This window comes from Budorcas taxicolor, chromosome 23, assembly GCF_023091745.1.
Source record: "Budorcas taxicolor isolate Tak-1 chromosome 23, Takin1.1, whole genome shotgun sequence".
NCBI classification, from domain to species: Eukaryota; Metazoa; Chordata; class Mammalia; order Artiodactyla; family Bovidae; genus Budorcas; species Budorcas taxicolor.
In genome coordinates, this window is record NC_068932.1 from 20,801,936 (window position 1) to 20,874,024 (window position 72,089).

Here is a 72,089-nt window from a genome sequence, read left to right on the forward strand (position 1 = left end):
TCAATAGCACATTAAGACTCATACACATGATCAAGTGGGATTTATCCCTGGGATACAAAGATGGTTGTTGTGTTGTTGTGAAAGTCGCTCAGTTGTCTGACTCTTTGCAACCCAGTCCATGGAATTCTCCAGGCCAGAATACTGGAGTGGGTAGCCTTTCCCTTCTCCAGGGGATCTTCCCAACCTAGGGATCAAACCCAGGTCTCCTGCATTGCACACAGATTCTTTACCAGCTGAGCCACAAGGGAAGCCCACAAAGATGGTTCAACACACACAAATCAATAAATGTAATACATTAATAGAATGAAAGATTAAAATTATGGTATTTTCAACATTACCTTAGAACCCTGAATAGAATTGGGGATATTGTTGCCTCTATATATTGTTATCAATTTCAAAATGCTAGTTTGTGTCAGGGTGTGTATCTGGCCAAATGCTTCAAATCTTATATGAAAAACAGTTACAGAAAGTTTAATTAAGAACCAAAGGGAATTACATTTGACTACTTCCTCAGAAACACAAAAGTAATATGAAATACTTATTAAGATGTTGGTTTCTAAGTTAAAAAAAAAAAAAATCTGGCTTTTTCAAAGACAGCATGAGAAGCCATGAAACAATTCCAAGCAGGAGTAATGTGGCCAATTTACATTTTAGAAAGACTGATCTGCCAGCAGCATAGACTACAGGTTAGGGGCAGAGTTAAGATGAGAAGAGACCACAACAATAGTTCAGAGAAGCAGAGGATCATGGTGGACTTCTAGAACTTATATGGTGGGAAATTACAGAGTTAAGAACTCTTTTGGAAATGGAATTGGGGACCTCAGACACCTTCATAACAGCTGATACCCAACTCTGGATATAACTGACTATCTTCCAAACTAGACTGGTTAGTTAGTATCCTCTGATGTCTTTAGTCTGAAAGGAATACAGTCAGGTTCCTGGAAGCTCCCCTGACACTGCAGACACAAGTAGGAAGATATTTTATAAAATGCTTTACTTATTGAGTAGTGACCTGGGTGGCAGCCCCACCTGCCCACCTAACATACACACACATACACATCCTGTTATATTTCCAAAAGAGAGCACACATGCCAAGATGTCATCCATCTCTAGCCATCTGACTCATAAAGAGGAGACAGAGGGGCCCATCACATACACCAAGCTATCGCAACGACACTCCTTTCACTGTTTCTGTTCAGTCTAGAAGACCTGGCCTGAGATGGTTTTAAGATTTTCTGTTATTTGCAATGTATGGAAAAGTAAATTAGTGACATTCACAAGGCAATAAACTGACAAGAACAAGACCGTTTTGTTTTCCTTTTTTAATTTAGAATCTTGTTAGCAATACATTACATCCTTGATAGAAAAAAACCACCTTTTACACAGTGACTCAAAAACCAACCATTTAAGAAAATAATATAGTAATCAACTGCTACCAGGGAAAAGAGGTCCTCTCATTTGATTCTACTGGCAGGCCCAGGTTTATCTGAACTTTGAGAAACTCTTTGTCCTGAATGGATGATGAAGCATTCAAGTAAAAGGTAAGGAGTTATAAGTGTTGAGTTTCTGAGGATTCTGCCTCAAAAGAAGTTCCTCCAGGGATAGCCACAGTTCTCCAGTTTACTCCAATGTTGCGATGTTTCTGGGACGACCAGCATAGGTGCCTTTTGAGGAGTTTTGACAATTCATCAACCTCAAGATTCAGGTCTTATAAAACATTCTTCCCACATTAAAAAAGACTTTGTCCCCACAGTAGTTTTTCATCGCTTCTCCAGCTTCTTGTACTTGGCTTCTGCAGTGGGGAGAGGGAGAGGAAGAGTTATATCCTTTAAAATTGGCTCTTATAAAAAAAAGAGAGAGAGGGAGAAAGAAAGAAAAAAATAAAAAAGACTCCCCGCTGGGTCCAGTGATTAAGATTTCACTTCCCAATGCAGAGGGTGCAGGTTTGATCCCTGGTCGGGGAACTAAGATCCCACATGCCCGTGCAATGTGGCCAAAAATTAAAACATAAAATAACAAAATCAGCTCTTACAAAGATTCTCTTTAGTTAGCATTTCCAGGCAAATTAAAAACTGTCTATTACATTAAAAAAATATCTATTAACTTCAGTCCTTGTAGCTGTCCAAACTGTATCCAAATTACGGGTACACCATAAATGCTAACTATCATATTAGCTACGGGCAGATATTTGGATACCTGTCCAAATATAACCAGTGTGCACAACTTAAGGAGTCAAATATCCACAGAATGTCCACACACATAACCAAGAATCTAACATGAGTTCCCTACATTCTAGCCCTGTCAACAGCACCTGCTCAGACACTCTACCAGGGTTAAGCAAACCTATTAGCACTTGAGCCACCAGGAGCCTTAGAAAAGCATAGGAAGCACTTGCCCCTCCAGGCTCTGTCCCAGGCACCCTCTGAGAGCCAGACTAAAATCTCAAGTATGTTTCTCCTTTTATTTTCTTATTCCTATCCCTCATACACACTAGGAAAACAATTTTGAAAGATACTGGAATTTAAAAGACCATCAAGTAAACCCCTTAATGTTACAGATTCCCTCTTTCTTTAAAACCCTGAAAGCATCTGGCACAATGCTTTCTAAAGTTCACAGTCACCATTTAGTAAATTTAATTGTGGACGTTAACTACTACCCATGTCAAATCTCAGTCTGCTACAAACCAATCGCTTGAAGTAGTCAACAATTGTCAATGATTAAAAATAACATGTAAATTATATCTAGGGTAAAAACAACTGTTTTTTGTTTTTTTTTTTAAACAACTGTGTTATTTTTACTCATGGCTATAAGAGCCAGTCAGGTAGCAAGGCATCAACACTAGTACCAGTTTCTTCATTAAAGGAAAAGTAACCCCTTAAGAAAGCCTTGATTGGACTGTCTACTCTGTTTTTGAGATGTGTATCTACATTATTAAAGATGCTTCAGCCTGCTGAACCACAATTAAAAGCTTGAGCTTTGAAATCAATCATACTTTGGAATGCAGCTCTTCTATTTACTAACTTTGTGTCCTTAAGCACTTTCACTGTGCAACTCTGCTGTCCTTAAGCCAGTTATAACTCCTTCAACCACAGCTTCCTCTTCAATAGAATGGGGCTAAAAATCATGTACTTACCTCAGAGATTAAAGGATAAAAAAAATAATAGGCACAAAATATTAAGAACAGTGCCTGATATATTATTAAGCACTCAGGAAATGTTATTTTATTACTACTAGTCATAAAAAGTTACTCTCCAGACGTATTGTGAGATTAAAATAGATCACTGTAGGCATACCGTAAATGTTAACTATCATATAAGGTCATACTGGCAGGAGGGTGCTCTTATCAAATCAAAACAAAAAAAAATGGTTACCCAGTTTTTTTGAATATGCATCCAACTTGTAGGCTGCCTGCTCAAGAGCTGCTACTTGCTCCTCAATTACGTTGATCTGATCCAGATAAGGCTGCAGTCCAGCATCTTTAAAAACAAAGACAGACCAGGGTTTATACAGCATCAGCAAGGAATGCAGAAAAAGGTGGAAAGTAACCATGCTAGTGTCTCTTCAGCTTTGCCTAAGACAGAGTAGGTGGAGTGACATGATTCTGATCACTGGCAGGTCACATGCCTTAGAAGACAGTAGCTAGCTAATCAGGTATGACTGGTGACCTAAACAAAGTTAAGCCCCTCTCATCTACTAGTTTTCCTCTCTTAAATTCCTTGCTCCTCAAGCAATCTTTCTGTTACTGACTCAGTTTCTTAGGTACTCCCAGACCAAGAAGGAGGGCCCTATAGACAGGGAACACAAATATAAGTCAACAGGAAAATATATTCTGCCAACTAAAGCAGCATTTTATGATTATATATGTTATGGTTTTCTGTTTATAAAGTAGTCCTTTACGGATTTCATTGTTAATTCACTAGAATCTGGCCACTTTTCCTCTGCCCCATTTTTCCGGAAATAAATGGATCAAATCAAGATTCAGAAGCAGAAATAACCATACCACCAAAGCACACTAATCCTCAGAGTGGAAAAAATTCACTTTAACTTTGTAATTCACTTTTAGAAAATGAGCTACCTGAGGACAGAGACCATGCTCCCTTCCCTTCTCCACTGCCCCAAGCACAAAAGAACATTAAGTACAAACAAACACGTTTAATTGTAAAATTATTACTTACACTTCTGGTTTAAATCCTTTAAGTTTCTACTAATGTTTATAGCAATATCTTTCATTTCAAGATACTTCAGGCTGGTTAGTTTATTCATATTTTCCAGGAGCTTATAGTCTTCACTGGTGGCTTTAAAACAAACACAGAAGATGTGATACCTTTACGATTTGTGTAGATGACTAGAATGTGGAATTGACGACCAAATGGCAGTTCAAGGCAGGATCTAGGGAATGTGAAAGAAGCAGGCCACTTCTGATCTATGACATTTATACTCTGCTTATGTACTCCAGGGCTTCCCTGGTGGCTCAGCAGTAAAGAATCTGCCTGCAGTGCAGGAGCTGCAGGAGCCGTGGGTTTGATCCCTGGGTTGGGAAGATCACCAACTCCAGTATTCTTGCCTGGAGAATCTCATGGACAGAGAAGCCTGGAGGGCTACAGTCCATAGCGTCGCAAAGAGTAGGATATGAGTAAAGCAACTTAGGCACACACATATGTATTCTAAATGTCTAAGTAGGAATTCAGGCAACAACTGGCAAACTATTTAAACCAAATAAAATCCAGAAGCTTTAGGATTGTAGTTAGAAAGAGTAAAGATAAACTCATGTACCAGAAAAAGGGAGGTGAAGCAGTCTTGGTCTCCCTAATATGACATCATATAACTGGGCAGATTGCACCATAAATACAGATACATATAGATGGCTAATAAACATGTGAAAAAAAGCTCAACATCGCTCATTACTAGAGAATTGCAAATCAAAACTACAGTGAGGTTATCACCTCAACACTGGTCAAAATGGCCATCATCAAAAAAAAAAAAAATCTACAAATGGGGCTCCCTTGGTGGTTCAGTGGTAAAGAGTCCACCTGTCAATACAAGAGAAAGGGGTTCAACGCCTGAACCAGGAAGATCCTACATGCTGCAGAGCAACTAAGCCCGTGAGCCCCAACTCTGAGCCTGTACGCTGCAACTACTGAAGCCCGACTGCCCTAGAGCCCATGCTCCACAACAAAGAGAAGCCACTACAATGAGAAGCCCGTGCCCCGCAACAAGAGAGCAGCGCCACTCGCCACAGCTAGAGAAAAGCCCATGCAGCAGGGAAGACAGCACGGCCAAAGCTAAATAAGACAATAATTTCTAAAAGCTCTACAAACAATAAATGCTGCAGAGGATGTGGAGAAAAGGGAACCCCCTTGCACTGTTGGTGCGAATGTAACTTGATACTGCCACTACGGAGATTCCTTAAAAAACAAAGAATAAAACTACCATATGACCCAGCAATCCCACTACTGGGGATATACCCTGAGAAAAGCATAATTCAAAAAAGACACTTTGGCCACCTGATGCGAAGAGCTGACTTGTTTGAAAAGACCCTGATGCTGGGAGGGATTGGGGGCAGGAGAAGGGGATGACAGAGGATGAGATGGCTGGATGGCATCACCGACTCGATGCACATGAGTTTGGGTGAACTCCGGGAGTTGGTGATGGACAGGGAGGCCTGGCGTGCTGCAATTCATGGGGTTGCAAAGAGTCAGACACGACTGAGCGACTGAACTGAACTAAACTGACCCTAATGTACATTACAACACTATTTGCAATAGCCAAGAAATGGAAGCAACTTAGATGTCCACCGACAGATGAAGGGATAAAGAAGTTGTGGTACATATATATATAATGGAATATTACTCAGCCATAAAAAGGAATGAGCTTGAGTCAGTCCTATTGAGACAGATGAACCTAGAGCCTGTTATACAGAGTGAAGTTAAGTCAGAAAGAGAAGAACAAATAGTGTTTATTGACACATACATACGGAATCTAGAAAAATCGTACTGATGAACCTATTTGTAGGCCAGGAATAGAGACAGAGAAAACAGACTTGTGGACACATGGGGGAAGGAGAGGTGGGACAAATTGAGAGAGCAGCACTGAGATATAAACATTACCATACGTAAAACAGATAGCTAGTAGGACGTTGCTGTAACACAGGGAACTTCAACCCAGTGCTCTATGACAACCTGGGGGTGAGGGGAGAGGGGAAGGTTCAAGAGAGATGGAACATATGAATACTTAGAGCTGATTCACACTGTTGTATGGCAGAAGCTAACACAACATAGTAAAGCAATTACCATCAACTGAAAATAAAATAAGGAAAAAAAACAGCTTTGCAAATAAATGTAGAAGAGATGGGGAAAAGATACATATATATATCAAAATATATATAAAGTCAACTAGGACCTCAATGCTTCTTAGTAACTCATTTACTACTTGTGATTCTGTATTCCATTTTAGGCACCGACTTTTCCAAACTATTTGCCTGCTTCTCACATTGTTGGTTCCCTTCCCCATCCCTACTCAAAGCAAATGGCCTTTACTCCAACTTTCCCAAAAGTCAAGCCCACTTACATAAACTGCCTCAATCTTTCTGCCTCACTTCTACACTTCTCTGTACCTTAATATATTCTCAAGAGGCAGAAGTGTTCCTATTCTTGCCAAGACAGCTCCTTCTCCTCCTGTGTGCCTGATCCCAATCCTTCTACCTCTTCAGAGCTTCTCTTCAACCATCTCCTTTCCCTTGCCTTTCCAAACTCTCTCTCCATCCTGGCATCTTCCTCTCTATCTATATTCCAGTTTCCTCCAGCCCCAAAGCACTCCCTCTATTCTACACCTACATCGTTTGCTCAGTAAAGCAAAGGAGCTTCACTGTTAACCCTTTTGAAGGAGTAACTTACACTCACTGCTTCCTCCTCACCACCACTCTCTGGTATAAACCGTTCCTGTCTGGTCTCTGTCCCCAGAGACAGAGAAATCATACCCAGAGAAATCACATGCTCCAAGGTTGTCAGTGCTCTCCTAATTAGCAAATCCCTGGTCTTTTCTAAGTTATTATCCTCCTGGGCCTCTCCATAGTATCTGGCATTACTGCTCTCCCTCTCTCCATGAACTGCTCCTTTCCTTGGCTGCTATAGCATTTTCTAATGTAACTGCTCTTTTTGAGTGTCTATGCCAGATCTCTTCTCATCCAACCCCCTTAACTGTCAGGTCTCAGCTCCTCCTCAGCTGTGACTCATGGCTGATGTTTACATAGGTGGCACATTCCTATGGCACTCCCAGAGTTTTTGAGTTTCAAACTCAAAACAGTATCTTGTATAGATAAGAATGACAATCATAGGGAAATTATAATCTACTTTAAATTAATTTTATAATAATCATTTGTAAATCTAGGTACTTTAAGTCCTGTTAATAAAAACTAATTGCCCAATACAGGCATTCCCTGAGATTTCAGTCCAGGTCTTCTTATCTGCCTCTAAGGTCTTCCTTGGCAACCTCTTCCTACACGTCCTAAACTCACACTACTAGGCAGGTGACTCCCAAATCTGTTTCTCCTGCTCTGATCACTCTAAGCTCTGGACTCACATATTCAGGTCACCTGAATGTCTTGGTAACAGTCACCTGAGTATCCCAGTAATACCTAAAATCAGCAAAGCCCAAGCTGAAAATGTTATTTTCACACTAAACATGGTTCCTCTTTCCAACTTGCCTATTTTGGCTGATGGCCCACTGGCTTAAAACCTCAGACATGTCTTTAGCTGCTCCCATCCCTTGATATCCACTTCAACAAGTCTTATAAATTCCACTTCCGTAATGATCTTGGGTCCAAGCTCCTCTCTCCACTCCTTTTACCATCATTCTGTCACAGACCATATCTTTTCATCTGAAATGTTGTTATTCCCTCTCTCCTCCATATCCACACTCTCACTGCTATCAGACTTGTCTCTTTCAAATAACGGTGACACACTCAAACACCCAGGAGCCAGCAATATTATGTAAATGAGTGAAGCAAGCCAGGTGTTTGCATATTAAACACAAGATTATTCACTTCTACAAAGAAATACACTCTCATTTCTTGGAACAGTATGATCTTCTTAGTCGTAGTCTATCATTTATCAATTTTGATAGACATTGGTACAGAAAACCATTTCTGTACCACTACTAAAAAACAATATAAGAAGAGTAATAAATGGCAACTGACATCGGGTCTCAGTAAAAGGGAGAAAACAGGGAATAGTGGGGACAAACTGCACCATGCTGGTCCATTTAAAGGAGACAATGCCCAACTCTAGTCAATTAGAGCCTTGCAAGAATGGGAGCACTGCCAAGTCTTTGGAATTTTTAAAGAAAAGCCAAAAATAAAATAAAATAAAATCTAGATTTTGTTGCTTGGTTTCTCTTGCTCAAAAATAAACAAACAAATAAATAGGCTGTTGGAGACTCACAATCCCTCCTATTCTACATCAAGCATTTTCTCATACATTCTGGTTCACAAATTTAGCTCACAGCAACTTCCTGGGGAAGTGAAACAATATAACAGACCCTTATGAAAAACTACACTTGACCTGGACTTCATTTTTTGGATCTTCCTCCACACATGGGTCATGCTTCACTGGGAAATACACACTGGACCAAAAAATTAATCATGTCTCAAAGAGTGGGTCATCAAATCCTCAGACCAACCTAATAGACCCCAAATTTTGCTGATCACTCCCCATTTCCCTTTAACCTAATAAGTGCATCTCTTTGGCCAAACAAACAGCTTGCTTATACCATCTCACTCACTAGTCACTTCCCACTTATCCGCCGATGAATTCTTATATTCTTTACAACCCCTTTCAAACTACACTTCCCCCAAGGAAGCACTTCGTGATGAATTCTTTTTCGTTTTCTCAGGCTCAGTCTACCCTATGGAGACCTGCAGGGTTGTATTAAGTATTCTTACGTGTTTCTGCACCAAACTTTTTTTTTTTTTTGAAGTACAGTTGATTTACAATGCTGTAATTACTGCTGTACAGCAAAGTGACTCAGCCATATATATATATATATATATATATATATATATATATATATATATATATACACACACACACACACATTCTTTTTTCCTTACATTCTTTTCCATTATGGTTTATCATAGGACATTAAATATAGTTCTCCGTGCTACATAGTAGGACCTTGCTGTTTATCCTGTGTTTCTGAAAGTAGTTCCTGAATTTCTCCAGGGAAGGGAGGGACTTCTTTCCTACACTTTCTTAACCTCCCCAAACTTTCAACAGGCATGTTTTTAGGTTTATGGGGTTAGGGAGGGAGCCGCACGCTGACGCTGCTAAAGCACCTCACGGGTTTGCGGGTGCCAAACGCCAAACCACTCCAGCGGGTGGTGCCCGGCACTACCCGCATCCATCCGGACCGCGCCTCACCCGTCAGCTCCCCAGTCAGGTAAGTTGCCATTTTGGAGAACATGTCCCGGCAGAGCTCATTTATGTCAGCCTCAGCAGGCTCCTTTGCTTCCTCAGCAGTCTCCACAGCGACATCATCTGAATTAAAGGAGAATGAGTAAGTGCCCCGCCCTGCCCCGGTCCTAATCCGGACGCAGCAGCTTCTCCGCACACCCCTCCACCTGACCTCATTCCATCAAATCCGCTGCGTTCTCATACCCGTAATTCCCAGTCCCTCGCTTCGTTCCTGCCTTACCCGCCTCTGCCTCATGCCTCTGCTCCCTCGCACCGGCCTCAGCCCACACTTGACCTCGGGGCCACTCTTTCTCAGTTGCTCTGACAGGACAAACACGCGCACACACAGGCGCGCCCCTCCGATCTGCCCGCTCCCGCCAGGTGAGCCCCGGCATCTCGGGCCCGTACCCGGAGACTCAGGCCTCCCCACCGGACACTTCATCCCCGTCCACTCCGCATACCTCGAACTGGCTCCTCGCGGTGGATCGCGGGGACACCCTCGGCCGCCGCCGCCATGCCCTGCCCCCGCACTGCTTCCGGTTGTGAGGTGCTGCGCATGCGTGCTGGGCGTGCCCCGCCCTCCCCGCCCTGGGTTCAATGCCCTGTGGTTCTGCGCTTGTGGGCTAAGTTATGTCTCAAGTAATGAATAATAACCAAGCGTAAGCACTAAGCCAAATTTAAAGCTAAAATAGTCTTCGTGAGTCAATGCGCTACAAAGGGTCCTACATCTGGAACGAGGGATGCACTCAATCCCGCGGCCACTCCCTGGAAGTATCGCTAGCCTAGTAAGACCCACGACCTCTGGGATGGCCCAGTGTAGCCTGCTGACTATAAGTGGTAAAGAGACAAGTTAGCCCCTCCCCAGAGAATCCTCACTCTGGCCGGTATTAGTCGCTGAAAGACTGTTCAGGAAATCCATGCTTTTGAAGATAGTCTCATCCAGGCTCTGGGAAGCCTTCAGGCCGTTATACCTGAGCCAAAATACTCTCTCTTCTGCTTCCCTGATAGCTCAGTTGGTAAAGAATCCGCCTGCAATGCAGGAGACCCTGGTTCCTGGATCGGGAAGTTCCCCTGGAGAAGGGATAGGCTACCCACTCCAGTATTCTTGGGCTTCCCTTGTGGCTCAGCTGGTTAAGAATCCACCCTCAATGCGGGAGACCTGATTTTGATCCCTGGGTTGGGAAGATCCCCTGGAGAAGGGAAAGGCTACCCACTCCAGTGTTCAGGCCTGGAGAATTCCATGGACTGTATAGTCCATGGGGTCGCAGAGAGTCGGACAGGACTGAGCGACTTTCACTTCCCTTCACTTCTGATGTCCTAGATTAAGGTCAACTCACTGGGCCTTTTTTTTTCAGACTGCAGACTGGCACCTGTTTCTCTTCCGTTGCTATAACCTTTCTTGAAGAAAGCTTAGATCATAATATTTTTTTTCTGGTCACACCACCTGGCATGTGGGATCTTAGTTCCCCCAACCCTGTAGAGGATGGAAGACGTGTGTCCACATTGGGAGTACAGAGTCTTAACCACCAGGGAAGTCCAGTTATAATTTTTCAGAACTGAGGATACAGTCTGGTGTTCTTAATTGCATTCAGCTGTTTCAAATACAAATAGAATGTATTTGATGGGATGGAAGAACAGGGATGGGTGAAGGGAATGGATGAAAAAAGAAAGTGGGGAGCAGGGGAATGTGCAAAATGAGGGAGGAATAAAGATCACAAGGGAAGAGAGAGGGGATATATAGCAGGTGTCAAGATGCAGGCCTATACACCCGAAATCTTGGTGTAGGAGCTTTTTTGTCTTATCTCTGGTTATTCTCCATCTGCACTCTCACTGCCCACACAGAAACACACACAAACAGACACAAACCCCTTACTCTCTTCACTCTAAGGACCAGAACACCCTAGATTACCACCTCCACTTCCTCCAATAGGACAATCATAGTGTCCACCATTTCAAACCATTCCTATGAGTCAGAAGTTTTTCCTTCAGGACTCCTGGGGAAGCCCAGCTTCTTCACATTGTCACTGCCCCAGCTCTACACTTCGCAGGAGGGTGAGTTTTCTCCAGCCCTAGTATTAATACGAGGATGGGTCACAGTTCCAGCCCCTCTTCTTTCTCCTGCCATCCCCAAAGCAAGTGCAAAGTCCTGGTTTTCCTAAGGATTTTTTTTTATTGATAGTCACCAGGCAAACCCACAGTGTCCTGTGGAAGGAGAGAGTCAGAGTCCCCCACATTTTATCCAAAGATCCTAGAATCCTGAGGTCGTTTCTTGGCCAGCTTCTCCTCAGGCTTCAGCTCTGTTCTGGTTTACACCCCCATCCCTGTATAGTGGCATGTCTGGAGGCAGGCTTGCCACTGAGCCTTCCTGGACTTTGCTGGGGAAGGTTGAGGGAGGTCACCAATCCAGCTCCTCTACAACAGTGTACTCTCCCCACGCAAGAAAGTGTCCCCTCCTCTCTGGCTTCCCCTTCTCTTTTACAGGGAATCCCAATGGGGAAGAAGTGAACCCCATGGTTGCCAGCAGTTGTCCTCAAGACACACAGAGGAAAAGGTTCACTGGCAAGTACGAAGACATCTAAATATTGCTCTTCTCTCAGCTTCTACTTTTTTCACAAATCACGGCTATCCAGATGCTCAGGAAAGTTATTACCCTTCTTTCCTTTATTGTTTTTGACTTAAAAAAAAATTATCACAGCAGAATTCAGAGCACACGGGGGTGAGAGGCCCGGCAGGAAATATTTCATAGACCTACACAGCTACACACAGAAACCTTGGCTCCAAAGGCCAGGCACAGGGTGGGGCTTGGCAGCAGCAGTGGTAACACCCAATGCCCTAGAGGTGGAGGGCGTGTGCTGGGGGAGCTTCCGGGGAGGCGGTGCCAGAAGAACCTGCCGTCTGAAGCTTTAGGACCCCTCCCCACTACTCTCCTGCCTGCCCTAGAGTCCCCAGGGGGCTGGAGTCACAGCTGGGGCTGCCTGCAGGTGCTCCCAAATGTCTTGTTCCCCCTGTTGGAAGAAAAGAAGGACAGGTCACTTGGAGGAGGAGTGTGTCCCACTTTCCTTTTACCTGGATCTGTTTCTCCAACCCCAGACCCTCTCCTGGAGGCTAAGGCCACCCTCAGGCCAGAGAAACCAACTTCAGTTCTTCTTTCCACCCTCTGACCTCCACTGACAGACTGACTGCTGGCAACATGTTGCCCCAGGAGAATGAAATGCTGGTCTTTCAAAAATGTTTTGCCTCCATCCACTGAGTGGAATAGATGGTAGAGATCAGCTGTGGGGAGCCAAGAAGAGCCAGGTGAAGGACCACTCACTGTGCCCGGAAGAGGAGCCAGCCACCCCTTTCTCTCCACCATTGTCAGCTTTGAGCCCATGGCATCAACCTGGGTCATGACTCCTTCCAGGACAGTCTCCAGCTGCAAAACTCTCCTTGTGAGCCTGTGCAGGATTTGAGAGAGACCAAAGGAGCAGAAATGTGTGTCTGGAGAGCTGGGTGATTCCAGGGGAAGGGGGTACAGAACAGGGGGTGCCTGGATGGGAAGAACATAAGGCCCAGTGGTGCTGGGAGAATTAAAGGGGGACAGGGGTTTTCCCTGGAGTAGGATAGGGAGTTGGAAGGTTGTGAAAAGAAGCTCAAGGTAGAACGACATAAACAGAGTCGGCTCTGGGCCCCCTGGCTGCACGTACGTGTAGAATTCTTCTCCCGAAACCCAGCCACCTGCTTTGGCAGCCTGCTTTGGACTCGACTCGCCTGGTGGGCTCCTCACAATGGACCAGCCCAAGTTCTCAATCTCAGCATGGATGGCCACCTGATCAGGAAGTCAGAGGTCAGGGAGAAGTTGACTCTGGGAAGTCATCAGCTCCTGCTCCATCACTTGCTCTAATGGGCTCTCAGGACCAGGCCTTTGGCTATAGTTATTGCTATAAACTCTAGAGACAACAGAATCAGAGTGGTGGTGCTGGACACAAAGCTGGCCTAACCTCTGGGAGAGAATCACCTCCCCAGGAAACAAAACACAAGCTCCTTGAAGCACTGATGAATGAGGCACTCACTAGAAGCCAGCTCTGTTGAGGGAGAGGAGGGACAGTGTCCTGGCACTGCTCCTTTAGCCCTTGGCTTTTTTGTCTATGCAGGCTAGGGATGAAAAGGCATAGGAGGGGCAGCTAAGGGTCAGAGTTTGAGAACTCCAAGGAGAAGACAAGTGCTCTGAAGGAATTGTCAGAGATTCCTCGGCAATTGGTCCTTTTCTCCCTGAGGCTGTGTTTTAGAGCAATGATGACCAACCTTGGCTATGCACCGGAGTCACCTGGGGAGCTTTAAAAATGACTGATGAGGCTTCCCTGGTGGTTCAGTGGTAAAGAATCCACCTGGCAATGCAGGAGACGTGGATCCAGTCCCTGATAGGGGAAGATCCCGCTATGCCAGGGACCAGCTAAGCCCACGCACCACAACCGCTGAGCCTGTGCTCTAGAGCCCGGGAGCTGCAACTACTGAGCCCACGTATGACAGCTACTTAAGCTCACGTGTCCTAGAGCCCATGCTCTACAAGAAGAGAAGCCACCACAGTGAGACGCCTGCACACCACAACTAGAGAAAGCCTGCAACAGAGATCCAGTACAGCCATGAATAAATACATTAATTTTAAAAAATCAGCCAGTGTCCAATTCTGGCAGAACCACATTGAAACAAATGATGGCTGACCCCCACTGACTCCCCCAGAGATTCTGGTCTGGAGTGTGTGGCCTGAGCATGGAACCAGGGGGTTCTACCGCACAGCAGTTTGAGAACCACTATTCTAGAGAGCTCTTTCCCGCCCATCCATTGGAGGATTTCCAAGTTGGTTTGTGTTCTGGGTGTACTGCAGGAAGAGGAGAATGAGCAGTTTCCTTGTAGCCTCTCCACCAGCCGTCTGGGCTCACCCTCTCCCCCTCCAGCTTCTGCCGCTTCTCATTCTGCTCCTTCTCATCTAGGACGCCATTCCCATCTTGGTCAAACCTGGTGAAGGCAGCCGTGAGCTTGGTCATCTCATGCTCTGTGTGCTCCAGCCTGAAGAGAACAGGGGGATGAAATGACCTCTGACCTGCCATGGCTGTGAGCTCTCCATTATGGACTCCTCACTTTTTTTTGCTAGACTCTGGCAAGAGTCTTGCTCTCTAGGGACAAAGGGGGCCACATGAGAAAGCCAGGATGTCAAGGTCTAGTGCTTTGAAACCCTTCACCGCATCCCTTGAATCTATTTCTTCCTTCCCTGACTCCTGCTGACTAAGTTCAGGTCCTCAGGATCTCCTAAAAGAATTATTGCAAAATCTCTTTGTCTCCAAATAACCCACCCTCTACCTGCTCCCTACCCACTGCCCTGTGGCCTTGCCTTCATCCCCTACCCCTGAAATCTATCCTTCATAATGCAACTATGTAATTAAAGCTTTCTAAAGTACAAGCCTATGGAATTCCCTGGCGGTCCAGTGGTTAGGACCCTGAACTTTCACTGCCAAGGGCCCAGTTTTGATCCCTGGTCAGGGAGCTAAAATCCCAAAAGCTGCATTGCATGTGTCTCCCCTACCCCCACCCCCCCAAAAAAAAGAGTACAAGACTAACTATACTCCTTCCCTGCTTAAAACCTCTCCTGGGCACCCTATTCTTTGGATAGAGAAGTGGTATTCAGGGCTTTTCCCAATGTGGCCTTAGCCCATTTCTCCGCCTCACCTTTGCCCAACCTTTCATTTAATGCCTTACAATGCTCAGTTACTTATTACTCCTGTGTATGTGGCTCAGTTTCAGACCTCTTTGCCTTTGTATGTGCTTTTATACCTCCATGTTCCCTCGCTTTTAGTTATTTCTGTTGTGGAACAGAATCACTGTTCTGTGATTTCTGTTTATTTGCTTACATGTCTGTGAATTCCTGAAAGACAAAGATTATCTCATTTAATTATATGCCTGGCCCACAGCTGGTACTCACAATATATCTGATCAATGTTTGTTAATATGTTTAACTGACAGGCAGGGAGAGGATGGCTAAGGAAATAATCCTGTGTTTGTGAGGGAGCATAGAATTAAGCTCAGAGTTTTGTGGGAGTGAGGGATGTATACAATGATTAGGGAATCATGGTATTACACTAGGGCTAAGAGTTGTTCAACAAGGTCCAGAATAGAACATGATCAGAGTCCTTTAAACCAGGGGCACAGTTCTGAAGGTCAGGATAAGAGACCTATAAGCCAAGGTTAAAGGCCTATAAAACAAGGTCAGAGGCCCATGGGCCAAGATTGGAGGGTTATAGGCAAAGGGCATATGCTTGAGGGTCAAGGACTTATAGATCAATGTCAGAGAAGGTTGGATCTCTGCTTGCTCACTCCCTCAAGGTGCTGGTGAAGTCCTTGAACTGGATCTCCTGCTCCCCAGCCTGCAGGACCTTCTGCACATCTGAAACCTGCTCCTTCCTCAGACGCAGCCTCCGTAGAGTCTTCTTGTAGCCCTGGACAGGGAAAAGAAACAGGCCTGGTTCCCGCCTGCAACCTCCTCCTCATCTCTTGTCCCCACCTGCACTCACAGGGTGACAGGATCCCAGGGATAAGCTGAAGGCACAGGCCCCTAACCCGCGAGGCGCAGACCAGGACACAGAGCCTTGACCTGGGCCCTGATGCACATGTGCGGCTCAAAGAGACTGAGTAGTCACCTGTCTCAGGAGGTCTGAAAGCTGTAGCTCATCCTTTTGTCCAGCCAGCTCCTCCTTGACCTCTGAGTATGTGTCATTGATGATGGCCAGGAACATGTTCTGAAGGAGAAAGCAGGGACCAGAGTCCGCACTTCCAGATCCACTGACAGCGTCAAGCCCATGGACCCTATGAAGGTCCCAACATACGTTCCAAAAAGGCCGATACCTCCAGCCCCATCTCTGCAGCCCACTAATCCCCACATCTCAGGGTCCCCAGAGCCCAGCCTTTCAGCACAATTCTGTTATGGGGGTGGGGGTGGGAGTCATGCCCCCTCATCAACCTGATGTCCTCCCTTACTGCTGTAATCTGGCCACGAAGATGCCCCAACATATGCCACAGGCTCCCTTCATGGAAGGGTCTGCTTGTCACTGAAGCCAGAAACTTTCCAAGGTGAGAGTAAAATTGTGCTCTCTTCACCATCTATCCCCAAATCCATATCTGTATCCCTGTCCACCAATCAAATAAAGAAACCTGCTGGCTTTTCTAACAAAAATCAAACACAGATCTTTCATGGTTGGCAGGGAGAGAGAGCAAATACAAAACAATGGTAGTGGAAAGAGCCAGAGAGCCCCAGGGGAAACGGGGTCTTAGAAAATAGGCAGAAAAGCTTCCAAGGGCAGGCCCTTCTCCCCATGAGGTAGTCTTTCTTCTCTTTCCATCCTTGGAGGACAGAGGTTTGATTTTAGGGAGGGAGCCTGCAGCTTCCTTTATACTCTGCAAACTGCCTAACCGTGCTGACCACACACTGGCCAACCTTCAGAAAATGCAGAGGTTCTCCTTGCCCCCCATCTCTCCATCCTTGGTTTGAGAAATCCACCCTAATTATTAGTGTAGAACCTGGGGGGGGGGGGGGGTTGCAAAACCCTACTGTGCAGGACATTCACATCTCCATTCCTCATGTTCCCAAATCCCCATCCCTCAGTGGGACCCTCACCAGGAGCACAAAGAAGACGAAGAAGACGTAGGTGACAAAGTAAACAGGTCCCAGGATGCGGTTGGCGTTGTCAATAGCATTGTAGTCAAAGTCCCCAAGGATGATCCGGAACTGAGTGAAGCTGAGACATCATGATGGGGGCTTCACCCTGAGCTCCACCATAACCTTGACGCCATCCCACTTCCCTCCCTACTGCTCTTCAGTGAACTCAGACCCCTGACCCAATCTGATGCAGACAGAACAGGGTCAGAGATGCTGAGTACACACACTAGGGCTTCTGGGGACTCATCTAGATGCTTTACGCTCAGAGACACCCAGATCCACATCCACCCAAATTCCCCAAGGATACACACACCCCTAGAGCCAGAGGGTGAGGGGCCAGGGAGTGGAGGAGGAAGGACACACACATGCACTTGACGAAAGTGCTAAAGTTTTCCACTTGGGTCCCGAAAAGCAGGTAGCCCAGCTGGGCATAGGCGAAAAACACGATGAAGAACATGATGGCAAAGCCCAGGATGTCCTTGGCACAGCGGGCCAGCGTGGAGGAGAGCTGGGTCATGGTCTTGTTGAAGCTGATGTACTTGAATATCTGAAAGGGCCATGTTGAACCAAGTAATTAGGGAAGAAAGAGAAAAGCCTGAAACAATCCACTCCGGGGGCCTCGGGAGGCCACAGGAGTTGCCAAAACCAGACAAGGAAAATGAGACTAGTCCTAGGGAAGGGAGAACGCATGCCCTGAGGTGCTGCTGAGGGTGCGGAGCCCCAGGGTACCTTGATCCAGGCAAAGAAGAGGTTGACGGCATTCATGTTGTTGTACTGTGTCTGCCAGAAGGCGAGGAACTCAAAGTCAGCATACATGTTTGGCTGCTGTAGAAGCTTCCCCATCAGCCGATTCACCTCGAGGGTTCGGAATATGTGGAAGCCCACAGCCATAATGGAGAGCTGTCACAACGGGGGTTGGGGAGTGTCAGAGAGTCAAGAGAATCTCAAGGGAAGTTCAACCATGAAGTCCCACGGGAGACTTGGGCTGGGTAAGACAGGTAGGGGGGGGAAAAACACCTCTTTCCCTGCTGAGTGGTTGACTATCTTAGGTTCAAATGGAACTGGATAGGATGATTGGGGGAACAGCTTAAAGTCCAAGAGAAGGCTGTGAGGCCAGTGGTAAATATGTAGATTGTAAAGGACCATGGAGAGATGGAGCCAAGCAATTTTATTTCCCCCACCTCTTTCCAGCCTTGGTCAGAAATGCATGTGTCCTGTTAACAGGAAGGAGACGAAGATGAAGAGGCAGAAAATTTTAATAGAAGAGAAAAGTCAGGAGTTTCAAGGGGACATGTCATGAGGGGGAGAAAGAGAAGAGGAACATAATGTCAGGTACAAAAAAGAAGCAGGGCCTGGATCACAGGCCAGAGGGAGAGGAAACATGGAGATAGGATTCTTCCAGGGCTGAGCCTGGGGCACATCAGCCTCTGGCTTAGGGAGCTGTTACACAGTGATTTGACCAGAAGTCCCAAGGACTTGGGATGCCAGAAGGAAGAACTGGGAGCCCCTCTCAGGGTAGACCTCCCTGCATCATCCAAGGTGTCCCAAGTCTAAGACGTCTGTCCCTCACCAAGATGACCACCAGGTCCAGAATGTTCCAGATGCTGCTGAGGTAACGAAGCCCGTGGATGCGGAGCTCCAGGATCTCCTCTACTACGTAGTAGAAGATGAAGATGCAGAAGGCAATCTCACAGCCAAAGATAAAGAAGTCCCAGTTGCTGACATAGCGGATCAGCTTAACTGTGCGGATTTGCCAGGATGGGATGGCACCTCCTGTAGCTGGAAACTCCACCACCAGTCTGTGGGAGGAGGGGGGTGTCTGGTGGGGCCTGTGCTGGGACAGTTCCTCCCATCCTCTCCCCTCCCCCAGCATAGGGAACACATTTAAGGAAGGGTCTCCGGCAGTGGAGAAGTGAATCGGGAACCATGGATGACAGAGGGAAGGCAGGGAAAGGGGACCCACCTCAGAACACAGAAAAGATTGATGTTGGCATTGTAGACTGAGAAGTCGATGAAGACCACCCGAGTGCCCCTGTCCAGCCACAGGCCCTCCTGAAGGCCCCTGAGTGCCTCTGCACAGGCCCGTCGAGATCCTGGAAGGTCCAGGTAGTAGCCACCTCCACTGTAGCTTGTAAGCTGGCCCCAGTGAGAGGAGCCCCCCAGCTCATCCTGCGAGTGGTAGGTCCATCTGTCACAGAAGAAGCCATCTGAGTGCAGAAGTCTGAGCCAGGCCCAGAAGCTGGTCTCCCAAGGCAATGAATGGCAGCATTTTATAACTGTCTGGGCTTTACAGTTTCATATATATTGCCTATACATATCACATCTACATTTTACATATATTATCATGTTTAACGTAACTATTTGAGAAGGAAGGAAAAATATTATTCACATTTTACAGAGGATGAAACTAATACTCAGATGTCTGAGATAATCCAGCTAGTTAGTGGCTGAAGTGAAGTTCAAATGTAAATCTCCTGATATTTTACAATGTCACCCAAGTCTACAGATAATAAACCCAAGTCCACTTTTGACTGCAGCCCGAGTAGTCCCCATGAGGAAAGCATGTAGCCCAGAAAAGACCCTTTCTTCTCTTGTGGTTGTGCACCTGGCTACTTAGCCCCATGATTCTCTGTTCGGTCCACAAACTTTCCTCCCTGAACCCTTATTTCTTTCCCCTTCTTTCCTGTCCTATTCACCCTTTCCCCTTTCTTCCCTAATTCTTCATCCATCCTTGGCCCCTTGCTGCCTTCCCCTATTAGCTCCAAGGGTCAGATTCTTGCAGCCATGACTTATGTGGATCCCTTCTCCATACCCAGCAGGGACTTCTGGGCAAGAAAGGATGCTTCCTCTGGCAAGACTGCCTCCAGAATAGGGCAGCTGTGACAGGGACCTGTGTGTGAAGACAACTGTGAAGGCTGTGGCTCTGTCTGCTAACATGCCTTTTCTGTTCCTCAGTGACCCAGACCAGGGTCTCCAAACAGTCACAGATGAGTCTCAGAGAGATGCCTCTCACCTCCCCACCAAGTACCCCCAAGGCTCTTTAAGTCTGAATGGGAATGGTTCCCAAACCTGCGATGGCATCAGGCTCAGAGGGGCAAGCCCTGCGACACTGGTTGGGGGACTCACTCACGCTGTGCCATTGAGGCGCCCAAAGGGGAGTTGCTCTTCCTTGTCTGGGGAGTAGACATCGTAGCAGCTCAGAATGTCCTCGCGGAAGTCCTCATGCACCACGCAGGAGTCATTGCGGACCCGCAGCTGCCGCAGCCTCGGAACCCCCAGCAGCAGGTTCTCATAGTAGATGAAGGAGTGGGAGCCGTGGCCCAGGCTCTGGTTGTTGTACCATTTGGTCCAATACAAGCTGTCCAGTAACGGGCCCTGGGCAAACTAGATCACGAACTGGGTTGAACCTGACCCAGACTCTGCTGACTTTTACCCTTAGAATTCCTTTTTCCCATACTCACTGACCCCCTCCAGCTTGTCTCCAGTCTGCTTCTGTTGGGCTCTTCAGCCTACCCATGAACTCTGGCCAAATCTCAGCCTGATGTGGCCTTACTCTTTACTTAAAACACATTTTGAAGTCCTGCTTTACCTCTGACTCTAATACTAGTTTAAGCACTGACTTGACTCTCTGATTATCATCCCGATCTCTAACCTATCACTACCCGAACTCTGTCTAGTCTGACCCATTAATTCTTGCCTGACCCCATGACTCAGCCTGATCCTGGAATGCCCTGGTCTCTGGATATGGCCTTATCTGCCGTTTGACAGCCCTGAAACCTGGCCCGTGGCCTCAGGCTTTAGGCCACTGTGAAGAAGAGGGGAGAGGTAGAGGAGATCTCATACTCACATCCCAGAAGTCTTCCATGCTGCTGATGGCCTGGAAGGAGATTCCAGTGTCCGATGGGGCATGTAAGAAGAGCTCAGACATCACTTTGGTGTAGTAATAGGCACTGGAGCTTGTCATTCCATAGGTCACTAGAAACCAACCCAAGAGGCTGTGTCCTGAGTTCCTTCTCCAATATCCAGAGGAGACTACCTGAGGTCAAAGATGCTACCTGGATGGGATCTACCCCCCTAGAGTTGGCTAAGGGGCTGACAGTGGTATTGGGGAAACCAGGGGATTAAGGGGAAGTTGTAGTTATAGCTCTCCTCCTCTCTTCCCAACTCACCTCAGAAAGACTAAACTCCACTCTGTCTCTTGACATTGTCATTCTAAATAGTCACTTTTCTCTCCTGAGCCAGCTTAACTTCCTAGTTCTTACTCCCCAGAGCCAAAAAATTTCTACATTCTGCATCAGGTAGTGCTTCCTTTTATTTGTCCTATATTAACGCCCTTGGAAAAATGCCTCCAAACTCAAGTATGCCAAAGCCAAGGCCAAATGCCTTGCCATGGAGATGGGTGTCCTGGACCTTGGAGTCAGTGACTCTGCAGCCTTGGGAGTAGGAGGTGGGCATGGCACCTTTGGTGCAATCTGGTGCAATCTGCTGGGCACAGCTGTGCTGAGAGAGGGACTCAGAGCATTCTAAGATCAAAATAAAACCTGGCCTTTGTCCTGAAGAACCAGATCCCCCTTGACCACCTTGACACACACATCTAGACCAAAGTAGGGCCGTCAAGGGAAGTTACAAATTTTCTGATTAACTGGCAGAATTTGAAGAGTATAAGCTATTTACTTTATAGATTGCCCCTCAAATGAGACTTGTCTGGTGTTTCCTTGTGTTTAAATTCAGGTTATGCATTTTTGGTCAGGAATACCAGAGTGAGACTGTCCTTTCCAGTGCATGATATCAGGAGGCATAAATTGTCTAACTGCATATTACTGGTGACACTAGCTTTGATCCCTTGTTAAGATGGTGTCTTCCAGCTTTCTTCAATATACAAGTATTATTTTTCTTTTTGTAATGAACACATATTTTATGGGAAAATACTTTGAAACTATGCAAATATCCTTTATTAATCAATTTTTAACCTGCAAGTTTTAACACCCATTGATGACTTTTGCCTAATTATTATTATTCCGGTTGTCAAGCTGTGATTTGCTCATTCTATCATTCCTTCTGTGTTTATTAGTTGGCATTCTCTTCAGGAAGAGCTTTTTCTACTTCATCACTAATTTATTATTTATGCTATTCAGTATGAAACCCTTTAATATTTCTATAATTCTGTAAAAATTTTATAATATGTCAATTTTTTTAGACAGGTCATGAAAAACAAAGAAATTGTTCTAAAATACTTTTAAAGTATTCAAATCTTTTAAAGATTAAGACAGACTAAAGAATCATGAAAATAATATGCAATGTGAACATCTGCTGCTGCTGCTGAGTCGCTCCAGTTGTGTCCGACTCTGTGTGACCCGATAGACGACAGCCCATCAGGCTCCCCCGTACTTGGCATTCTCCAGGCAAGAACACTGGAGTGGGTTGCCATTTCCTTCTCCAGTGCATGAAAGTGAAAAGTGAAAGTGAAGTCACTTAGTCGTGTCCGACCCTTAGCATGGACTACAGCCTACCAGGCTCCTCCATCCATGGGATTTTCCAGGCAAGAGCACTGGAGTGGGGTGCCACTGCCTTCTCCATATGAACATCTAGTTAGGATTATATTCTGGGCCATACTTTTTCCTTTTTCTATAAAGGCTATTAGTAGAATAACTGGTGAGACTGTAATAAGGTGTGTTCATTAGATAATAGCACTGGATCATTGATAATTTCCTGACTTTGATCATTTTCTTATTTTTAGGAACAACATGGCATTGTGTCTGCAATTTACTCTCAAATAGTTTTGTGTGTGGAGAAGGAAATGGCAACCCACTCCAGTGTTCTTGCCTGGAGAATCCCAGGGATGGCAGAGCCTGGTGGGCTTCTGTCTATGGGGTTGCACAGAGTCGGACATGACTGAAGTGACTTAGCAGCAGCAATTGTGTGTGTGTGTGTGTGTGTGTAGAAGGGGGATGAAGAGAGAGTGATAAAGGAAAAGCAACCACAGTATAATATTCACATTTGAGACATTTGGGTGAAATGCATATAAGAACTCTATTATTCTTGTAACTTTTCTGTATATCTGTAATTAAAGTTTTTAAAAATTAAAGTAAGATTTGTCAGCCTCTTGTGAGCAACTCCCTTTAAGAATTTTCATTTTCAAATCTTGGAACCTATTTTCTTCCAGTACCCCATCTAGAAAGGAAATGCCCTGGGATGGACTGAAGTTCACTCACAATTTGGGAGGAAAGAGAGGCCAATGAGTGGTCTCAGGTTAGGCAGAAGCAACATCATTCATTTCCAGGGAGAAATCAGCAAAAAGAAAGCATTATTATTTCACATTTCCCCATTCCACTCTACTAATTCCAAGAGATGACTTGACTTCTCCCTAAATAAAATCTGTGATTACCCTTAGTATCTGGAGGACTCAGACTCAACTCATCTGGATCTGGAAAATGGGTTGGAAATCAAACTCTTCTGTCTGCTGAGAGCCTACCACAGATAGAACTGATGGTCAGTGAGCTGAACTTTTCCTAAATACTGCTGCTGTGCTGTGCTCAGTCATATCTGACTCTGCGACCCCCCTGGACTGTAGCCCACTGGGCTCCTTTGTCCATGGAATTTTCCTGGCAGGAATACTGGAGTGGGTTGCCATTTCCTTCACCAAGGGATCTTCTGATCCAGGGATCGAACTCTCGTCTCTGGCGTCTCCTGCATTGGCAGGCGGATTCCTTTACTGCTGTGCCACCTGACATTGCTGATCAAATTGTTATACCTTTAGAAGGCCACTAGGTGGTATTCACAGCTCTATCTTTTTCTCTTCTCCAATTCTAAATTACCCCTCAGAATTAGTATTGCTCTGAACTGGTTCTCAACCCTTTATGGAGGAGGCATAACGTCTCTGATTATTCACCAAGACAGTAAAGACTATATATTCTGAAAAAAATGGTTTCACCTAGTCAAATGCCCAGTGATACTCAGAACACCTGTTATATGCTCTATGTTAAATGTTTGACATGACTATTTCATTTAATCCTACAACAACCCAATGTATTAGGTGCTATCATTTCCCCTATTTTCCACTCTCAGAGGGCTGGAGTCACTTGCCCAGTGTAAATAACCTAGGGGAGCCAGGAATCAAGGATGGCACTATATCCAAGAGGTAGAAGTTATAGAAGGGAAAACTTAAATTCCATAAATGGCAGAACTTCCAAACTATGAGTGCTTCCTATTAAGAAATAGGCCACTTCACAAACATGCATTTCACCCCTGACAGTGTCAGCAAAGGACCATGTGCTGAGGATCACATTGAGGGGGTTTCTGCAATGGGCAGTGGCTGGCCTTTCCAGTTCCTTCCTTTAAGATCCAGTGAAGGAGTGGAACGGCTTCATATGTTTCAAAAGATAATACTAGGGCAGAGAAAGACAAGCAACGGGGAGGAATTCGAATTTGTCAGTATGTCAAATGTCAGTGCTAAACCACCTTTCTGATGTAGTGAGGGCCTCATTCCAGGAAATTTTCAGATACTGGACAATGACTGCATGAGAATGCTATGAAAGGGATTCAGAGACCAGGTGGCCATCCAGTACAGAGAACCTGATTTTTTTTTTCTCTTGCTGCTGCTGCTGCTAAGTCGCTTCAGTCATGTCCAACTCTATGTGACCCCATAGACGGCAGCTCACCAGGCTCCCCCGTCCCTGGGATTCTCCAGGCAAGAACACTGGAGTGGGTTGCCATTTCCTCCTCCAATGCATGAAAGTGAAGTCGCTCAGTCGTGTCCGACTCCTAGCGACCCCATGGACTGCAGCCTACCAGGCTCCTCCGTCCATGGGATTTTCCAGGCAAGAGTACTGGAGTGGGGTGCCATTGCCTTCTTTTTTTTTTTTTCTCTTAGATACTAAGTTCTCCTACACACTATATCATATCTCTTAACTTTAGCTTCAGATCAAATTCCCAGTTGCTGAATAATAATAATAATCACCATTACTGACTCATTATTCACCAGGCTTTGCATACACTGTCTTCCATAATCCTGAAAAAAAAAAAAACCTCATAAAGTAGGAACTATCTGTATTTTATGCAGACAACAGAAATCCAAAATGTTATTAAGTAACTTGTCCAAAGATCAGACAGCAAGCACGTAAAATTTGGATTCAAACTCAAGTCTGACTTACTCCAAGGACCATAAATTTAGCCATTGCTCTACATTATACATAATATATCGCTCTACTACTCAACATCCTTATGTTAACGGACCCTGGCTTTCCTTCCAAAACAGGTTTATAAGGTGTCCTTATAAGAAAACTATTTGAAGAGTTTGACATTTGACTCAGGAGGCAAATTATGAATGCAGTTGGTAAACTCAAAATAGCAACACCTTAAAAGAAACTTCAAATTTCTTCATTCTGGTATAAATGGAAAATGTACATAAATCTGTATCAAGAGTCACATTCTGACATAGATGAGTCCCAAAGAAGGGGAAAAATCACATGCATAAAATTGTTACCTGGGTTATTCACAATATCAAAAAATTACAAACAACCTAAATGTCCTACAGAGAGGCAATAGTTAAGTAAATTATATCACCGAGACACTTAATGGAGTATAATACAGCCATTGAAATGCTAGTAAAAGCAGAATGTAAAATTGTTTCCCTGCTATCACTACATTTAAATATTTTTAAAACATTAAGCATGTAAAAATTTAAAGGAAAACTGAACTTTTAATGAAAAGTATAATATATTTAATTCATGCTATAATAATAATAATAGAATAGAAACTCATTTTAAAAAATCTTCCCACATTTTTGTTTTCAAGTCATGAGTTGAAATTTCCAGGCACTGGATGCTCTACTGGGCTTTGTGACTGCTTCCCTAAGATCCTCTCTTGGTTCATACCATGATTTTATTTGAGGTATCACATCTCTCCTGATCATCTCACCTATATTGCCAGATGCTGAGTCCATCCCTGGCTCTAGGACTTGGACAGGGGTCTCAGGGCTAAGCTGATCCACAAATACTTCTCCCTTGGTACCATTATTGGTTCAGAGATGAGCATCTAATACATTTCAGATCAAAGACTCATGAAGAGAGATTTCTGGAACCTTTGGGGATCTCCTCTCTCTTGCTAGATATGAATAAGACATCCCCAGATGATTCAGACTTAGGATGAAACTGATCATGCAGCTGACAAACTGAATAACAGAAATAAGTGATGATGTCATTAAGTCATGAAGCAACTGGATTGATCAGCCCTGAAACTTGCCCTCCTTTGGAGCTTCATCTGGACTAAAAGTCCCATTCAGGTGTGTAAGCCTGTTTTCACTGGATTTTATCTTATTGTAACAGTGCTTACTTATATGGAAATCAAGACATTTTCAAAAAGATTGCATTATTTCTAAGGAAAATGGAGCTAAAAAAGCTTCTGCTACTGTCTGAACATCTCTAGAAAGCAGTGGATGACTAGCATATCTGTGCCAAAGTTTAAATAAATTAAAATACATTACAGCACTATATGAAAGAGGGCTTGGTGACCAAGCCAACTGATGATGAGGATATTCTAGGAACACACTCATCATTCATTTTGCAAAACTTTCTGAACTTTATTAAAGTCAGGTTTCTAGAATATCATGAAATTTACTTATATCCCTACTCCTAAAAACTGCCTTAATAGAATAAGGATATTATACAGATTTTAAGAAAGGCAGATATAAAGACACAGATTTGAAGACACAGATTTTCCAGCAGAGGAGTAGCGTAGACACATAAAGGAATTATACACTTGCTGGTGGAAGCACCTCAGCTCTTCAAGGTACTTTGTCAGTTAGTTGAGAGAAAGGATCTCATTCCCGCCCAAGGAGAATGCTGTTAGAAAAGGATGGCTATGTTCCCTTAAATAGTAATTAGGGACAGGGAAGGAGCTCAGAGGTGGGTGATGATGACCTATATGACAATCACCTGGGAAAGGAAGCGAATAAAGCAACAATCAAAAGTAGCACACATTTTTAATATTGCCTTTATCCATTATGATATTCCATGTCCCTTATATACAAAATCCAGCAAAGCCAGTTCTTCCACAGTTAGCGTCTTATTAACTGATGTTCTCTTTCTTACAATGAGAACTACTTAATCCATTTGTGTTTTCTTTGCTTTAGTTGCCAGGAACCTCAGGCTTTGTTCTCATTTGTAGTGCCTTTGTTCATTTTATCTTCCTCCCCTTCCTTCTCTTCTTTTGCCAGTTCTCTTTATTACAGTTTTAAAGGGTTATATTTTATTGTATCTGTGCTTCTTAATGTAAATTGGCTCAGATTCCTTTTGGACATAGGTAGGGCACAAATATATATTATTAAGTAAGTGTGGCTGTAATAATTATTCATCATCATCATCATCATCATGAGCTTGGGTTATAACTTGATTTTTCCATTTCAGTGTTCATAGTAGAGAATGAATGTTCTTGTCTTCTTTTTTGAGTTGCTGGAAGACCTTTTCAACACAGAGCAATTAGTCAGAAGTTGCTTTGTGCTCTTCCTTTCCCAGGTGATCGTCATATAGGTCATCATCACCCACCTCTGAGCTCCTTCCCTGTCCCTAATTACTATTTAAGGGAACATAGCCATCCTTTTCTAACAGCTTTCTCCTTGGGCAGGAATGAGATCCTTTCTCTCAACTAACTGACAAAGTACCTTGAAGAGCTGAGGTGCTTCCACCAGCAAGTGTATAATTCCTTTATGTGTCTACACTGCTCCTCTGCTGGAAAATCTGTGTCTTCAACTTTTTGACACTTAAAAGCCAGCTGCTCTTTCCTAAGCTGGCTGGCTCTGAGGAAAAGCACTGCAGATGCTTCTCTAGAAAACTGCAGCTCTCTTTCACTCCAGTTCCGGCCCTGGCAGTCATCATGTGGATAGAACTTCCACTGTTCTATCCATTCTCCAATTGCAGAAGAGCTGGAAGTTCCTTGGGCTTTACCAGTTCTATATATTTAATCTATAGTTCCTCTGATGGCCTCTTCCCGAACCTCTCTTATCACCTGGCTTGCTGAGAAGCTCTCTGAAATATCTCTACCTATTTATTAGAACACTGGATCCCTTTTGGCTTTGGTCACATAAATAATTTGGAGGGAAATAAAGTTTATGGTTGGCTTCCCAGGTGGCTCAGTGGTAAAGAATTTGCCTGCCAATGCAGGGGATGTAGGTTTGATTTCTGGGTTGGGGAGATTTCCTGGAGTAGGAAATGGCAACCCACTCCAGTATTATTGCCTGGAAAATTCTATGGACAGAGGAGCCTGAAGGGCTGAAGTACATGGGGTGGCAAAGAGTCGGACAAGACTGAGCAACTGAGCACGTGAACAAGGTCCAGGGTTGTCCCTAAAGGACAAGTCTACTTTCTTGTGAAATAAAATACAGTGCCCTAAAACTCACCTTTCTTTAATGTCTCCCCAACAATCTCTAAAAATAGTTTCACAAGAGCTTAAATAAACATTTGAATACTCCTGCTGGAAAAAAATCAGATCTCATCAGCCTCCATTATGATTTATGTCAGGGATTTCTCTAGGTTCTATTAGCTGTTGCTGTTCTCCTGCCAAACTATGAAGAAGATTTATTCCCCCCTTACCTGGCATAGACTATTAGCTATTCCCCAATACATCTCATCTCCTTTCTGTATAGTAACATAATTTTATCTAGGTGTACATGACTGCCAAACTAAATACCACATTGCCCAGCTTCCCTTGCAGCTAGGTATAATGGCCATTTGAGTAAATTTTGGCCAATGGAATAAAAGTGAAGTGATAGGTTTCCATGTACAGCTCTGACTTATGTCCTTAAAAAGAAGGTAAATGTTTTCCCTTTCTACTTTCCTACTTCCTTCTGCCTAGACATAAGAGCAGGAGCTAGAGCACGAGACAGATGCCGTATGTTGAGGATGACAAAGCAATATGGTAGAATGAGCCTGGGCCCCATGTGATTATGGAGCCCCACATTAGACCAGGGCTTCTTGTACCTCAGATTATTACATGAGAGAGAAACAAGCTTCTGTCTTATTAAAGCCACTGTTATTGCAGCTAAACTAATATCCCAGCAGAAGCAATTCATATGAATATATCCGTATCAGAAGGGTACTTTCCAAAAGGAATTTTTCTAAGAAAATTAGGACAGGCAAAGCGGGAAAAAGATAGAGTTGAAATCAGCAAGCTGTTAGCCACAAAATTCCTGTCCTAAGGAAAGTCAAATCTAATCACAGACCTCTTGTTAAAATCAGTTACTGGATACACAGAACATTTTTCCTTCTCTTTGTAAGACATTCCCTATTAAGAAATTTTGTTCTTCTTCTTGGGCAATTCCTCCCTTCATTCTTTTCTTTACCTGCCATCCTACTCACACATTCTGATTCATGCTACTGGATTATCCAAAGTTGGATTCCAAATACTTTATGTTTCTTAAGATGGACTGTAGGCAGAAGAAAGTTGGGAAATGAAGAAGTGTTAAGTCCTCGGAGTGTTGGCTGAAGGATTTCACATAGGTGTATCTAAGAGGACACAGCTGAGAGAACTAGATCACTCACAGCTGCTTTGGTAACTAAGTCCATGAGCATTATTGAGCCTTTCAGGAGTTAAAAAGATTAAAGTTCTAGAGCAACCTATGACTACATATAGTCAGTTTCTTCTTAGGAAATCAGATTCAAGGCCAAAGGGTTATGAGCTGCTTTTGAAGGAATTCAATAAGGCTAAAGGTGATCATTCTGAGAAAATGAATCCAAGAACTAACCAGTGATCTCCCTAAAGTTTCTGGTAGCTCTGAGATCTTAGGACAGGGGTAAGAAAAACTTATAAATATCTTTCCATCCTGAATCAATGCAACAGATTGTCTCAGGAGATGAAATACTGAAATAAGATACCTAGATGATTATCATGCTAAGTGAGTAAATCAGACAAAGTCAAATATCATATGATTATCACTATATGTGATATCTTAAAAAATTATACAAGTGAGCTTATTTACAAAACAGAAACAGACTCACAGATTTAGAGAATGAATTTATGGTTACCAGGGTAGAAGGGTTATAGGAGGGATAGATTAAGCATTTGGGACTGGCATGTACACACTATGTTATATATAAAATAGATAACCAATAAGGACCTATTGTATAGAGCAGAAAACTCTGCTCAATATTCAGTAATAACCTAAATGGGAAAAGAATTTAAAATAGAATGAAGTGAAGTGAAGTGAAAGTCGCTCAGTTTTGTCTGACTCTTTGTGACACCATGGACTATACAATCCATGGAATTCTCTAGGCCAGAATACTGGAGTGTGTAGCCTTTCCCTTCTCAAGGGGATCTTCCCAACCCAGGGATTGAACCCAGATCTCCCGCATTGCAGGCAGATTCTTTACCAGCTGAGCCACGAGGGAAGCCCTTAATAGAATACATACATGTTTATGTAGAACCGAGTCACTGCTGTACATGTGAAACTAACAACACTGTTAATCAACTATGCCCCAATAAAAAATAAAAGTTTTTTAAAAATAAAAATTTTGAGCATTCCTTTACTAGCATGTGAGATGAGTGCAATTGTGTGGTAGTTTGAGCATTCTTTGGCATTGCCTTTCTTTGGGATTGGAATGAAAACTGACCTTTTCCAGTCCTGTCGCCACTGCTGAGTGTTCCAAATTTGCTGGCATATTGAGTGCAGCACTTTCACAGCATCATCCTTCAGGATTTGAGACAGCTCAACTGGAATTCCATCACCTCCACTAGCTTTGTTTGTAGTGATGTTTTCTAAGGCCCACTTGACTTCACATTCCAGGGTGTCTGGCTCTAGGTGAGTGATCACACCATCATGATTATCTGGGTTGTGAAGATCTTTTTTGTAGAGTTCTGTGTATTCTTGCCACCTCTTCTTAATATCTTCTGCTTCTGTTAGGTCCATACCATTTCTGTCCTTTATCAAGCCTATCTTTGCATGAAATGTTCCCTTGGTATCTCTAATTTTCTTGAAGAGATCTCTAGTCTTTCCCATTCTGTTGTTTTCCTCTATTTCTTTGCATTGATCTCTGAGGAAGGCTTCCTTATCTATTCTTGCTATTCTTTGGAACTCTGCATTCAGATGCTTATATCTTTCCTTTTCTCCCTTACTTTTCGCTTCTCTTCTTTTCACAGCAATTTGTAAGCCCTCTTCAGACAGCCATTTTGCTTTTTTGCATTTCTTTTCCATGGGGATGGTCTTGATCCCTATCTCCTGTACAGTGTCATGAACCTCCATCCATAGTTCATCAGGCACTAGTAAAGTAATGCTCAAAATTCTCCAAGCCAGGCTTCAGCAATATGTGAACCATGAACTTCCAGATGTTCAAGCTGGTTTTCTAAAAGGCAGAGGAACCAGAGATCAAATTGCCAATATCCACTGGATCATCGAAAAAGCAAGAGAGTTCCAAAAAAACATCTGTTTCTACTTTATTGACTATGCCAAAGCCTTTGACTGTGTGGATCACAATGAACTGTGGAAAATTCTGAAAGAGATGGGCATACCAGACCACCTGACCTGCTTCTTGAGAAACCTATATGCAGGTCAGGAAGCATCATTTAGAACTGGACATGGAACAACAAACTGGTTCCAAATAGGAAAAGGAGTACATCAAGGCTGTATATTGTCACCCTGCTTATTTAACTTCTATGCAGAGCACATTATGAGAAATGCTGGGCTGGAAAAAGCACAAGCTGTAGTCAAGATTGCCAGGTCAAATATCAATAACCTCAGATATGCAGGTGACACCACCCTTATGGCAGAAAGTGAAGAAGAACTAAAAAGTCTCTTGATGAAAGTGAAAGAGGAGAGTGAAAAAGTTGGCTTAAAGCTCAACATTCAGAAAACTAAGATCATGGCATCTGGTTCCATCACTTAATGGGAAATAGATGGGGAAACAGTGGAAACAGCGTCAGACTTTATTTTTGGGGGCTCCAAAATCACTGCAGATGGTGATTGCAGCCATGAAATTAAAAGACACTTACTCCTTGGAAGGAAAGTTATGACCAACCTAGATAGCATATTCAAAAGCAGAGACATTACTTTGCCAACAAAGGTCCGTCTAGTAAAGGCTATGGTTTTCCAGTAGTTATGTACGGATACGAGAGTTGGACTGTGAAGAAAGCTGAGCACCAAAGAATTGATGCTTTTGAACTGTGGTGCTGGAGAAGACTGCAACTTCTTGGACTGCAAGGAGATCCAACCAGTCCATTCTAAAGGAGATCAGTCCTGGGTGTTCTTTGGAAGGAGTGATGCTGAGGCTGAAACTCCAATATTTCGGCCACCTCATGGGAAGAGTTGACTCATAGGAAAAGACCCTGATGCTGGGAGGGATTGGAGGCAGAAGGGGAAGGGGACGACAGAGGACGAGATGGCTGGATGGCATCACCGACTTGATGAATGTGAATTTGAGTGAACTCCGGGAGTTGGTAATGCACAGGGAGGCCTGGCGTGCTGCAATTCATGGGGTTGCAAAGAGTCGGACACGACTGAACGACTGAACTGAACTGAACTGAGATGAAAAATAAAAATTATATCAATTGTAAAAAATGATACCTAGATGATTGGAGATGGGACTAGGGAACAGGCCACAAGGATACACTTATGATTAGCTGCTGGAACTTCTCTGTTCTATTCAATTTCTCAGTACAGATGCAAGGGAGAGCAAAAACAATTGATTCTTACAGATTAATATAAGCTTAGCTGACGGGGTGTAAACTGTTCCATCATTTCAGAACCCAAATAGCATAGTTCTTGTGTTATCCAGAACCCTCAAGACATAAAATGAATTTCAGAAAAATGTCATGAGAGATATATAAGACATATAGAGCTTTGGTCTCTAAGAAGAAGGGCACACTGTTTCAAGAGAAGATGCCAACTGGGGTATAACATAAGAGACCTGCCTTAGTATGGGGTTTTTTTCTAGATGATATGTCTGAAGTGGTTCTTACACATATTTTCCTAGAAGGTTACAGAAGAAGACTGTACTTGCTCTTATCTGTGTTTCCTTCAGTGATTTTGCCTGAGATCTCCCAAAGACTAATCATGAAAAAAAAAAAAAGGCCATAGAGAGGAGTATACACCTGAGGTAAAGACTTTACAGCCTATAGCTATACCAAAGAGCTATTTCATGTTAAATCTGAGGAAGCATTAAGAGAAGAGCCCTTTAAGTTAAAGGGTACCACAGTTAGAATTCTTGAAAATTTGGACCCAAGCAAGCTGAAAATGAGGCAAAACAGATAAATGACATATATAGGGGCTACCCCAATTATGACGCCACCATTTCATGCACTATCCTTACAAAATATCACAAAATGTGACTAAGGTAGTCACATTGGTAAGGAGTGATTTCATGACATAGAAGTCATGGACTTCACCTATAATTTTGCTGCTCCACCTGCATGCATCAATGATTCTGTGAAGATTATAGGATAATCAATACCATGACTAAACTACGTGATCATCCAATGCCAAGAACTGGTTCTGTCTGGAGTTATAGGGTCTGTTAAGGGTAGCCTCATCATTGATTGGCTCATGAAATATTGCAAAATTCAAACAGTTCAGAAAAAATGTAGGAAGATAGCTTCAGACACATCACAAAAATACATCACCTCCTTTACTATAGGGCATGCTCACTCAGTACACAACAAGAGGCTCTCAAATGGTTCTACAGAAAGGGAAGACATATTTAGGTAATTAACATATGAACTGACTTTAAAATAATTTAAAGAGAGACATGTCATTATCACTTTGAAGGGCCTGAATGCCTTGAAACACATTATCAAACTTTCCCTATGTAAGCTGGTACAGCCACTATGGAAAATAGTATGGAGGTTCCTCAAACAAACTAAAAATAGAATTATCATATGATCCAGCAACCCCACTCCTGTGAATGTATCCAGACAAAACTAATCAAAAAAGATACATGCACCATTATGTTCACAGCAGCACTAATCACAATAGCCAAGACATGGAAGCAGCCGAAATGTTCACCAACAGATGAATGGATAAAGAAGATATGGTATGTATGCTACTAAGTGAAGCAACTCAGAAAGAAAAGGACAAATACCATTTGATATCACTTATATGTGGAGTATACAAATGACACAAATGAACCTATCTATGAAACAGACACAGACTAATGGACATAGACAGCAGACTGGTGGTTCCCAAGGGGGAAGGGCTTGGGGAAGGGTGGAGTTGGAGACTGGAGTTAGCAGATATCAGCTATTATTTATGGAGTGGATAAACAACAAGGTCCTACTGTATAGCACAGAGAACTATATTCAGTATCCTATGATAAATCAAAAGGAAAAGAATTTTTTAATGTACATATAGGTATAACTGAATTACTTTGCTGTACAGCAGAAATTAGCACAACTCTATAAATCAACTATATTTCAAATAACAATGTTTAAAAATTAAAAAAGCAAACTTTCCTTGGGGCTTGTCAACTTTAAAAAATATTCACAATCTAAAAGTTGAGAGTTAATGGTTTATTTGGTGGAGATTTTTAGGATTTCAAGTCTGGCAGGCAACATCTCAAGTAACCCTAAGAGAACTGCTCTGAGGAGGTGAGGAGGGAGCCAGATTATACAGAAGTTTTGCAACAAAGGGCAAGTGGTCAGAACATCAAAAGATTATTATCAATGACAGAACACCAAATATCCCAAGTTAAGGAATTTAGTGCTTTTATGTGTATGGGAAGATGCAAGAGCCTGGGCTCACTGAAATCATTCCTTTGGCATGCACTTCAGCTATGTGGGGCCAGTATTCTGTATTTTGACATCGTGAGTTTCCTCAGGGTTACCATAGGGAGTGGCTGCAGTCTGATGGCTGCTAGATAGCAGGTATTCTTTCATTCCTGAGTTTTCTCAGGACTCACCAGCTCCTGTTGGAGGGCTGCAACTGCTGATAGCTACAACATCCTTTGTTTACTGATATGGCAGGCAATATTCCATTTCTCAGGTTCAAGAACCAAAAGTGAACAATATTTTCCTGGAGTTCCCATCAGAGATAGCCTTTCAAAGAAATCTCAAGAAGCTGTGTCAGGGACAGAGGACAGGGAAAAGGCTATGGACAGTGGAACAGAGAAAGAAGTCCAAAGAAAGAAGGTTACAGCTCAAGATGGCAGAGTATAAGGACATGTGCTTATCTCCTCCTGTGAGAACACCAAAATTGCAACTAGTTGTTGAACAACCATCAATAGGAGGACATTGGAATCCACCAAAAAAAGATACTCCATGTCCAAAGACAAAGAAGAAGTCACAATGAGACGCTATGCTAAGGCTCTTCAGTCATGTCCGACTCTGTGCAACCCCAGAGACGGCAGCCCACCAGGCTCCCCTGTCCCTGGGATTCTCCAGGCAAGAACACTGGAGTGGGTTGCCATTTCCTCCTCCAATGCATGAAAGTGAAAAGTGAAAGTGAAGTCGTTCGGTCATGTCTGACCCTCAGCAACCCCATGGACTGCAGCCTTCCACGCTCCTCCGTCCATGGGATTTTCCAGGGAAGAGTACTGGAGTGGGGTGCCATTGCCTTCTCCGAATGAGACACTAGGAGGGGAGCAATTATGATAAAAATCAAATCCTATACCTGACACCACCCTTATGGCAGAAAGTGAAGAGGAAATAAAAAGCCTCTTGATGAAAGTGAAAGAGGAGAGTGAAAAAACTGGGTTAAAACTCAACATTCAAAAAATGAAGATCATGGCATCTGGTCCCATCACTTCATGGCAAAGAGATGGGGAAACAAAGAAAACAGTGACAGTGACAGATTTTATTTTCTTGGGCTCCAAAATCACTGCAGACAGCGACTGTAGCCATGAAGTTAAAAGACACTTATTCCTTGGAAGAAAAGCTATGACCAACCTAGACAGCATATTAAAAATCAGAGATATTACTTTGTCAACAAACGTCCGTATAGTCGAAGGTATGGTTCTTTCAGGAGTTATGTATGGATGTTAGAGTTGGACCATAAAGAAAGCTGAGCCCCAAAGATTTGATGCTTTTGAGCTGTGGTGTTAGAGAAGACTCTTGAGGGTCCGTTGGACAGCAAGGAGATCAAACCAGTCAATCATAAAGAAAATCTACCCTGAATATTCATTGGAAGGACTGATGCTGAAGCTGAAGCTTCAGTACTTTGGTCACCTGATGAGAAGAACTGACTCCTTAGTAAAGATCCTGATGCTGGGAAAGATTGAAGGCAGGAGGAGAAGGGGATGACAGAAGATGAGATGGTTGGATGTCATCACCAACTCGATGCATAGGAGTTTGAGCAAACTCTGGGAGTTGGTGATGGACAGGGAAACCTAGCATGCTGCAGTCCATGGGGTTGCAAAGAATCGGGCATGACCAAGCAACTTAACTGATATCTGCTGGATGGGCATCCCACAAACTGGAGAACGATAATACCCAAGAAATTCTCCCACCGTTCTGAATATTCTGAGCCCCATGTCAGGCTTCCCATTCTGGGGATCTAGCAAAAGGACTGGGAATCCCCAGAAAATCTGACTTTGAAGGCCAGCGGGATTTGATTACAGGATTTCCACAGGAGTAGGGGAAACAGAGACTCCAGTCTTGGAAGGCACAAACAAAATCTTGTGCACATCAAGACCCAGGGGAAAGCAGCAGAGGATACTGAACCAGGCCTACCAGCTAGTGTTGGAGGGTCTCGTGTGGTGGCATGGGTTGGCAGTGGCTCACTGCAGGGACAAGGGCACTGGCAGCAGCAGCCCTGGAAGCTGCCCCTTGGCTTAAGTCCTCTTGGAGGTTGCCATTAACCCTACCATGCTGTTCTGGGCTGTGCTTAGTCGGTCAGTTGTGTCTGACTCTTTGTGACCCCATGGACTGTAGCCCGCCAGGCTCCTCTGTGCATGGGGATTCTCCAGGCAAGAATACTGCAGTGGGTTGCCATGCCCTCCTCCAGGGGATCTTCCCATCCCAGGAATCGAACCCAGGTCTCCTGCATTGCAGGTGACTTCTTTACCGTCTGAGCCACCAGGGAAGCCCAAGAATACTGGTGTGGGTAGTTTAATCCTTCTCTAGGAGATCTTCCCAACCTAAGAACTGAACCTGATTTTCCTGAATTGCAGACAGATTATTTACTAGCTGAGCTACCCAGGAAGCCCTAACCCTACCACAGAGCCCTGCAGATCCCAGGGCTGGGTCACCTCAGGCCAAACAACTAACAGGGAGGGAACAAATCCCACACATCAGCAGAAAATTGGATTAAAGCTTTACTAAGCATGGAGAAGGCAATGGCACCCCACTCCAGTACTCTTGCCTGGAAAATCCCATGGATGGAGGAGCCTGGTAGGCTGCAGTCCATGGGGTCACAAAGAGTCAGACACAACTGACTGAATTCCCTTTCATTTTTCATTTTCATGCATTGGAGAAGGAAATGGCAACCCACTCGAGTATTCTTGCCTGGAGAGTCCCAGGGACGGGGGAGCCTGGTGGGGTGCCGTCTATGGGGTTGCACAGAGTCGGACACGACTGACGTGACTTAGCAGCAAGCATGGCCCTGCCTACCAGATCAAGACCCAGTTTTTATCACTGCTAGTCCCTCCAATCAGGAAGTTTATACAAGCCTCTTAGCCTCATCCACCAGACAGAATAAGCAAGAAGAACCATAATCCCACAGCAGCTAGAACAAAACCATATTATAGAAAGCTAATCAGGATGAAAAATCAGAGGATTATGTCCCAGATGAAGAGACAAGATAAAATTCTAGAAAAACAATTGAATGAAGTGAAGATAGGCAACCTTCCAGAAAAAGAATTCAGAATAATGATAGTGAAAGTGATCTAGGATCTCAGAAACAGAATGGAGACTAGGCAAGAAATGTTTACCAAAGACCTAGAAGAACTAAAGAACAGAGATGAATAATACCCTGGAAGAAATCAATAGCAGAATAACTGAGGCAGAAGCACGGGTAAGTGACCTGGAGGACAGAATGGTGGAAATCACTGCTGCAGAACAGAATATAGAAAAAAGAAAGAAAAAAAAAAAGAAGAAGAAGAAGACAGCCTAAGAGACTCTTGGGACAACATTAAATGCACCAACATTCACATCATAGGGGTCCCAGAAGGAGAAGAGAGAGAGAGAAGGCACCTGGGAAAATATTTGAAAAGATAATAGCTGAAAACTTCCCTAATATGGGAAAAGAAATAGTCAACCAAGTCCAGGAAGTGCAGAGAGTCCCAGGCAGGATAAACCCAAAGGGGAAATACACTGAGACACATAGTAATCAAACTGACAAAAATTAAAGACAAAGATAAAATATTAAAAGCAACAAAGGAAAAATAACAACATACAGGGGAACTCCCATAAAGTTATCAGTTGATTTCTCAACAAAAACTCTACAAGCCAGAAGGGAATGGCACAATATACTTAAACTGATGAAAAGAAAATGTCTACAACCAAGAACACTCTACCCAGCAAGACTCTGATTCAGATTTGACAGGGAAAGCAAAAGCTTTCCAGATAAAAGTTAAGAGAATTCAGCACCACCGAGTCAGGTTTATAACAAATTCTAAAGGAACATCTCTAGGCAGGAAACATGAGAGAGGGAAAAGATCTATATAAAATAAACCCAAAACAATTAAGAAAATGACAATAGGATCACACATACCAGTAATTCCTTTAAATGTAAATGGGTTAAATGCACCAACCAAAAGACAGCCTGGCTGGGTGGATGAAAACATGTGCAAGTGAGACAGGGTGCTCAGGGCTGGTGCACAGGGATGACCCTGGGGGATGGGATGCGGAGGGAGGTGGAAGGAGGGTTCTGGATGGGGAACACATGTGCGCTCATGGCTGATTCATGTCAATGTTTGCCAAAAACCACTACAATATTGTAAAGTAATTAGCCTCCAATTAAAATAATTATTTTAAAAAATAAAACATGTGCAAGTATGCACTTTTACTTATCACACTCTAATTAACCTCCCAAATTGTATGTAATTATTTTATATTGTTAGGTTAATCACATTTCCATTACGGTTTACAATTGTAATGATCTTTTTGTCTGGCTATTGATAATGAAAACTGATAAACCTCTTCCATTATTGTGATTTCTGCTTAATACAATAATTATATCATGACTGGTCAGCAGAAAATAATAGAATTCTGTATCACTGAAACTACCATTTAATAGAAAAACCTGTAATCACTTAACAATCCAGAGGCATATCAGAATTATCTTGGAATTTTTTGAAAAATACAAATACTCAGGTATTGCTTTTTTTCTCCAAAACTCCAGATATGTTTCTAATCAGCAACCACCTTTAAAAACAACTAAACTATATGATGATCTTTTACTTTTATCTAGTTTGTTTCTCTTTTTCTATTTCATATTCACTTCTCCCATTTCATTTAGTTTGTTTTCCAATTTCTCTGTCTTTTTTATGTTCTTTCTCAAGCCTTTATCAAAAGTCACAGAAAAGCTTTTGTGTACATGTATATAAATAGTATGTATAATATAATAAATATATTTTAGAAAACTTATGGATTTTTGCCTAGATAAAAATTTTATAACATTTTGATTCCACTTGTTTGACTTGGTATGAATAGAATGAGAGATTTTGAATTTATATTCACTCAAAACTTTGATATAGTTCCACATATTTTGGCATCTAATATTACTGCTAAAAGTCTAGAAAGTTTATTATCTTACTGAGTTTTTAAAAAATAAAAAATTTGAATGAGGCTTGAAACTTCTAATCCAATTCTGAGAATATAAAGAAATATCATGTTTAAAAAATAGGAAATTAACATGTGATAGAGTATTATTAACTAAAGTACAGATTTTGTTCAAATTTCACAAAATTTTATGCTAGTGTCCACTATTTGATTTCATATCTTACTCAAGACTCCACATTGTATTTAATTGCATTGAGCAGCTTCAGCTATAATGCAACAAATTCTGTTGAATTCTCATTTTTATTCTATTACAAAATATTTTCTAATTTTCCTTGCTATGGCTTCTTAGATACATCCATCATTTAAAAGTGGACATTTAATTTCCAAATACATGGGATTTTTAAAGTATCTTTGGTATTAATTTCTGTTTGATATTACTTTCTCATTTAAATGCTTTCTTCTCTGCAATCACCCTCTGTGCTTTTTCAATCTTCTAATTTTATTGAGGCTTTCAATGGGTATGTCAAAGATCTCTCTTAGAAATGTTCTATTGCACTTAAAACTACGTGGTAAAGGTAAAGTGAAGGTACGTGGATTATTTTCAAATATCTTTTGATAGTAATCCCTAGTATAGTTCCACAATGATAAGAGAACAGACTTTCTATGATTTCAATACCTTTAGACCATCATATATTTGCATCTGGTCTTAAGTCCCTGGATATGTTCTAGTGTTTCCTAGTTTATAGTCTATGGGAACTTCAATAGAATTTGTATCCTATTGTTGTGTGAAAATTGTATAAATCTTAATTATGTTGAATGCTTTTCAGGTATATCCTTCTACTTCTCTATATATTCATTCTATTAAGTTTTGAGAGTTTGATATTGAAACTCCAATTAAAAATCTTAATTTATCTACTTAAAAAATAATTGTAATGTATAGCAGAATTATATGTAACTTTGTTCTGTTTTTTCCAAGTCTCCTTAAATGTGTTATCATATTTTCATAATTTAAAAAAATTTAAAGGAAACAGAAAAACATAAACATGGGAAAAAAAGTTAAAAAAAACCCAGGCCATCAGAAGAGCTGGTTTACCAACTACAGGAAGCCTCACTATAATGTATTCATTGACCTAGGTACCAACGTAAAATTTACTTCTGCTAATAAACGTTTATTTTTATCCTTATGTACAGTGCAAATTGTGTAACAAATTTCTTCTCTTGTTTACTTATACTAATGAAATTCAAAATTGAAGCCCAACTTTAATCTGTCTGAAGGAAGGTATTTGTGCATAATCTTATTTTAATTCCGTCCTGGTCTTAATCTTCCAACTCTGTTTCCTCTGAAAACACATTTTATCTGTATAGGATTTTCTAGTTTAGTGTGTGGGTTACTACATTTACCTTACATTGCTCTGTAAAATAAGGCAGGAAATAAATATGCTATTTAAAGTTTTTTTAAAAAAGGAAAGAAGATTCAAATACTTTGGGCAGAGGTAAATGAGAAGAAAGCAAAGTGGACTAGCATCTGGGCAGAGAGATGAGAGAGAAGAAAGGAGATGCTGGGAGAGGTGGGCCAGGATATAGAAGCACCCAGGGACATTCTTGGTGGTTAGGTGGCAAAGACTGTGCTCCTAATGCAGGGGGCCCAGGTTCCATCCCTGGTCAGGGAACTAGATCCCACATGCTGCAACTGAGACCTGTCATACCCAAAGAAATAAGTAAAAACATAAATATATATTTTTAAAAACAAAGAAGTACCCAGCAAGAAGCATTGTATCTGATTCCTGCCTTCACTGCAAGCTGTCAGTTTCTCGCAGATATTCTGAAGTGTGAGTTAGTTTCTACAAAGTGCATCAAGAGATCCTACACTGACTTTATTGCCATCAGCCATCAACATCTTGGGAAGGCCTCCTATGCTCATCATCTTCAGGGTACATTTCATCTGTTTGCCCAGAACAACCATCTAGTATAAATCAACCAAAGTCTCTTTTCTAAAATTTCTACCTATATGTGCCTGGGCTTCCCTTATGGCTCAGTGGTGAGAGAGTCAATTCCTAGGTGGGTTGATAAGAAGTCTGGGGTTCCCAGGGGGAGATAGGGGTCTGGAATTTTCAAGGAGGAGGAAAGGACAAACTTTTTTTCCCTCTACATTCCTTAGTCACATAAAACGTTTTTTCCTTAAGCCTGATGATTACAACAACAAACAACATTAGTCACATGCTCTTAGTCACATAAAATGCTTTTTTCTTTAAGCCTGAGGATTACACAACAAGCAACTCAGTCTAAACTCTGTACTAAGGATTATAGAAAGAATGAAGGGATGGAGCCAAAGCAAAAACAATACCCAGCTATGGATGTGACTGGTAATAGAAGCAAGGTCCGATGCTGTAAAGAGCAATATTGCATAGGAACCTGGAATGTTAGGTCCATGAATCAAGGCAAATTGGAAGTGGTCAAACAGGAGATGGCAAGAGTGAACGTCGACATTGTAGGAATCAGCCAACTAAAATGGACTGGAATGAGTGAATTTAACTCAGATGACCATTATATCTACTACTGCGGGCAGGAATCCCTCAGAAGAAATGGAGTAGCCATCGTGGTCAACAAAAGAGTCTGAAATGCAGTACTTGGATGCAGTCTCAAAAACGACAGAATGATCTCTGTTCGTTTCCAAGGCAAACCATTCAATATCACAGTAATCCAAGTCTATGCCCCAACCAGTAATGCTGAAGAAGCTGAAGTTGAACGGTTCTATGAAAACCTACAAGACCTTTTAGAACTAACACCCTTAAAAGATGTCCTTCTCATTATAGGGGACTGGAATGCAAAAGTAGGAAGTCAAGAAACACCTGGAGTAACAGGCAAATTTGGCCTTGGAGTACAGAATGAAGCAGGGCAAAGACTAATAGCATTTTGCCAAGAGAACGCACTGGTCGTAGCAAACACCCTCTTCCAACAACACAAGAGAAGACTCTATACGTGGACATCACCAGATGGTCAACACTGAAATCAGATTGATTATATTCTTTGCAGCCAAAGATGGAGAAGCTCTATACAGTCAGCAAAAACAAGACCGGGAGCTGACTATGGCTCAGATCACGATCTCCTTATTGCCAAATTCAGCCTTAAATTGACGAAAGTAGGGAAAACCACTTGACCATTCAGGTATGACCTAAATCAAATCCCTTATGATTATACAGTGGAAGTGAGAAATAGATTTAAGGGACTAGATCTGATAGACAGAGTACCTGATGAACTATGGATGGAGGTTTGTGACATTGTACAGGAGACAGGGATCAAGACCATCCCCATGGAAAAGAAATGCAAAAAATCAAAATGGCTGTCTGAAGAGGCCTTACAAATTGCTGTGAAAAGAAGAGAAGCGAAAAGCAAAGGAGAAAAGGAGATATTCCCATTTGAATGCAGAATTCCAAAGAAGAGCAAGGAGAGATAAGAAAGCCTTCCTCAGTGATCAATGCAAAGAAATAGAGGAAAACAGAATGGGGAAGACTAGAGATCTCTTCAAGAAAATTAGAGATACCAAGGGAACATTTCATGCAAAGATGGGCTCAGTAAAGGACAGAAATGGTATGGACTTAACAGAAGCAGAAGATATTAAGAAGAGGTGGCAAGAATACACAGAAGAACTCTACAAAAAAGATCTTCAGAACCCAGATAATCACAATGGTGTGATCACTCACCTAGAGCCATACATCCTGGAATGTGAAGTCAAGTGGGCCTTAGAAAGCATCACTATGAACAAAGCTAGTGGAGGTGATGGAATTACAGTTGAGTTATTTCAAATCCTGAAAGATGATGCTGTGAAAGTGCTGCACTCGATATGCCAGCAAGTTTGGAACACTCAGCAGTGGCCACAGGACTGGAAAAGTTCAGTTTTCATTCCAATCCCAAAGAAAGGCAATGCCAAAGAATGCTCAAACTACTGCACAATTGCACTCATCTCACATGCTAGTAAAGTAATGCTCAAAATTCTCCAAGCCAGGCTTCAGCAATACGTGAACCATGAACTTCCAGATGTTCAGGCTTGTTTTAGAAAAGGCAAAGGAACCAGAGATCAAATTGCCAATATCCGCTGGATCATGGAAAAAGCAAGAGAGTTCCAGAAAAACATCTATTTCTGCTTTATTGACTATGCCAAAACCTTTGACTGTGTGGATCACAGTAAACTGTAGAAAATTCTGAAAGAGATGGGCATACCAGACCACCTGACCTGCCTCTTGAGAAACCTATATGTAGGTCAGGAGGCAACTTTTAGAACTGGACATGGAACAACAGACTGGTTCCAAATAGGAAAAGGAGTGCGTCAAGGCTGTATATTGTCACTCTGCTTATGTAACTTCTATGCAGAGTACATCAAGAGAAACGCTGGGCTGGAAGAAGCACAAGCTGTAGTCAAGATTGCCGGGAGATGTATCAATAACCTCAGATATGCAGATGACACCACCCTTATGGCAGAAAGTGAAGAGGAACTAAAAAGCCTCTTGATGAAAGTGAAGGAAGAGAGTGAAAAAGTTGGCTTAAAGCTCAACATTCAGAAAACTAAGATCATGGCATCTGATCCCATCACTTCATGGGAAATAGATGAGGAAACAGTGTCAGACTTTATTTTGGGGGGCTCCAAAATCACTGCAGATGGTGATTGCAGCCATGAAATTAAAAGATGCTTACTCCTTGGGAGGAAAGTTATGACCAATCTAGATAGCACATTCAAAAGCAGAGACATTACTTTGCCAACAAAGGTCTGTCTAGTCAAGGCTATGGTTTTTCCAGTGGTCATGTATGGATGTGGGAGTTGGACTGTGAAGAAAGCTGAGTGCCGAAGAATTGATACTTTCAAACTGTGGTGCTGGAGAAGACTCTTGCAAGTCCCTTGGACTGCAAGGAGAGCCAACCAGTCTATCCTAAAGGAGATTAGCCCTGGGTGTTCTTTGGAAGGACTGATGCTGAGGCTTAAACTCCAATACTTTGGCCACCTCATGCGAAGAGTTGACTCACTGGAAAAGACCCTGATGCTGGGAGGGATTGAGGGCAGGAGGAGAAGGGGACGACAGAGGATGAGATGGCTGGATGGCATCACTGACTCGATGGACATGAATTTGGGTGAACTCCAGGAGTTGGTGATGGACATGGAGGCCTGACGTGCTGAGATCATGGGGTCGCAAAGAGTCAGACACGACTGAGCAACTGAACTGAACTGAACTGAAGGATTATAGAACAACAATGTATCCTGGTTGAGAGGTTTCTACTTCTTAAAAACCTTCTGACTAATCCTGTTATCTTAAAATGCAAACTGTTGGAGTGGGTCTGTGTGTGTGTATTTGAATTGAAGTGAAGGTGCTCAGTCATGTCCGACTCTTTGCGACCCATGGACTGTGGCCCACCAAGCTCCTCTGTCCATGGGATTCTCCAGGCAAGAGTACTGGAGTGAGTTGTGTCATACTCTTTTTGACCCCATGGAACCTTGAGACATTCTTTTAATTTATTGTGATAACCAATTTAAAAAGTATAACTCCTTTGCTAATACTCGCTGCGGGGGGGGGGGGGGCACTCCTAATCCCCCTTCTGATGTCTGTATCAGAAGCTTTCTCTGTCTCTTTTCGTACTTTAATAAAACTGCTACACAAAAGCTCTTGAGTGATCAAGCCTGGTCCCTGGTCCTGAAGCTAAATCTTCTTTGGAGATCAGGAATCCAACATTGTTCACCATAAGCTCTCAGCTGTAAAGAATCTGCCTGCAAAGCAGCAGATATGGGTTCAATCTCTGGGTCTGGAAGATCCCCCTGGAGAAGGAAATGGCAACCCACTCCAGTATTCTTGCCTAGGAAACCCCATGGACAGAGGAGCCTGGCAGGCTACAATCCATGGGGCTACAAGAGTTGGACATGACTTAGAGACTAAACCACCACCACCACCATTTGTTATGTGCCTAGAAAATGGCTCAAATAATGCACACCAAACTGTTAATAGTGGTTAATAACAGTGGCCTTATTGGACTTTTTAAAACAACATTTCAATAAAGATGTTCCCAGAAATTTGGGGGAGGGGGTTGGAATTTTTTGTAAGGAATGAGGAAAAATACTGTTTTACATTTTCCTGTTATACTTGTCCTTTCAGACTCGGAGTACAGCAAAGTTCTTGTGTTTCTATAGTCCGAGGCCTTAGCTGGCTCTGGCTACCTCCTCCAACCCCTGCCTCCTCCAGGCTGAAAGCCAATGATGTTAAAACAAACAAGCAAGCAAACAGCAATGACTTTAGGCCTCTCTGGCATTGACTCTGGGTCTCCTCAGATGCAAACACTTGCCGGCCTCTGGGAGCTGCAAGCGTTCCAGATTGCTCTGACCATTTCATCCCCCACATCTTGCCATAGTCCAGCACACCCCTTCACCATTGTATTCATCACACCATGACACTGTTGCTTTACATTTCTACCATCTTTCCTCCTTGAAGGCAGACGGTGAATCTCTGTATTTCAAACCCTTTTACCGTTGGCCTAGGGCCTGACATAGTGAAAAGTGAAAGTCAGTCATTCAGTCGTGTCTGACTCTTTGAGATCCCATGGACTATAGCCTGCCCAGCTCCTCTGTCCATGGAATTCTCTAGGCAAGAACACTGGAGGAGGTTGCTATTTCCTTCTCCAGGGGATCTTCCCCAGCCAGGGATTGAACCCAGGTTTCAATTCTTTACCATTTGAGCCACTAGGGAAGCCAGGACTTCATATATGTTTGAATGAATCAATGTGTGAATATCCAGGCTCTTGTCCTTCATCTGAACTTTTTCCTAATAAGCTCTCTTTGTCTCATTTGTCCTTTTCCTCAGTGCTGTGAAATAATTTGGTTTGACTAGCTCAGATTCATTCTCTAAGTCAGTGGTTCACAAACATTTTGTTCTCAGGAACCCCTGAAAGGGTCTCAGGATATATCCAGGTGTCCTTAGAGCACACCTTTTAGAACCACTGCCCTTTGCCTATTTTTGTGACTAGCGCCTCCACCCAGACTTGAGAATCTGCCTGAACTTAAAACCCTAGGCTTTCCCCTGCCACCATCCCATAGTGTAAAGAGATCATTATCAATATTATTATAATCCCTTATCTGTGTACCACAGTACATACTTTACAAAGACCTTTCCCCTGCACATCTCCAAATAGCCGGTCAGACATGGTGTGATTATTCCACCTTATTCATGAGCAGTTCCCTATGAATCATGAGGTTCAGAGCTATTTGACTAGCTCAGGTCATTTAGCTGGCAAGAGGCAGAGTCAGCACTCAGACTCATGCCTTCTAAATGTGAACTGTGTGTTCTTTCCCTGGCCACTTACACTTGCAGCGGCCCAGATTTCATCAGCTGGTGGTGCCTGCACTTCTGCACTTGCCTGAAGCATGTCATGTTGCTGTTGGTTTTTAGTTCTTAAGTCATGTATGACTCTTTTGTGACCCCATGGACTATAGCCTGCCAGGATCCTTTATCCATGGGATTTCCCAAGCACTAATATTAGAATAGGTTGCCATTTTCTTCTCCAGGGATCTTCCCGATCCAAGGATCAAACCCACGTCTCCTGTATTGGCAGGTGGATTCTTTACCACTGACCTACCTGGGAAGCCTCAAGCATAGTCATAGTTCTGAAAAACCCTTTCCCTGATCCTAAGATCTAGCATTTAAATGTATGGTTTGTTTCTAGAGACCAGTGACAGCCCCCTAAACGGGAGAAAACTAAATGACAAGTTATCATTCAGCACTGGACGGGAGGATATGTCCAGACCCGCTGGTCTTATAAGAGTGATCCAGCCCTGGAAATTCCAGGGCACCAGGGAATTCTGCTACAGCAAACACAGATCCAGGCCTGCTGTGCTGTGCTGTGCTGAGTCACTCAGTCATGTCCGACTCTTTGCAACCCCATGGACTGCAGCCCGCCAGGCTCCTCGGTCCATGGGGACTCTCTAGGCAAGAATATTGGAGTGGGTTGCCATGCCCTCCTCCAGGGGATTTTTCTAATCCAGGGATTGAACCAAGTCTTCTGCATTATAGGTGGATTCTTTACTCCCTGAGCCACTAGGGAAGCCCCAAAGCCTGCTGGTAGGGCCTAAATCTCTATCATTTAGGTTTAATTGACTCAGATCATCTCACCCTAGTACTGGAAGGACATCTTAATTCTCTGGGTCTGGATGGGCCATGGTTAACTAAGTATGCTAGTAGAGGCATGAAATTATTATCCCATGGTCATCCTTTTTTTTTTTTTTTTTTTACTATGCCGGGTCTTAGTTGCAACCAGTAAACTCTTAATTGTGGCATGTGAGATCTAGTTCCCTAACCAGGGATCAAAACCCATGCCCCTGCATTGGGAGCATGGAGTCTTAGCCACTGGACCACCAGGGAAGCCCCCTTATGGCCATTCTTAATCTTTGGCAACCTCATCTGGAGGGCTGGTCTTTCTGATCCTTGCTAAGCATTATACTGGTATTTTCAAACAGATCTCAGGTTCTGGTGGGTTAAACTTTTCATTTCCATATTTTTCAAATTTATGGAAATGATGTGGAATGACAACTGGTATTTATTGAAAGCCTACTATACGCCAAGCACCATATTAAGTACTTTTTTTCCCCCACTAGTCTCACAAAGCAGACATTATCCTCATTTGAAATACAAGGAAATCAAAGCCTCCAGGGATTTAAATATCTTGACTTACATCTTATCAAAGGCACATGTCTAATAAGTGGTCTCACCATCATTTGAAGGAAGTCATCTTATTCCAGGTCCCATACTATCTCCATCACCACTGTGCCTTCACTAATGTTATGATTCCATATGACCAATTATCTTCTGCCATCATTACAGCCACATGGGGGTTGGGGCTCACCCAAAGATATTTCCTTACCCTCTAATATCTTTCTGTTCCTTTCTTCGTTAATTCTAGGGACACTCAGTTAAGAAAGCCATCTTCTGTGAAGGTTTCTCAAAAAATTAAAAATAAAATTATCACATGATCCAGTAATTTTATTTCTAGGTATTTATTCAAAGGAAACGAAGTCTGTACACCCCTATGTTTACTGCAATATTATTTGCAATAACCAAGACATGGAAACACTGATGGATGAATGGATAGAGAAGGTGATGCATGTATGTTTGTATGTAAAGAGAGAAATACTGTGTGACTTTACTTACTGGTAGAATCTTAAAAACCAAACAAAGAAACAAACAAACAAAAAAAACAAAAAGAAAACCATCTCAACCTCCTGAACTCATAGATACAGAGAACCTATTGGTGGTTAACAGATGCAGGAGGTGGGCAAAATGGGTGAAAGCGGCCAAAATGTAAAAATTTCCAGTTATAAGAAGTGAGTCTTGGGCCACAGGGCTGGTGACTATATTTGAAAACCTGCTAAGACAGTAGATCTTAAAAGTTCTCACTATAAGAAAAAAAAAACTGTAATTATATGTGCTGATAATCTAAACTTAACTAAACTTACTGTGGTAATCCTTTAATAATATGTAAGTATATCAGATCATGTTGTACCTCTAAAACTAATACAATGGTACATTATCGATTGTATCTCAATCTAAAAAAGAGACATATTCTTCCTAATCTCCAAGCTTTCTCCAGCCTCTCCTGTTAGTGTAAGATTCCATCAGTCTACAGACAGAACCTTAAAATCCACTAAAAGAAAGCTGAGTGAACAGAGGCAGGCATTTCCTGACAACCAGTAGTGGATAAAGAACATCCAGTTGACATTAATTGGTGTGTAGATATAAGGCCAACAGTCTTTGTCTTCCTCCACAGCTCCATGGTGACCAGATTCAGCCTTGTCTTGGCTCGGAGCTGCTTCTATTCGAGGGGAGTGAGGGACAGTCCCAGGTGCGCCTTTGAGATAACAATACTGTCTCCTAAAACAAACAGCCATTGTTTCTACACAAAGACCTTCAATGTCTCCTCCATCAACAAAAGGCTACAGCCATCCTGCCAAGAAGACAAAAGGCTGGAAGCCCTTTCAGAAATAGCATGATGGTGGGAGGGAAGGGGAGGGGGCAGGAAGATCATTCTTAAGCACTTTCTCTGCCCAGGAATAGGAGTGACTCTACCCATCAGGAACCAGACTGAATTATTGATCATACCTGGACTATTCATAATGACAATCATAACAGCTTTCTAAGCTGTGGAACGGAAATAATAGTATCTACTCCTTACAGGATTGCTGTCAGGATCAAATGAGATAACAGGTGTGAAAGCTCTTCGTAAGATTTAAAGGACTGCACAACTGATATGGTTATTATGAAAAGACTGATAGTTCACCCATAATGCCCCTATCAAAAAGACAGATTTATTTTAACCAGATGAGACTCCAAATACCCTGGTGTCTAGATCCACCCAGTTCCTGAACCAAAGCATAATGGAGAAGAAATGTAGTTAGTATGGCTAACCACCATAGTTTACTAGTGCACAACCCAGGCCAAATTGCTGTGCAGGTGATGCCTGACCTAGCTGACTATTCTTTCCAGCCCCAGGAACCCACATCTTGGAAGTGAGCCTCTTGGTGGTTGGTCCCTCACCTAGGGTCTAATGTGCCAAACTTCACCCCCAATCTTCTTCCTTGCTCTTCTTAAAATGTATTTCTTATGCAATTTATACAAAAATAAACACACAATATATTAAAACATGAGAAAACTGTCCATCCTCACTTATTTGACCAAAGACAAATAAATTAAGGCAAACTGTACTGTTTTGCCTATTTAATAATAAAAATTATAAATAAGAATATTCAATGTTATCAAAGTTGTGACAAAATTGGTGTGATCTTACAATGCTAGCAATATAATAAATTTATATGATTGCTTACAGAGACAAAATAATAGCACATAGCAAGTACTAAGAAGACATTCCTGTCTTTGGCATAGTAACCTCTCTCCCTGGAAATTCCAAGGAGGTAATTCAACAAAAGTGGTGAAAAAAAGCAGCAAGTATTGATATATTTACCTATTCTAGGCAAATACTGAAATAACAGGAGAAATGTTTTAGTCAACTGTGGTGTGACTGTAGTCTTTAAAATGAAAATATAAAAAACACTTAGAAACATGAGCAACTATGATACAATTCCAAGTGAAAGTACACAATATGATGACGAGGCAACATGACTTCATCAGTCATATACTATGGCATATGGCTTCCCCTGTGGCTCAGCTGGTAAAGAATCTGCCTGCAATGCATACGACCTGGGTTCGACCCCTGAGTTGGGAAGATCCCCTGGAGAAGGGAAAGGCTACCCACTCCAGTATTCTAGCCTGGAGAATTTCATTCTAAACTCCCAGAATATACAGCATCAAGAGTGACCATAATGTGAAGTATGGACTTTGGATGATGATGATGTGGCAACGTAACCTCATCAATCATAGCAGGCACCACCCTGGCTCTGTGTGTGTGGAGGTGAGGGGTCCTTCCACTATCTCCATAGTTTTGCCTTTTCCAGAATGTCACATAGTCAGAATCCTACAGTATACAGTCTTTTCAGACTTGCTTCTTTCTTGAAAGGTATTTTTTTTTTACCAGCAGACTAAAAGTTCAAGTATTTGGAAATCCCCTACACACAAAGATAAATACTATCAATGATTGTGTGAGGTTCTTTATACATTATCTCCATAAGTATTATTATCCTTGTTCTACCAACAAGGAAGTACTTAAAATCACAAAACTAGTAAGGAGAAGAGCTGGCATCTGAATCTAGTTTTTCTGACTCCAATATCCTGATCTTTCCATTATGCCATAGCTTAATGCCAAATATGTGTCCTGTAGCAGCTGAACCTAGTCTCAGGAACTGATGGGGAAAAAAGCGAATTGATACAGTACATATCCAACCAGATGTCATGGCAGTTCCTAGAAGACAGCATTCTGATAGAACAATAGCCATTCTGCTTTATGCCAGATTCAATGGCTGGGACTTGCATCCCTATCCTTAGGCAGGAAAGTTTAGTCAGCACACTAACTAGCAAAATTAAAGTAGGTACAGTCTAGTGTTTCTTAACATTTTTTGCATTGTACCCTAACCCAGGAGCCTCTTTAGACATTTTTTCCTAACTATCCTATACCCTAATTAAATTTCAATATCACATACATTTTCTACATTAGCTCATGCACTAGGGTCCTTTGGAGATCCAAAAGCTATAGAAATAGCTATGCGGGGTTGTTTTGCCCTGAAGGCAACTATTTTCACTCCTTTGAGGGCTACATCATCCCCACTGAGAATATTTAGTCTAGTTGCAGATGGCCAGAGCTCAGGGAGGCTGAGTGAAGAAGCGAAGACGCTAGACAGGTGAGGTCAGGACCCTGGAGAGCACCAAAGAAGCCCTGCTGAGACCTTGTCAAAGGCTCAGTGTTACCTGAAAATTAGCCTGAAGCAAGGAAGGGGCTGTGAGAGGAGGGGGCCTAGGAAACTAGTATTAGTGGTATTCTGTTGCATGTTGTAGGAATCATCAGAATATGAAGGCCTCCAAATTCTCTTTCAAAAGAAAGTTCTTGAGGGGGGCTGGCAGTCTGTACTTATAAGACTTTACAGGGTCCTCAGGATAATATCCCAACTACTTATTATACCTTATAAAGCCCTTCACTACACCCTCTGCTTAAATGGCTGGCCTTGTCTGCCTTTACCACTGTGTTCTTCAAATCCCTGCTCCAGCCACACTGATGCACTCTCACTAAACTGTGCCTTCTGTCATTTCTGGGGCTTGGCACACATTATTCCCTTTACCCAGAAACTTCCTCATCTTCACCTTTCAGGGAGTGGAATTCTCCTCCTCATTCAGGTTTTAGTTCAGACATTACTTCCTCTGCCTGTCCTCATACATCCCTCAGTTCTGGAGTAACAGCATCACAGAACTCTGAACTGGTTGGATTGACTATGGAGTATTTTGTCCATTAGGGGTATCACATAGATCAGGCCTGGAGACAGGCAATCAGGATGGTGAGCATTATGGAATATATATGCTAGGCATGGAAGTAATGAGTCCATGGATCTTACTTCTTGTATCTCATGTAAGAATCCTATTAGACTGGGTAAGTACTGAAGAGAAAACAAAACCTCAAACAAGTTAAGCTACTTACTCAAGATCCCTCACCTGGTAAATGGTAGAACATGGTGTTTGAACCCAAGTCTGTGTTTGAGCCCATGCCTTCAATCTCTGCATAATACCACTTCTGGAAACCATTTTATAATGATTGGTTTAGTGGGAAATTAGCAGGTATCTAATTCAGAGAACAGATCACCACATTCATTCATACAGCTGAAGAATTGTCACTTTGGAGAATAACAGGGAAGTAGATGGCTCAATAGAGGGGAGTTCTCAAAAGGAGAAGGTTGAGCCCCTGAAAGGCCCAAGGATCAGTCATCTCTGCGTATCTCGGTCCAGGGTCTGGTACAGAAGGGGGAGCTCCGTGGATGGAAGGAAATAGGGCTGCCCTGTGAAACAGTGGAACTCTCACGGATGCACCACAGGTTGTAGTCACCTGACAGAGCACCACAGGGAGGGTCAAAGAGAAAGGATTTCTATCTCTTTGAGGTGCTGCTGCTGAGTCGCTTCAGTCGTGTCCAACTCTGTGCGACCCCATAGACGGCAGCCCACCAGGCTCCCCCATCCCTGGGATTCTCCAGGCAAGAACACTGGAGTGGGTTGCCGTTTCCTTCTCTTTGAACTAGATGACCTGTAAAGCTCCTGGCCACACAAAGATTCTGTGATCATTGGATTGAGTCTATGACTCAGACTTTGGCAAGTTACAGACCACCTAGTGTTCGGCAGTGCATTGGGATCTCAAAAAGTGGAGAATGTGAGCAGATGGACTACTGGGCTCTGAGAACGGTAGCTTCCCACCCTGAAGCCAGAATGGTTCACTCTAACTGTGGGGATCCAGAAACCTCCCAATCTTGCTCTGGAAATAGAGACTTTCCAGTCATTTATAAAGAAAGGCTCTGCCTGCATGTTACAGCTGCTGTCACAGGATCTGAAAACGGAGAGAAACACTCCTTCCTAGCAGATGGTTGAGACAAAAAGACAGTATGTCAACAAATGAATTTGTGACAGTCATTTGCCGAGAGGAATAAAATGGGTCCCACAAAACATGCCCTGGGTCGACTGTTGCTCCCCACGTACTCTGTCTCACCCCGTGCTGATGGCCTATGGTAAACACAGAACCACCCTCCTCTCCCCACAGAATGAGTCCCAACCGAGTACAACCAAAACAGCCCTCAGCTTTCCTAGAGGGCTCATATAGATGTGGATGGCTCACAACATGATGAAATTTTTAACCAAAATTATATTATCAGATCTTCAGATTCTACTTGCAGAATATTTATGCAACCTAGAAAGAACAGAGACTTCTGTGAGGTATGTGCTGTGCTTAGCTGCTCAGTCGCGTCTGATTCTTTGCCTCCCTGTGGACTGTAACCCACCAGGCTTCTCTACCCATGGGGATTCGCCAGGCAAGAATACTAGACTGAGTTGCCATACCCTCCTCCAGGGGATCTTCCCAACCCAGGCATGAAATCCAGGTCTCATGCATTGCAGGGAGATTTTTTTTAACCATCTGAGCCACCAGGGAAGCCCAAGAATACTGAAGTGGGTAACCTAACCCTTCTCCAGGAGATCTTCCTGACCCAGAAATCGACTGGGGTCTCTTGCATTGCAAGTGGATTCTTTAAGCTGAGCTACCAGGGAAGCCCTCTGTGAGGTATAAAGTCACCTAGTAATGGAGGCACCTTAGCTGTATGATCTAAGCTGCAGCTTCAAGTCAACACACACGTACCCACACAACTCTATCAAACTAACCAAAATTCACTTATGCGAGAACTTAAAGCAGCAATTAACTAAGTTCAAAGCACGCTTACCTATACGCCTTATAGCATCTGTTCAATCCATCTTTATCACGAACTCCAGTTATTTGTTCTTCCATGACTCATTGATCTAGCTTTTCACTTGCTTCTCTCAAGGGACAGACCAAACCTTCCCAGCTTATATCCATAGATAGAGCTTCAGATAAGCTTCCCTCCATACCTGTGGCATGGTGCTCTCTCACATGGGAGAATCTTAGCTGCACTGATTGCCACACCATTTGCATCTTTAACCCTTTTATTAGGGATGTGAGTTCTAAGGCCTGCCTGAATCTTTTTCTTCCCGCCTCCAAAGAAATGTGGATCAAACCTAGTCCATGATAACTCTGTGAAACCCACCAAACTATTTTTTTCTGAACAGAAAAGAGTGTCATCCACTCTTTACAGAAGGTTAAAAACTTCCACCTACTAACAGAGAACAGTGGTTGCTAAGTCAGTATCAAGAACTTGAACTTAAAAAGTGGATTCCCCTAAAAATGAAACAAACAACAACAAAAAAGTGGATTCCCCCTTGTAACGCTTGACAAAGCAACTTGTATGAAGTTTTCCCACAGTCTGCCTTTTTCTCCTGAACTCAGTGACGTGTTCTTTTTAATTCAAAGGCCTGACGCTGGAAAGGTATAAAATAGAATGTTATTATTGATATAAAGATCCTAGGACACGGTGAATCCAAGGATCCTAGGATCCTCTGCTCACACAAGTAGAGGAAGCTGTCCCCACAGACGCTGCCCACAGAGGTGTGTACACAGTTGCTGTACACACAGGTGCTGATCACACACAGATGTACACAGAGACAGACGTTACTCACAGAGACAGATGTCCACCAGGAACACGACGTATACCAAAAGCTCCCTCAGGGTGGTCTTGACATACAGCTCCCGGTTCTCAGCTGTGTTCTCAGTCAAGGTTGTTCCCCAAAGTCCTAAAGGGAGGGACATTGGAAAGATGTCCAGAATTCCCACAGCAGGGTTCCTTCCAGTTATCCCACCAACCAGTCCCTGGAATTTATGCTCGTTTCCACCCCAGCCCCTTTTCCCATCACCTTACCCCAGGTGGGGCAGGCTAGGGTATCATCACATCCATGTCTTCCCTCAAACTAGCTCCCACATACGCTTCTGGGTCCCCAAAAGATGACCGTGCCAGGCTTTCCCTCTGAGAGACCACCACACTAGCCTCTGTACTCTGGGGCATTCAGATCTGACACAGACCGTTCACAAACCCCAAAGATACATCTTCATACTGTATCCCCTTCCCAAAGCCTCAGCTGGTCCCTTCTCCCAACCCCAGTATCTCAGGAGGTGCCTCCCCCCACCAGGCACCTCTGATGCCACGACAGACGCGAAGGCAGCAGCTGGACACCAGGGTCCTGTGTGCCTTCTCCTGGGGTCCATCTTCAGGCTGCTTGGGCTGGGGTTGAGGCAGCACTGCACTGGAGATGGTGCAGATCTGGAGGGTCCCTTGAGGGGAGGGGGGGCCGCTGTAGGTGGGGTTGTCCCAGGCTCCGCTCCCCAGCTCTTGAAGCTCCTGCTCCTCGGGGCTTCCCACAGCATTCATGGGGGATGAGGCAGGGGACCTGGCACCTCAGGTACCCACTCTCACCTGGAGAAAGAGAGAACAAAGGCACAGGTTAGCCTAGCCAGCAGGGGGCAAAGGGAAGGGAATGTGAGGACAGCTGGTCTCCTGCAGCCTCTGCCTGCAGCCTTCTGTAGGGGAGTCTGTGCCCGCTGCAGGGAGGGAGCAGAGGAGGTGGAGGGTGGGGAATGACGTCAGTGCTGTGTCAGGGGCTCTCTCCCCTCAGCAAGTGCAGGGGACAAGAAGAAAGAGGGTGGGAGGGAGCTGGGAGGCAGGGGTTAGATGGGGGAATAGGAAGGTGTGGAGACTGGGTTTGGAAGGAAGGTGGGGCAAGAGAGCTAAACACTGGGGAGAGCAGGGCTTTTTGCAGATGGGGCCTGTGAAGGATGCTCCCCGACCTGGTAGAAGAGGTAATGAAAGAGCAATGGGTGGGGCTGGGAGCAGAGGGAGGCCTTGGAACTTCACTGCAGGTCTGAACTCATTTCCACTAAAATGAGTGGAAAGGGCCACCGTGGATTGGGGTGGGGACCCAGGCCAGGCACAGGGATGGAAAAGTGCTGCCTGCCTCCGGGCCCAGTCAATGGTGTCTGAGGCTCTGTTATGGTCTCGCCTTGAGCTGAGCCCCGGTGGGGTGAAGAAGGGGGGCTCTTCCCCCTTATTCCACCCTCACAGCTGGGGGAAAGGATCATGAGAGGAGGTCCCCCTGTTTTAGGCACTTATGTAACAGGGTCTCTGACCGCAGCTGAGGAGGGGGAACGCCTGCAGAGGTCCAGATCACCTGCATCCTTTTTTCTGAGGCCTGACCTCTTAAATGGTCCACACTCTTCCCTGGTGGATCAGAGGTTAAAGTGCCTGCCTGCAATACGGGAGACCCGGGTTCGACCCCTGGGTCGGGAAGAACCCCTGGAGAAGGAAATGGCAACCCACTCCAGGATTCTTGCCTGGAGAATCCCATGGACAGAGAAGCCTGGTGGGCTACAGTCCATGGGGTCGCAAAGAGTCGAACACGACTGAGCGACTTCACTTACTTCCTTACTTACTAGCTCACAGCTGAGCTATACTGCCAGAAAGGTCTTCCTGCAGGGTGCAGAGCTGTTTAGGGAAGAGGCTAAGCACTGATTGGGAAGACGACCAGAGAGCAAAGGGCAGGGCTGTGTGACCTGGGACTCCTTAAGGGGAGTGTACCTCTGACGCCAGCTCAGCTGACAAGCTTATCTTAGCCTCTGCTTAATGCTGGACCTAGAACAGTGAGCAGGAGCACAAAATGCAGCAGGAGAAATAGCAAGGCTGATTGGCTCTTCCCCCCCAATCTTAGGTTTCTGAATTAAAACCCTAGCAAAGACTCCCAGCGATACTTGCCTGTGCCTAGCTCCAGCCCCTGAGCAAGTGCCCTGGCTTGCCTACAGGCATGCGCTGTGGCTCAGAACAGGGCTGGCCCTACAGGTGCAGGTGCTTTCCTCCTCCTTGATGGCTGGAGTAGGGGCTGCCCTCTCTCCTGCTCCTGACTCCCTCTCTGCGCTATTCTACTGCTGTTCTGGCCTGAAACCCACCCGCCTTTGTGCTCAGTAAAACATCAGCCTGGTGGAAGTGAGCAGTCTTAGGTATCCCCACAAAGAGATCCTGATCCCAGACAACTCAGGGCTGGGCTCAGCTCCTCGTGAGTGAGCTCCTCTCATCTACAGCATCTGAGACAGCAGCTGTCCTACCCCCGGGGCCTGCTGCATGGCTCTCCCACCCCAGTCCAGGACACTATGGAGGGAATGAACTCTCCATCTGGACTGTAGCTGACTGGGCTGTAGCAACTCTGTGAGCTCTCCCAGACAGAAGAGTTCCCCTCTTTGCATTTTACTGGTTAATGAGACACATTCCAAGGTGATGGTTTTCTTTGGGAAGACAAAAGATCAGGACTCGGGCCTGTACTGCCCATCTGCTCTGAAACCATCTGACAGTGAAGGAACAAGAGTTTCTACCTCTCACCCACAGGCTTTTCAAACAATTGCAAAAGGACCCTTGGCCTGCAAAACTGAGCTCTGGGACAGAGGCGATGAAAAGGAAGCTAGAGTCCAAAGAAGTGGGGAGAGGAAATGGAGATGGTTTCTGATTCCTTTGGGGTGATTTTATATCCTAAAGGAGGCTTATGATCAGCAGGGGTTTGGATGGACTCAAGGAGGTTCATCACGTGACAGGTCCTAGGCCCCAGGGAGCTTAAGGCCAGGGATATGAGACCTGTCTCGGTCACCTACCTGGCCAACGTGTTTCCCTGCTCAGTCCTGAGGATACTATAAGGCCCACGGTGGGCACAGGTTATGCAACAGAGCTTGAGAAATTTTCTCAAGAGGCGTTCTGCATTCTTAGGATGCTAAATCTTACTCAAGAAGTTGCGAATGTGGTAATGAAGTGGGATCTCCTGATGATTCAATGACCAGCAGTTCTCCATGCCCTCCAGCTCCTTACTGGCACTTGACTTTGCTCTGTTAAAAAAAAAGCAACTGATCTCAGGGGAGTCCTGTGGCTCAGACTGCCTCTTATCGGCTCAGCCAAACCCAAGCGGCTTGAACTTGAAACCAAAACTCCCGGGTTTAACTCTTGGCTGAAAAACACACTAATCAGATGGTCCTGGGTAACAGTAAGAGTCCCTCTGAGGCTCTGTTTACCTGTCTGCAAAGTGTTGATAATAAGGCCTGTCCTGCTAAACTTAAGGATTATTTTAGAACTGAAATAGAAGTCTTTATAATCTGTGCACTACAAAGCACACAACGAATTGAATAATCCTGGCATTACACCCACCCGAGTGCATTCCACTCAGACACAGCAGTTCATGGTTAAGATAGACACCTTCAGCCAGGACTCTGTTATCATTGCCCCCTGAAGGACAAGTGGGGTCCAAGAACTCTCTGTGTCCACACCCATTCCACTTCAGCTGACACAAACAGAATGGAATGATAGCATTTCACCTGGAAAGTATTATACAAGTCGTCTTTAAATGAAAGCACCTCTTAGAAGAGTTTTCCAACCACATGACAAGCCTTGTGACTCATTCAAACCAAAAGTACCTCTTCATCATGAACCACTCAATGACTTGGTCCCGTTGCTTCAGTGAGATAAAATTTTTGGTCACATGTTCTCCTCATGCAGTCACCAGAAAGAGGGTTACCCCATGCCTGCCACCAGTGCACTCCTTTTCACAGCCTCCCCATCCCAGCCAGCTTCTCCGGGGTTTCCGGGATCTGATAGGCCTTGACAAAGAGTTCAGAGACATCAAAGTCTTCAAGCTGAAATCTTGTGGTCCATCTCCTTATAAGTTTTCCTTGGAAGTTCCTCTGAGATAGGACACTTTCCATACTTTAGAGAAAGGAATTCTAGGGTGATTCACAGTCCAGGTTCTACAGGGTGAAGCAAGCTGCAAACCACCTTCTGCACTGTACAGAGTGACTCAACGTTTTTCACCCCGATAGACATAAACAGTAAGAAGCCTTTTATAAGTAACAGTGGCTCACTATGGCAGTGATTCTCAATGGAAGACACTGGAAATCACTCATCTATAAGAAAGAAGCCTGGTATAAGAGCTTAACCTTCACTGATACACCACCACAGTCATCTGCCTGGTAAAAATGCTGAAATTTGAGTAGCCCAAGTTTTCGACAACAAACAAATATGGTGGATCAAGCAAACCAAGCTGAGTAAGCTAAGCCAAAGGGACTCCTCCCCTGCCTTTTTCCGTGTAACGAACACCACAGCACTACACCAGGGGGCCTCCACAAGCCCCAGCTTCTCCATAATATATTAACGTGAACAAGTCAGTTCTGTTGGAAGGTCCAGGTATATGAAGCCCTGTAGCAGCTGTCCCAGCCCAGACAGCAAGAAAATAGCCTCTGTCTTATTTCATCAGACACCTCACAGAGAGGCTGGACGTGACCCACCTCTTCATTAAAAGGACCCATGTTAGCCTTTTCATCCTTTCCTTTTGCGCCCCTGATTTCAGAGTCCTTCTGGAATACATTTTGCACCTTCCATCTCTCTAAAAGGAATCCTTGTGAACGAGACCCTCAGCTTCCCTCCCATTTCTAGAGGATCCCCCTGGACATCGATGTCCATCTGTCCATACCTTCTACAGAGGTTTAGACAGATGGAGGAAAGCAATCAAACCTAGGTGGTAAGAGACAGATGACACTATCTCCAAAAACAAGAAAGTTAGGATTTGCCTGTTGGACCAGTGGTTAAGACCCTGCATGCCACGCAGTTCAGCCAAAAAATAAACAAACAAAAAATAAAGAGGTTGTCACTTGACTAAGCCCTGGAAAATGGATCTGAGCTCACATGTCCTGACATAATCCATCAGCAGTTTCCTTTCTAGGCAGAGCTCCTGCTGTGGTAGGCAGTATTCTTTAGCAGGTGTGTTCGTGGAGTGTTAATCAGGCCACCTGCTGGAGGCGGTGGATTAGGGAAGGAAAGAGCTCCACATGAGTAGGAGACATCAGGCTAGAAAGAAAGAGGAGGAGAGGAGAAAGAAGGGCATGAGAGGGAAAGGAGATGGAGGATAGAGAGGCTCGAGGAAGAGGACGTGAGAGAATGAGGTTCTTCTCCTCAGAGCCACTCACCACATTTCACATAAGGCACTTTGACTGACTGTCCCAAGCCTGTGAAGAGGGGAGACTGGAGCCCCAGGGCAGGTCCCTCAGGGTTCAGTCTTCCAGCATCACCTCAGGCTGTCAGGGCAAACATTCACCATACCTCCTTGTCCCTCCCTCTGAAAGCCCCATTAGAGAAGCCACATCTTTTTCCATCCTGAGTTCTCATTCTAATCATAATTCACTCCACAGATGTTTACTGAAATAGCAAAGGAGATCATTAGGGCCACCTGCCTCATGAAATTTACATCCTGTTGAGGAAGATAAACATTAAACAAATATACAAGTCATTGATGGTTTATCATCATAAAAAGTACTGCAAGGGAGAAGCAACAGGCGCTTTGTGGCTCTGCAGCAGGAGATCCAGCGTTCTGAGGTCAATGAGGAACGGAATGATGATTTCTCTCTCTCCTCCTGCTCCTTGTCCCTGCAGCACACCACATTTTCTGAGAGGCAGACATGCTTTATTGATAGTACGCACAAGGAAACAGACCAAATTAAAAGACGAAACGAGAAGAAAGTCACAACACTGCAAGAAACAGTGAAACGTACAGCCATCTTTGTCCCTCATGGTCACTGGAATGGGAGCTGAGCTACGCTTGAATTACTCATGCCTTAGCTTCTTTCCAAAAACAGGGAACCCAACCACTTTTTCACTCCTGAAATTGGTTATCTCTTCAAAAGCTGAAAAAGAGACAGATGAATAAAAGATCTAGAGCAGCTGGTGAAACTACAAATTGATTAAAGTTTCCTGAGGTGATGCTTTTAAAGCTATGTGCTTATCGCCAGACTCACTACGTGGTACACATTAATACAGCTTTTTGTACGGCAATCACACCTCAATAAAGGTCAATCGTTTTTCAAAATTTTTTTTAAAAAACTTCCTGAACAGGAATTCAGAACCAAGAGCTTTCTTTTCTTTTGCTCCACTGGCCCTGTTATCTCAAGTCGAGAAATCTACCTTGGTATCTCTATCAGCGTGATTGATAACAGTTAAGTTTTTAAAAAGCTGGAAAAGAGGAAGCCCAAATATCCAACAACGGAAAAAAAGATCGAATAAATTAAGACATATTCACATAATGGACTGTTGTGCAGAAATTAGCAACATTTTTGAGTAACATTTAATGTCGTAAGAAAAAGCTCAGTGTTAAAACTTCTGGCATATACATGTTCAGAATTCAAATTTTCTCTGTATATACTTAGATAGATGCATCAAAAAAAGGACAAATATTGAAGAATAAAGATATTGAGTAATGGTAGCTCTGGATGGTGTGATTATAGATGCTTATTGTTTTGCTAATTTTTTCTACAATGATTATGAGTACTTTCATATTTGGAAAAAATAATTATTTTTAAAAAGCCAGTTGTCAGTAGTTATGTTCATAAAAATCTGAGGTTCATTTTTATTTCAGGCTCAGAGAATCTCTTGGCTGGTTGCCTTCACAACACTAGCTGTCCATATCAGTGAGATATCAGTGTGTTTGTTTCTTGACATGGGAGTCATCATGCAGTAAATTTGCTTCCCACCTGCCTGCTCTAAGCCTAATTGCTACTTCTTTTGGAGATTACAGCTGGGGAAGAATATGGGTGAAATGTATGGCAGGTATGAAAATAGCTACAATGATGAGTAATATAATAGGAAGTACAGCATCTCACAGAGGAAGGAAGGTGATTAGGTTTGGAATTGGGAAGGTCAAGAAGGGAATTTTGAATGGAATGGCACTGAAATGGATTTTGAAGGATGGATAATATTTTAAGAGGCAGAAATAAGGTATAGTTGGGGCTTCCCTGGTGGCTTAGTGATAAAGAATCTGCCTGCAATGCAGGAGACATGGGTTCCATCTCTGGGTCTGGAAGATGCCCTGGAGAAGGAAATGGCAACCCACTCTAGTATTCTTGCCAGGAGAATCTCATGGACAGAGAAGCCTGGCAGGCTACGGTCCATAGGGTCGCAAAGAGTCAGACATGACTGAAGAGGCTGAGTGCAGCACAATAAGGTCTCAGTTCAGTTCAGTTCAGTCGCTCAGTCGTGTCCGACTCTCTGCGACCCCATGAACTGCAGGACGCCAGGCCTCCCTGTCCATCACCAACTCCCGGAGTTCACCCAAACTCATGTCCATCAAGTCGGTGATGCCATCAGCCATCTCATCCTCTGTTGTCCCCTTCTCCTCCTGCCCCCAATCCCTCCCAGCATCAGAGTCTTTTCCAATGAGTCAACTCTTCGCACGAGGTGGCCAAAGTGCTGGAGATTCAGCTTAGGCAACAGAAAGACAAACAGAGCATCTGAACAGAGTAACTATATTAAAGCTATATTTTATGGAAAACAGTCTGACAACAGGATACGTTGGTTTGGGGAGAAACTGGAAGCAAGCAAATCAGTTGGAAAATTACTGTGTTAGTTCAGGGACAGATAATGAAAGTATGAATTTCATTTGGTGAAATAAGATTAGAAAGGAAAGGAAAGATATATGAGAAATCTCTTAGGCGGCATCTGCTGGGATTACAACGCACCTGAAGGATGTGAGGTACAAGGGAGAGAAATCAGAGGCAGATCTAAGGTCTCAAACCTGGACAATTGGAAGAGTGGTGATGCTATTACAAGGTGGGTTGGGAGATGGAGCAAAACAGGAGTGAATTTCAGTAGGAAGGTGATGAATTTGACTTTAAGCATATTTGAGCCTAAAGTGTTAAGATGATGAAATCTGAGAGGCTGTTGAACAATTTGGGCTCAAGTTTAAGAGGGCAATGAAGACTATGGACAGTAATATGGGGATTGTGTGGCTCGAAGTTTATTGGAGCCACAGGAACAGTTAAGATTGCCAAAGGATTAGACTGAATAAAGAAAGAAAAGAACTTGAGTTGGAGGATGGAAGAGGAGCCAAGAGGGAGAAAAAGTCATTAGAGACAGGAGGAGGACCAGAGATTTTCAAGACACAAGAGTCAGAGGAGGAGTGTTTGAAGAAGCAGGCGCTGATGGACGGTATCAAATGGTGCTAGAAGGTCAAGAATTCCGATAAAAGCTTCTGGATGTTTAGACTAGAATCTCTCAGGAGACCTTGAAGAGTGAGGAGGCTAGAGATGCCTGATTTGGAGGAGCAGGTTGTAGAGGTTAAAGAGCGGGTGGCAAGGCAACGAAAGAAGTGGCTCCATTTAACTGCACATGTAAATGTACTAAGTATCTGAGTCCCTGCTGGGTGAGCTGCTCGCACATCTGCTTAGGGATGTCCCAAGAAACCAAAACCAACCATCCTCATCTTCATGTTCTAAAAGCTTCAGTTCATAATATCTGAAACAAACCCAACATTGTAAATCAACTGTCCTCCAAATTAAAATTAAAATTCTTCTATTTTTTTCCTTTTAAAAATAAAAATTATTTTAAATAAAATAGAAGTTTCAGTTCATTCCAACTCCTCTTCTGGTGCTGAATTTTAAAAACAGCTTTATTGAGATTTAATTCACAGATCATACAGTTTACCCATTTAAGTATACAAGCTAGTGATTTTTAGTATCTACACAGATGTCCAACCATGGTGCTGACTTTAAAGGATAAACATTTGAATCTGGAATTCAATTCTTACAATTTATGCTGTAAATGAGGGAGCTGCTACTGCTGTTAAGCCGCTTCAGTTGTGTCCGACTCTGTGAGACCCCATAGACGGCAGCTCACCAGGCTCCCCCGTCCCTGGGATTCTCTGGGCAAGAACACCGGAGTGGGTTGCCATTTCCTTCTCCAACGTATGAAAGTGAAAGGTGAAAGTGAAGTTGCTCAGCCGTGCCCAACTCTCAGCAACCCCATGGACTGCAGTCCACCAGGCTCCTCCATTCTTGGGATTTTCCAGGCAAGAGTACTGGAATGGGTTGCCATTGCCTTCTCCGAAATGAGGGAGAGGGGATCCCAAGGCCCAGAATAGATTCTTCACTCCCACCTTCTTGAGCAGGATCACAGAGCGGAGTGGGAAGGCACAACGGTACTTTGCCTAAAATGTCCACCAGGTGGTAGCAGTACCCTTGTCCAGTTTGAAAGGCTGTGTACTCAGAGGGTCTCCAACCTAGGGACTGTTTCTCTCCTCTGCTCATTCCTGTTACTTATTCTTTTCTGCTTGGTAACTCTGCTAACAGGTCCTAACCCACAGGGATTTATCATTCTTGAGGCATGGTAGCTTTTTGTGTTAATCTGTGTCCTCTGAGAAGCAGAAGCCAAGAATAAAGCTTGTGAGGGTTTTTAGTGTGGGAAACACTTGCAAGTGAAAATAGGGAGTGAGCCTAGGAATGCTAGGAGAGCTGTCAGACCAGAATGAGTCTGACCTCAAATGAAGAAGAGAGAGGAGGAAAGTTGGTGTGGAGCTGCCTACAGTATAGTTAGTCTCAGAAATGTTGGCTAAGACCTTCAGGGAGCCCAAACAAACCACCAGGAGAATTCTGTGTCTCCCAGGAAGGAGCCTGCCTTCGTATCCCTGCTGCTGCTGCTAAGTCACTTCGTCGTGTCTGACTCTGTGCGATCCCATAGACAGCAGCCCACCAGGCTCCCCCGTCCCTGGGATTCTCCAGGCAAGAACACTGGAGTGGGTTGCCATTTCCTTCTCCAATGCATGAAAGTGAAAAGTGAAAGCGAAGTCGCTCAGTTGTGTCCAACTTCGCGACCCCATGGACTGCAACCCACCAGGCTCCTCCGCCCATGGGATTTTCCAGGCAAGAGTACTGGAGTGGGGTGCCATTGCCTTCTCCGAGTATCCCTGCTAAGCTCGATTATTGGCTGGGCTGCTCGCCTATAAGTGCCCCAGGTGGAGGCTCTTGGTCAATTATCCCACCAGTAGATGGAAATCTGTAAGGCCTGTTTTCATGGTCTCCACACCTTCCTTTGGAAAAGGAACAGCCTAGGCCCTCAGGTACAAAACGAAGCCGGGCAAAGGCTAACAGAGTTCTGCCAAGAGAACACACTGGTTATAGCAAACACTCTCTTCCAACAACACAAGAGATGACTCTACACATGGACATTGTCAGATGGTCAATACTGAAATCCGGCTGAATATATTCTTTGCAGCCAAAGATGGAGAAACTATACAGTCAGCAAAAACAAGACCTGGAGCTGACTGTGGCTTAGGTAATGAACTCCTTAATGCAAAATTCAGGCTTAAATGGAAGAAAGTAGGGGAAAAAACTAGATCATTGACCTAAATCAAATTCTTTATGATTATACAGTGGAGGTGATGAATAGACCCAAGGGGACTAGGGGTAGACACACTGCCTGAGGAACTATGGGCAGAGGTTCATAACATTGTACAGGAGGGAGTGACCAATACTACTCCCAAGGGAAAAAAATGCAAGAAGGCAAAGTGGTTGTCTGAGGAGGCCTTACAAATAGCTAAGAAAAGAAGAGAAGCAAAAGGCAAAGGAGAAAGGGGAAGATATACCCAACTGAATGCAGAGTTCCAGAGAATATCAGGGAGAAATAAGAAAGCCTTAAGTGAACAATGCAAAGAAATATAGTAAAACAATAGAATGGGGAAAACTGGAGATCTCTTCAAGAAAATTAGAGATGCCAAGGGAACATTTCATGCAAAGATGGACACAATAAAGGACAGAAATGGCAAGAAGAGAACAGAAGCAGAAGAGATTAAGAAGAGGTGGCAAGAATACACAGAAGAACTATACAAAAAAAATATTAATGACCCAGATAACCATGATGGTGTCATTATTCACCTAGAGCCAGACATCCTGGAGTGTGAAGTCAAGTGGGCCTTAGGAAGCATTACTACAAGCAAAGCTAGTGGAGGTGATGAAATTCCAGCTGAGCTATGTCAAATCCTAAAAGATGATGCTGTTAAAGTGCTGCACTCAATATGCCAGCAAACTTGGAAAACTCAGCAGTGACCACAGAACTGGAAAAGGTCAGTTTTCATTCCAATTCCAAAGAAAGGCAATGCCAAAGAATGCTCAAACTACAGGGTACTTGCACTCATTTCACATGCTACCAAGGTAATGTTCAAAATACTTCAAGTGAGGTTTCAACAGTATGTGAACTGAGAACTTCAAGATGTACAAGCTGGATTTATAAAAGGCAGAGGAACCAGAGATCAAATTGCCAACATTCATTAAAAAAGCAAGAGAATTCCAGAAAAACATCTTCTTCATTGACTACATGAAAGTCTTTGACTGTGTGGATCACAACAAACTGTAGAAAATTCTTAAAGAAATGGGAATACCAGACCACCTTACCTGTCTCCTAAGAAACCTGTATGCAGGTCAAGAAGCAACAATTAGAACCTGATATTGAACAACAGACTGGTTCCACATTGGCAAAGGAGAACACAAAGGTTGTATATTGTCACCCTGCTTATTTAAATTCTATGCAGAGTTCAACATGCAAAATGCTGGGCTGGATGAATCCCAAACTGGAATTAAGATTGCCAGGAGAAATATTAACAATCTCAGATACCATTAACAATCTCAGATGATACCATTCTAATGGCAGAAAGCCAAGAGGAAGTAAAGAGCCTCTTGATGAAGGTATAAAGAGGTGAGTGAAAAAAACTGACTTAAAACTCAACTCTCAAAAAACTAAGATCATGGCATCCAGTCCCATCACTTCGTGGCAAATAGAAGGGGGAAAAGTGGAAACAGTGGCAGATTTTATTTTCTTGGGCTCCAAAATCACTGTAGATGTTGATTGCAATCACAAAATTAAAAGATGCTTGCTTCTTGGAAGAAAAACTATGACCAACCTAGACAGCATATTAAAAAGCAGAGACATCACTTTGCCACCAAAGTCAGTCTAGCCAAAGCTATGGTTCTTCCATTAGTCATGTATGGATGTGAAAGTTGAACCGTAAAGAAGGCTGAGTACTGAAGAACTGATGCTTTCCAATTGTGGTGCTTGAGAAGACTCTTGAGAGTCTCTTGGACAGCTAGGAGCTCCAATCAGTCAATCCTAAAGGAAGTCAACCCTGATATTAATTAGAAAGACTGATGTTGAAGGTGAAGCTCCAATATTTTGGCCACCTGATGCAAAGAGCTGACTTATTGGAAAAGACCCCGAATGCTGGGAAAGATTGAAGGCAGGAGAAGGGGACGACAGAGGATGAGATGGTTGGATGGCATCACCGACTCAATGGACATGAGTTGAAGCAAACTCCAGGTGATAGTGAAAGACAGGGAGGCCTGGCGTGCTGCAGTCCATGGGGTCGCAAATTGTCGCAACTTAGAGACTGAACAACAGCCCCCAGTAGTCTCCACGAAGGGCCATCTGTGTTCCCCACCTCTGAGGGGGGCAGTTCAATCCCCACTTCACACCTCTTGTGCTGACTTCATGCCCCACTCCCTAGCCCCTCCCCCAGTGAACAGACTCCTCCCATCTGCTGCATGCTGCATCCAGTTCTCCACTTTCCTGGATGACTCCAAGCACTATACCCTCCCAAGAAAGCCTGCCTTATGAGGCCCCTGCCTTCGGCACCTTCTTGCTTATAAGCTCTCCAAAACTGAAGGAGGTGATGGGATTAACTGGGTATTGGCTTCATCTCTGACCCACAGGCCCAGGCATCAGTCTGGCCTGGCAGGAGATAGGTTGTCAAGCACCAGGGCCCATCCCTTTCCCGGAGTCCTGCTGTCTCAGATGACCCTCCCCTGGCACCAGAGTTGTCAGTATGTTCTGGCCTCTGCCAAGGCCAAGTACATAACAGGGCAGCTATAGCTTTGCCAAGTGGCCCAGGGGGCCAGGTAGCTCTTGGGGGCCAGGAAGAAGTTGGCATTTGCCCACAGAAAGCAGAAGTGTTAGGGAAGAAGACTTGTGGGTGCCCAGCATGACAAGGACTTAACCATGTCATTCGCCTCCGAGGCCGGCCCGGAGTGCCGAGGGCTCACTGTGCTTGGACCTCTGGGCTTTGCTCCTCTCTCCCCTGGCTGGTCCTCAGCTGAAAGACAGGCTTGGCAGGGATGGGCTGAATATAGCTGGCTCTCTGGGCTGCTGCTTGAAAGGAGCGCATGGGGAAAGCAAGGATTCTGCAAGAGCGTGTCTGGGCCAGGTGACGTTGCAAACGCAGAGTCCCTTGGGGAAATGGGAGGAAATAACTTGGGAGTTTAAAAGGGAATCCAGGCAACCCCTGGCGTGGGAGCAGCAGACAATGGCCTGGCAATCTACCCCAATTGCATCATTTACACCTAGATTACAAATGGGAACCTGAGGGCAAGTGTGGGATTTCCCTTTTTCTCTCTTGGGCAGAGAGAGATGGAGAAGAAAGGTGGAGATGGGGAGTGAAATAAAAAGAAGACACCTCCAGGTGATGTGGAAGGTCATGGTGGTGGGGTGGGCTTCCAGACTGTAACCTGCCCAGGGGCCTGGACCTTAGTTCAGGTTGATGGGGGCAATGGGACTAGCAAGACTCCTTTCCACTCCCCACTCAGCACATTTGTTCCATGCTTGGAATGAACTCCTTGCTAGACGAATCTATGAAGCATCTACCCACCCCTAGCAAAGGGAGCTAATATGTCCCCACCACATCCCCCCCACCCTAATAGCCCCAGACTGGTACAGCTTCCTGAGCCTTGTAAAATAGGCTAAATATATCAATAAATATTAGTAGCTTGTCAAAGCACCCAGGCCAGTGCACAGGAATAGATGCTCAAAAGATTGCTAAATGAGTTTGTCTCCGGCCCATTCTCTCCTTTAACCAATTCCAGGGGCACTTCGGTTAGCAGCCTCTCCTGAACCCATTCCCCATTGAATATGGTATGTTTATACCCTGCTGTCATTAGGTGCTATCCTGCCCAGCTGGCTATTGTACTTTGTCCTGTTTCCTTTGGAAAGCTGTGAGCTCCCCGGGGGGCAGCTTTGGAGCCTGGCTGCGTTCTCCACCAGCTCCCCACCCACCACCACTACCCCTGCACAACAGAGAACTAACAGTCAGCTGGGCACTGTGAAGGCTCGGTCAACACTCAGTCCTCAGGTTGGATACACTGGCTCAGAGGGAGAGGCTGCGGGGGAAGCACCGCGGGAAGCCTGACTTGGGACACAGACGGCTGCCCTCTGGCTCGTGCAGCCCTGCTGAACCCGGCTCAACTGCTGTGTCAGTGCGAAGCAGGGTGACTTCAGCTGTGGAAGAGGTTACAATCAGGCAAAGGGACAGGCAGGGGAGAGCAGGCCAACCGCCTGTGGAAGCTAGAGGCTGGATCAACTGGGGAGAGGGTGCCTCATGGGGGCTGGGTTCAGGTAGGGGCCTGCAGGGAACAACAAGGAGGGAGGGAGAGATACAAAAGAAGAGGGGCTGAGGGCATGGAATGGTTAAGTCCTCTAACCTTCCACCTGTAGGAGAGAGGGAAAATTGATCTGGAATTCTGGAAGACAGTGAGACTCCCCTTAGCCACTATACGAAGCAAGCGGGGTATACCTCTCTCTGACCACAAAAGCAAGGCTGGGGCAGGCCCTCTCTTCTCCATTCAGCAGAGAACAGAGTCAGGGCAAGAAAGGCTTTCCTTCCAGCTCATGTATTTGTTATTGGAGGCCCTGGGCCTGTCCTTCTTGCTGCCCACCACAGATGAAATGCTCAGGTAGGGGATACCTTCCCTGGCTGGGGTAAGAGCCCTGGTGAAAAGTCAGGCCACCACAGAAACTGCCAGCCTGGCCCCAGTCCCATGATCTGTCCCTGGGTGTCACCTCCCCAGGGTGTCAGTGAGATCACCAGCCTGGACCTCATCCTAAGAAGACCTTTGTCCCCAAGTCTCGCATGCCCAGACTGTTAGCCCCTGGTCCCACACTCTTCCCATTAACTGCGCCCAGTAGCATTCACTCTGATCTGCAGACATAGGCCTAGTTCCCAGAGATAGGCAGGAATTAGTTGGTAGAGGCGCCAAATCTCCCCCACAACCCCCTACTGGGGACACACAGCTGCATATGGCTGTATGTGCGTACACACAGGCATGCACACTTACACACTGCTGTTCTAGGCCTGACGGCAAAATCTGGGGAAGGAGGGCTGCGGCGAGGTAGATCACAGCTCTGGGGATGGTGTAGACACACAGACACGCAGTCAAAGAGGGAGCTGGCTGGAAAAGCGCCCCAACCTCTCCTCAACTAGGGTCACACAGCACAAGACCTCGCACCATCTCTCTGGCCTGGGTCCTTGGAGGAGCGTATTTCAGGTCCTAATCAGCAGAGTGTCAGTTTTGAATCTCTCTTCCTCTTCTGGGCCTCTAAACTTGTCAACTGCCCTTCTCCACATCCATCCCAATGGTACCTTGAGACTCAACACTGCCACCTCCTCCAGGAAGTCTCCCCTGATTCTCCCAAGCTGGTCTGGTATGTGCCTCTCCCTGGAGTCCATAGCACCCTGTGCTAAACACCGTCATCCAGAGTTATAAGGATCTCCACTACTACAGTGAGTTGCCCAAGGTCAGGATCTCCTTATGACTTAAGCACTTGCCACTGTGCCTGGGACCATGTGGCACTCCATATTCATTGAATGAGAGAGCTGATATATTTATGGAAGTGCAGGGTCTCCACCCCTTGTTTTACTCAATCTCCCCCAGAAGCCAGTGGATGCCCAGAATGCAGACCAGCCTGGTCCCCACTCCTCTGGGCAGGAGGAAGGGAGTTCACTGATGCTAGCTCTCCTGGCTGTCAGCTGTCTGTGACTCAGCTTGGACCATGAGACAGGAAGGAGCCCATAGCCCAGGAGGGTCCTACCCCTTGTCTCTGCACAGAGAACAGGCCAGGGACAACCCCAGGCCAGATGTGGGTGCTGACTTCCAGCCGTTCTCCACATTGCCAGGTCCCACGGAAAATCTTGAGGTCAGGGGGGTGAGGACAGTCTGCACAGCTCTGGCCTCTTGCCCTGATGTCACAAGGCAAAGGGCAGTATGGAAGGAGAGTGACGTGGGGCTGGCTGGATCACACCTTGTCTCAATGTGCTTGTTTGAGCAAGCAGACACTTTAATCTCAGGATCTGAGGGGCTGAAGAGAAGCCTTGGGTACCTGTCAGGCATCGGGGAGGAAATGAGCCTAATTACTATCATCATCGGGTAGGCCGTTAGGTCAAGGAAATGAATTATCTCTGCCTGTGTGTGTGTGCGCTGTCACGTGCGACTCTTTGTGACCCCATGGACTGCAGCCCACCAGGCTCCTCTGTGCATGGGATTCTCCAGGCAAGAATACCGGAATGGGTTGCCACTGCGTGCCATCTCCTCCTCAGGGGATCTTCCTGACACAAGGAACCAGTTCTGAAATCTTGCTATTTTCCATATTCTCA

At 44.2% G+C, this 72,089-nt stretch overlaps 2 protein-coding genes across 2 annotated transcripts; both read right to left on the reverse strand.

The window, feature by feature from the left end:
- Positions 1-1,333: 1,333 nt before the first annotated feature.
- BLOC1S2 (biogenesis of lysosomal organelles complex 1 subunit 2) lies at positions 1,334-10,002 on the reverse strand. Its single transcript, XM_052660989.1, has 5 exons — positions 9,911-10,002; positions 9,417-9,533; positions 4,176-4,295; positions 3,372-3,476; positions 1,334-1,792 (listed from the first exon to the last, which is right to left on the reverse strand). The coding sequence occupies exons 1-5, from the start codon at positions 9,963-9,965 to the stop codon at positions 1,761-1,763; spliced, it is 429 nt and encodes a 142-aa protein (XP_052516949.1). The 5' UTR covers positions 9,966-10,002; the 3' UTR covers positions 1,334-1,760.
- Positions 10,003-12,385: 2,383 nt separating this feature from the next.
- PKD2L1 (polycystin 2 like 1, transient receptor potential cation channel) lies at positions 12,386-56,206 on the reverse strand. The gene is made up of 15 exons (XM_052660994.1): positions 55,972-56,206; positions 55,461-55,574; positions 20,984-21,111; positions 20,267-20,520; positions 19,100-19,324; positions 18,707-18,935; positions 17,866-18,036; positions 17,502-17,683; positions 17,095-17,215; positions 16,121-16,219; positions 15,798-15,919; positions 14,369-14,495; positions 13,136-13,257; positions 12,763-12,886; positions 12,386-12,454 (listed from the first exon to the last, which is right to left on the reverse strand). The coding sequence occupies exons 1-15, from the start codon at positions 56,204-56,206 to the stop codon at positions 12,386-12,388; spliced, it is 2,322 nt and encodes a 773-aa protein (XP_052516954.1).
- Positions 56,207-72,089: the final 15,883 nt, after the last annotated feature.

Coding starts and splice junctions, on each gene's coding strand:
- BLOC1S2 (XM_052660989.1), bottom strand. CDS start 9,965: ATGGCGGCGGCGGCCGAGGGTGTCCCCGCGATCCACCGCGAGGAGCCA. Junction 4,296..9,416: donor CCTGACTGGGGAGCTGACGG/GTGAGGCGCGGT, acceptor TTTGTTTTAAAG/CCACCAGTGAAGACTATAAG. Junction 3,477..4,175: donor AAAGGATTTAAACCAGAAGT/GTAAGTAATAAT, acceptor TTGTTTTTAAAG/ATGCTGGACTGCAGCCTTAT.
- PKD2L1 (XM_052660994.1), bottom strand. CDS start 56,206: ATGAATGCTGTGGGAAGCCCCGAGGAGCAGGAGCTTCAAGAGCTGGGG. Junction 19,325..20,266: donor GGGCGCCTCAATGGCACAGC/GTGAGTGAGTCC, acceptor CTTCTGTGACAG/ATGGACCTACCACTCGCAGG. Junction 12,887..13,135: donor TCGGGAGAAGAATTCTACAC/GTACGTGCAGCC, acceptor AATCCTGCACAG/GCTCACAAGGAGAGTTTTGC.